General features: G+C 38.0%; 3 protein-coding genes across 5 annotated transcripts; 2 read left to right on the forward strand and 1 right to left on the reverse strand.

Moving 5' to 3' along the window:
- Positions 1 to 6,811: 6,811 nt before the first annotated feature.
- Positions 6,812 to 16,155, reverse strand: LOC126615573 (protein CLT1, chloroplastic-like). Its single transcript, XM_050283422.1, has 10 exons — positions 15,604 to 16,155; positions 12,426 to 12,571; positions 11,861 to 11,898; positions 11,118 to 11,233; positions 9,903 to 10,002; positions 9,778 to 9,813; positions 9,389 to 9,439; positions 9,132 to 9,255; positions 7,965 to 8,090; positions 6,812 to 7,424 (listed from the first exon to the last, which is right to left on the reverse strand). The coding sequence occupies exons 1-10, from the start codon at positions 16,059 to 16,061 to the stop codon at positions 7,252 to 7,254; spliced, it is 1,368 nt and encodes a 455-aa protein (XP_050139379.1). The 5' UTR covers positions 16,062 to 16,155; the 3' UTR covers positions 6,812 to 7,251.
- A 21,215-nt stretch (positions 16,156 to 37,370) lies between these two features.
- LOC126615167 (uncharacterized) lies at positions 37,371 to 39,577 on the forward strand. Its single transcript, XM_050282930.1, has 3 exons — positions 37,371 to 37,544; positions 39,020 to 39,176; positions 39,296 to 39,577. The coding sequence occupies exons 2-3, from the start codon at positions 39,021 to 39,023 to the stop codon at positions 39,341 to 39,343; spliced, it is 204 nt and encodes a 67-aa protein (XP_050138887.1). The 5' UTR covers positions 37,371 to 37,544; position 39,020; the 3' UTR covers positions 39,344 to 39,577.
- A 6,146-nt stretch (positions 39,578 to 45,723) lies between these two features.
- Positions 45,724 to 59,166, forward strand: LOC126615166 (rho GTPase-activating protein 7-like). 3 transcript variants are annotated; one of them, XM_050282928.1, is made up of 22 exons: positions 45,724 to 46,269; positions 47,058 to 47,097; positions 48,110 to 48,186; positions 48,967 to 49,037; positions 49,114 to 49,192; positions 49,300 to 49,444; positions 49,534 to 49,653; positions 50,813 to 50,890; positions 51,061 to 51,116; positions 51,204 to 51,273; positions 51,621 to 51,708; positions 52,481 to 52,724; positions 54,285 to 54,506; positions 55,147 to 55,494; positions 56,036 to 56,085; positions 56,283 to 56,343; positions 56,430 to 56,513; positions 57,338 to 57,451; positions 57,544 to 57,713; positions 57,912 to 57,981; positions 58,263 to 58,469; positions 58,642 to 59,166. In XM_050282928.1, the coding sequence occupies exons 1-22, from the start codon at positions 46,213 to 46,215 to the stop codon at positions 58,825 to 58,827; spliced, it is 2,637 nt and encodes an 878-aa protein (XP_050138885.1). In that variant the 5' UTR covers positions 45,724 to 46,212; the 3' UTR covers positions 58,828 to 59,166. The 3 variants fall into 3 exon arrangements, with proteins under 3 accessions (XP_050138885.1, XP_050138883.1, XP_050138886.1); XM_050282926.1 differs by having other exon boundaries at positions 45,725 to 46,269; positions 47,049 to 47,097; XM_050282929.1 differs by having other exon boundaries at positions 45,725 to 46,269; positions 47,061 to 47,097.
- Positions 59,167 to 72,089: the final 12,923 nt, after the last annotated feature.

Genomic DNA, 72,089 nt, shown 5'->3' on the forward strand with positions numbered 1-72,089 from the left:
GTACTTTTCTTCCATCCAGGGGTGGTATCTTTAATCGATGAAGATGGACAAAGTAATGTATCAATTTCACTTGAAGCTTACTTGTAGTTTCTGGCTTGGTCAAGTGCGATACAAAACCCTATAGTAGGAGTGCCCCAAGTCGTCGAGCTAGGAGATTTACCGAAATAGGTAACAGACAAGGTAAGCAATCAGACTTCTAAGCAAGCAACCTGGATCGAAGGTTCGACTTCGGCTTCCGGTTGATTGTTCTCCTTCTCTTTGTGTCGTAAACAGCAACAAGGATAAGGAGAAGAAAATAGAGAAAAAATGATATGAGATACTTTTTCTTTTGAAAAAGTAACTTTCCACAAGCTTATTCTTGAACTGGGCTGGAGGGTTTTCTGGTTTCCTCCAGAGTATAAGGTCGACTCAAGAATTTGAGGGTCAAAACAAGTACATCAAATCAAGAGTGAAGTCTCCAGCCAACAGACTCTATTGACCGAAGACTTGGGGGACTACATTATGTACCATATATTGGGCCTCAACTAGGCCTCATGAAAAATACTCGGGGGACTTAACCCATTATTCATGTATTGAGGAGCGAGCCCTTATTTTATAAAAGGGACTCTCTCACTTTCATTAGAGAGCACCCATCACTTATGTATTGAGGAGTGAGCCCTTATTTTATAAAAGAGACTCCCTCACCTTCATTAGAGGGCATTGCCGCCAGCTGAGTAACCGCATCGCCGCGAGCATCACTCCTAACCCATTATTCATATACTGAAAAGCGAGCCCTTATTTTATAAAAGGGACTCCCTCACCTTCATTAGAGGGCATCACTGCCTGCTGAGCGACCGCCTCGCCGCGAGCATCAACTCTAGCCCATCATTTATGTATTGAGGAGCGAGCCCTTATTCTATACAAGGGACTCCCTCACCATCAACGCCATAAGCCGAGCTAACCAAGAAAACATAATACACAAGCAGAGCAGCCTCGCAACATGTGCTACTTCTAGTTGAGCATCATTTCACTTTGAACACCGCCTCATATCAAGTATCAGTTCAAGACAACATCTAGTTACTTCAGCCCACACATGGACTGAATTTCAAGTCTCCAGCCAAAAGACTTTCTTGACTGAAGACTTGGAGGACTACTGTTTGTACCATATTTAGGGGCTCCGTATTTAGATCTCGTACAAATATTTAGGGGACTTAAATGTAATTATGTAATAAAGGAATGGGCAAATATGTAATAAGTGAGGAGCCCTTATTCTATAAAAGGACTCCTCACCCTCATAATTAGGGGAGGCCAATTCCTAGGCCATAGAATGGCTCTCTCACCCTCAGAAGCTCTCTCCATCTCTCTCTCACCTCTCACATAAATACAATAATCAGTGTGGACGTAGCCCAAACATTGGGGTGAACCACGATACATCTTGTGTTATTTACTTTCTTGCAGATTCACTGTCGAATTTACTTTGTTCCAAGACCTCCGGTTTTGTGCATCAACAGAGTCCATAAATTTAATATGGACTCAACCACACTAGAATCTCATCTCTTTCCACCTGTATTCAACAGAATCAAATAAGCGCTCATCAATCTCTCTCTCTCTGTCAATACTCATTTGATGACTCATCTCATCTCTTCAACAAGTTCAACAACACTACTAACAAGTTCAACTACACTACCCAACTTTTTAGAGGCTTAATTTGTTAATTTATTTTCTTCTGCAACATCTAAGCATGATGACAATAGTAGTTTCACAATGTTCCTCTTCTTAAAAATTCACAACTTAGTATAACCTTAGCTTTTGATTCATTTTGATTCAGTATAATATGTTACTATAACTTTATCCTTTGATTCATTTTATTTCATTTTGGTAAATGTAGAAGGGTGAAGATGAACAAGTAAATAACTCTTATTCAAGAAAACGTAGTTGGGTTTGGAATCATTTTACAACCTATTACGTGACGAAAAAAAGTGATGAAAATCAAGAAAAGGGGAAGAAATTTGAGGTGGGAGTAAACGGTTTGGAAAATGAAACCGTCTTATGCGTAGATAGGTGTAAATTTTAAACTGTACTTTTTTCTTAAAAATCGAACTGACTAAACGGTTTGGTTTCATTTTGGTTTGGCTTCATAATCACACCGAACCGTGCCTCAAAAAGTTTCAATTTAGGTTTCACTCAAAACCACACTGAACCAAACTGTGCTCAATTAAGATGAAGGTAGTCCCTATGATGATGGTCATGTATATTCTAGAGGATTTACATTTGATTGGGGCTTGCAAAAATGGATTCAAGAATGGTTGTAGACAACTTGTGGGGTTGGATAGTGTCACTTGAAATGAGCTTTCAAAGGCCAGTTATTATCTGCATTGGGAATGGATGCAAATAACCAAACTTAGGTTATTGCATGTGCTATAGTACAGAATGAGAACAAGGACAACCGGGTTTGGTTTTTGGAATCACTTGCCGTTTATCTCAAAATTGTGAACCATAACAATTGGACTTTTATTTCTGATAAACAAAATGGGTTAATACCAGCTTTCCTTGATAAAATCTTCTTTTGGTTCCGACGATTGCGACAAATTTACTTCTTCAACAAACTCGAACTGACTAGAAGAATCAAAATCCTCTATCAAGTTGGACTTGTCCACAAAGCTGTTGTTCAAGGTCATCTCCTTCAACTCCCTTAGTTCCTTCACCCTAAAAAAACTAAATCCTTCCAACCTCTCTCTTTGTTCAAAAAATTCCCCCTCAATCAACTTGCTTGATGGACTCATTGTATCTCTATTATGCAATTCATGTAAGGAACTTGTGGGGAATACTTTGGGTTGTCATATGCAATCATCCAATTCAATAACTTTAGGAAAATCTGAGGGTTAATTAGTGCAATTCACGGTTAATCTGGGGAGTTGAGAATTCATGGTTTATTGAAAAGCAATTGGAAATCGTTTTGTATGCAAGTGTGACATGTGTGGAGAAGAACCTCCTAGCTAGCCTATCATCCATAGTTTTACCCAAATTCGTGCAGATTTCATTAGTTCTTTAATTTACTTGTTTTGTTTTCAAATTCGTCAAAACCAAATCCCCCTTTACTTTGTTGAGTCATATTAGTTAGAAACTTATTTAGTTTGTGTTTTTAAGTGTTTTGAACCAAGTTACAACCTATTTTCGTCCAATTTCACTCTTAGTGGCAGATTTGAGTCTTTTAGCTTGTTTTATGCTGTTTTGAGTCTTTTGAGTTGTTTTAGTGTTTTCTAGTTTAGTTTTGCATTCTTTGAGTCTAGTTTAGTGTTTTAAACTTTGTTTTACGTTTTTGAGTCAGTTTTAAGTGTTTTAGCAATCCCTCCTAATCCCCAACCTAGAACGATCCCTACTTACATACTTTGCTACAATTGATAAAAAGAGGGTTTAATTTGTGTGCTTATATATTTCGCATCACTTCTTGGTCCAATTTATTATCCCTTTGTTAGTTCCCATTATAAGCATATCATCTACATATAAACACAACATAACGCAAGCATTATTTTGAGTGTTTTTTGTAGACAGACTTATCACACTCATTTACCTTAAACCCATGTGTGATCAGAATATGGTCAAATTTTTCATGCCATTGCTTTGGAGCTTGTTTAAGCCCATATAGCGATTTCACAAGTTTACAAACTTTGTGTTCTTAACCTTTAACCACAAACCCCTCTGGGTTGTTCCATATATATTTCCACATCTAAGTCTCCATTTAAAAACACAGTATTTACATCCATTTGATGTATTTCCATGTTATGGAGTGCAGCTATAGCAAACAACAATCTTATTGAAGTAATTCTCGTTACAAGCGAGTATGTATCAAAGAAATCCAAACCATGTTTTTGATAGTATCCTTTAGCTACCAAGCGAGCCTTATATTTGTCAATTGTACCATCTGGTTTTAGTTTCTTCTAAAAGATCCATTTGTACCCAATTGGCTTATTGCTAGAGGGCAAATCGACTAATTCCCATGTATGATTTTGCATAATGGAATCTACTTCACTATTAACTAAGTGGAGCTTCAGGAGTAGACATGGCCTCCTTGAATGATTGAGGTTCTGTCATAGTTAATAAGGTCACCAAAACAGGTCCAAAGTCCTTTCGAATTTTTGTCCTTTTACTCCTTCTAGGTTCAAGTTCTTCTTCTTCTTGAACTCTAGACAAGGATGAACCATCATCATGTTCTCTAGGTTCGTTATTAACCTCGGATACTTCATCATGTAATCCCTTTTACAAGAAATTAGACTTGCCCATTTTGTATGGAAATATATCCTCAAAAAATATTGCATTTATAGATTCTATAATAGTATTGACATGTATATCGCTTACTTCGGAATGAAAAACTAAGAATCTGTAAGCTGAACTATTATATGCAAAACCAATAAAAACACAATCTATAGTTTTAGGCCCTAATTTTGTTCTCTTTGGCAATGAGACTTGTACTTTTGCCAGGCAACCCCACACTTTAAGCTATTTAAACATTGGGGTTCTTCTTTTCCATAATTCATAGGGTGACTCCTTTCTCATTTTAGGTAGAATTCGATTCAAAATTTTATTTGCAGTAAGTAAAGCTTCACCCCACAAATTGTGTGGAAGCCCAGAGCTATTTAACATGGAATTGATCATGTCTTTAAAAGTACTATTTATCCGTTCGGCAACACCATTTTGTTGCGGTGTATAGGGGGCTGTTGTTTGATTAATTATGCCTTGTGTGGCACAAAATTCAGCAAATGCATGAGACTCATATTCTTTTCCCTTATTGGACCTTAAGACTTTAATCTTCTTGTTAAGTTGATTCTCAACTTCTGCCTCATATGTCTTAAACATATCCAATGTCTCATCTTTACTATATAGTAAATAAACATAACAATACTTACTGAAATCATCTATAAATGTTACATAATAGTTCGTTCCACCACGAGTTGGATATGATTTAAAATCACACAAGTCACTATGAAATAAATCTAATAAATCATTGGATTTTTCATGCACTGATTTAAAGCTTTGACTTGCAAATTTCAATTATGTACAAGTCTCACATTTAAAATTATCTAAATAGTCAAGTTTGGGCAGTAAACCTAAATTATGCATTCTAAACAGAGAACGAAAATTTACATGTCCTAGCCTAGAATGCCATAAATTAGACGAGTCAACAATATAAGCAGAAGCATTATTTATTTCATTCATAGCATTAGCAAATACATTCAGTTTAAATCCCTTATTACTAAGGATAGGACCAAAAACAAGATTCTTCCTTATATCGGGGACATGCAACACATCAAGAAGGGTTAATTCCTTTCCAGAAGTGAATTTCAGAACACATTTCCCTGTTCCAGCCACAACAGATGCAGATGCATTTCCCATGAACAGCTGCTCGTTCCCTCAACTTTCTGTATAAAGAGAACATATTTATATCACCATATACATGGCGAGTTGCGCCGGTATCTATCCATCAATCAGTGTGGTCAGATACAAGGTTGATTTCAGAAATCATTGCAACCCATTCATCCACATCATTTTCAATTAGGTTTGCGCAGTTGTTGTTGCCTTAATTTTCAGGACCTTGATCCTTTCGATGGAGACATTCTTGAGCCCTATGGCCTAGCTTTCCAGAAACCCAGCAACTTCCCTTAATTTTCTGGAAGTCGTTGCGTTTCACACCAGGGACAAAGTTCTTTTCCTTCTTCTTAGTTTTCTGGAATTTCGGCTTTTGTTTTGATGAACTTCCTTCAACAACATTCGTCTTGGCTTCCACAATCGAAACCAGGCCTTTCTCTTTCTTTTTGTTATCATCCTCAATTCTCAGCCTTACAATGAGATCTTCGAGGGTCATCTCCTTACGTTTGTACTTGAGATAATTCTTGAACTCCTTCCAAGAAGGTGGCAATTTCTTTATGAAAGACGCCACTTGAAAAGACTCATTGATCACCATCCCTTCAACATGAATGGCATGGATGATTTTCTGGAGATCTTCGGTTTGAGAGACAACGAGCGTGGAATCCACCATTTTGTAGCCCAAAAATTTGCCCATGACAAATTTCCTTGAACCAACATCCTCGGTTTTATGTTTTTTTCTCAAGTGATTCCCAAAGTTCCTTAGCTGTCTTGCATACCACATAGACATCATACAGCGAATCATCTAATGCATTGAGAATATAATTTCTGGTAAGGAAATCATTATGATTCCAGGTATCTATAGCCCTCAAAGTTTCTGCAGGAATATCATCTCCTTCCGCACTAGGCACAGTCTCACGCATGACATTAGCCAAATTCAAAGTTGTCAAATAAAACAGCATTTTCTACTGCCATCTTTTAAAGTCTCCACCCTTAAATTTCTCAGGCTTTTCAGAATGAGGTTTAGTTCCTGATTGTTCCATACTCTTCGAAGATTGTTGGAGAACAATTCAGAAATAAATAAAAATAACAGAAATAACATAACTTGAAATACTTTATTGACGAAAAATATTTGCCATACAGAATGAAATAATAGGAATAAATACAAGAATTAAATTGGTACTAACTTGATTAACCACAGGCAGAGGCTAGCGCAAAAACTATGTTCGTCGAACAATATTTCTGTCCAACTCTTGTGCTTGTGGTTCTACAACGTCTGATTGACCAAGATACAACTTGTATAACCCGCACTAGATTATATAATTCTAACGAATTGTTTTGTGTTTACTCTCTGAAATTGTTTTGTCTTGATTAATTAATATTAATTGCATTAGGCTATATTATACAAACCTAATTCACACAACCATAAGGCTCAAGCCTTCAATCCATTTCCGAATGGTCCACGTTGTAATTACTAGAATAAAGGACTAGAACTATATAAATGGCAATGGGAACTAAAAGTTCCCCGATGTGGGACACTAAGAGTCTCAAAACGCCAACAATCACAAAGGAAGATTACATGTAATAGACTTACAACAAACAAAAACAGCTACCAAACTCCCTACGAAATCAAACTCCGCTCTCTTTCCAGCAAATGCTCTCACAAATTTTTTCTCTGGGTCATGAATGCGCACATCGAGAACTTTTCTTCATAGGAAAAACAAAAAATTCACAATCAAGCTTTCTTGTTTTCTCTCTTCGAATATGACGGATCTTCATCTCTACAGCTTGTGAATGAAGTATCATCAATGGACATTGGCCAATTTCCACACAAGGAGTAAATCGTTCTGTATTTTCCTCCTATCTTCTTAACCATGACGAGACCAATCCCTTGCTTTTTGGCTTTGACCATCAGACAGTAGGAGGTGATGGGGAGGCATTAGTTGGATAGACTGAAGGTGTCCAGGCATAGATGAGCAAGCCAATTACAAGAACAATGGTCCCAGAGACAAAGCCAGTGGGCAACGAGGCTGCAACACCTAGGTGTGGTAGTGGCAGCGTGAAGACATACACAGATATCGGCACTGCAATGCATGCCCCAAACGATGCCAACATATGAATTTGGTCAATCCACAAAGCACAAAATAACAAGAGGAAAATATATCAAATTTAGTCTCCTATTTGTTATGTTGTAGTTACGGCTTTTGTTGCTATTTTTCTGATGCGTTGCCTACTTTTATGGATTTACTCATAATGGGAAAACTGAACTGTAAATAGAAAGGCTAATAAAAACCTTCCAATTATCCAACAATGTCTGCCTTTAAAAAGCTCATATATGTTTAAGGCAGGTTGGTTTTAGTTTTTCAGGTGATGTTCTAAAATTTAAATCCAAACCAACGCCGAACCAAATGCACAATGCATGGTGAGCACCGACCATTTAGTGACCCATCATTCAGCTTCGTGGAATAGCAACCACATCAACAAAGCCAAAATTTCAGGTTTCCCATTTTGCATGAACCAACTGTGGTAGTTTAGTAGTATATACCTTTCGATTGGATTTTTATTTTTTTTCCTCTTTTAATATCAGTCTTCATATTGAAGTTACTGCAATAAAATTGACATACCTGAAAATGTCGATGCGAGGGAAGATACCACAGCAGAAGATATCTTGAGAAGATGCAGCAATGATATGTTAAAGCCCATGTTGACAATAACAAATAGTAACGGAAGTAATGGAGCACCATCACATCCTATAGCCAGCCAATATCAATGTAATCAAATAAGTTACTCCAGTGGTTTAGATTACTCAACATAAGTAAAGAAGGACGAAATGATATTTTAATATCGAGTGGCCCTAACAAACCTATATTGGTGTTTTATATTCTCAAAAGCAGACGACAAATTCTTTGCATAAAATGGAAATATTACGCTTCTCTTTTCTTATTTTGAGTAAGTAGCATTGTCGTATGGAAGACAATGAAACTGACAGATATATTGTTCTATGCAAAATATGACATATGTACGTACTATGCCACAGACAATTATTCTTCTATTTTTTTGTGTGGGAGTGTCTATATATGTATAATCAATGCCACCCGTGTTGTGAATCCAACAGCTGTGCTTAAACCTCTAGATATGGTGGTAGCAGATACTAATCCAAGCTTCATGGATCATAATTAATTCTACTGTGTGGCACAACAAAAAAATGGAATTAATTGAATTTAAGCAAATCTATCTTGGATACAAGAAGAGGTCGCACTTGGTGCGATTGCCTTCGCCCATGAGCAGTAGGTCTCGGGTTCGAGACTTGGGAGCAGCCTCTCCATAAATGGGGGTAAGGCTAGCCGACATTCACCTCTCCCAGACCCTGCGTAAAGCGGGAGCCTTGTGCACTGGGTACGACCTTTTTATCTTGGATACAAGAGCCTAATGATCTGAATTTCAAACGATATGAATGACCAAATCTGAGAGCGAGGCATCTCGTAAATAAATAAATCAACTAGATGAGAAACAACATACATTAAGCTTCACACTAGTTCCCCCCCCCCCCCCCCAAAAAAAAAAAACAGCTCACTCTTAATAGAACCTGGAGTCATATCATTGGTTGTATTCCAACAGTAACCTACTAGCATTTTTTTAGTCTCTATAGAACATGGATTTTCTCTGAAGCCATTTGATTCTTTTTGCCTTCATAGGCATTTATCTTAAATACATTTCACTTAAAAATTGAACATCAACAAATTAAATCTGAATAAGAAAGCCAACTGTAGGCTGAGCTGATAATGTCTTACCTGTTGATAAAGTACCCATGTTTAGAAAGCAAGCTGCACCGTCTTTAAGATAGTTTGGCAGTTGACCAAATGGAATCCCCCATAATTTCGACAAAAACGGTAAGAGGAGGCATATAAATAGTGCCTGCAATTCACATTTACAATAGATATTTGGCTTTCATTACAATTTTTTTAAGAAGACAACACAACAAGGTGAACTCAACTTCGGGACACCAAAAACCTAAATTTGAAGTCACTGTTTGACAGTTGATACTTACTTGGAAAGCAGATCCAAAGGAATTTACAACAAATAGGTCCACCGATCTTCCCTGTAACAGATTGAATGTAATAATAATTCTCAGATCAAAAGAACCCAAAAGAATTAATCTCATTAGAAAATAAATAAATGAATTTGTTTGATCTCTATACCCAATTGTGTTAGAACGTTTAGAATAACATCACATTCCAATAAGTTATGCCGTATTGATTTTAGGTCTTGGTTTCAGTGGTAATTCTTATTTTTTGTGATGACCCATTTTCGCAACTCAAATGCAATGTAGCCATATGGGTTATATCCTATATCTTGTTGCTTCCAAATCCTTTAGAAAGCAGAAGATACAATGAATCTAGGAACATAGAAATGAGAACTGTACATGGCCATTAGTACCTTTAACCGCTGACGAGCATCCAGAAAGATTACTTCCTACAAAACGATAAAAAGTTTCCTGTTACAGGGAATGTAATAAAATGTCAAAAAGTCGAAAAATTAAACAACCGTAAAAATATTACAACCTTCAGCACTGTATCAGCTGCTTGGAACAAAAATGAAACTATCATGAGAAGACTCCAAAATACACCAGCTTCTTTTAACGAATATCCAGCACTAGATCCACTTCAGACAAAGACAGATGTAAGTACTTGACATGCTAACACTGTACATAAGACAATCAACACGAACCTACTTAAGAGGTATCCAAATTCTACTTGAGACCAATTTATAGAGATAATTGACAACTGCGGAATGGACTCATAAAAAACTAAAAAGTAAAATAACAAAGATCAGTTTATGAAGTAAATCACGTAAGATTGGTTTTGTCTGGAATTTTACAGTTTGACCATTTGACTTAGTGAAACAATCAACTACTTAACATGGCCATAAGAACACAGGAGGGAAGAAGTACATAACTGTGGTTGGGGTAATTAGGATTTTTTTTCCATTCCAAAACTTATCAAGGATTTTTTTTTTCCCAAGTTTTATCAATTATCAACAAAATCAAGAAAATACCCGCAGTTTCTCTATAATTAGAAAAAGGTGTTACACATCTAAGCTTTTTGTGTCAACTGTAAACCTATAGGAAAGGATCTAGTAATCAGTGTGATGCCCAACACCCATCAATGCTGCATTGATTCCCTACGTGATCAATGCAATTAACACCTTATAGTCATATGCGACATCCACGACACTCCACAAGTTAAAATCCACCTCTAGTGCATGCGTGTGGCTGTCCGTTTCAAGTTAGTTTGCCCGTATTTTTTGTTTTCTTTTCGCAGGGGAGTTCCTTGAACCCAAAGAGCATCTGAGCAACAGAACCTGTAGGGATGGAGGCAAAATTTTCAAGTTGGCTGGGCTATACTTATCTTTAGAAGAATTGGTTGCCTGAAAATACAGGGGCTGGCCTTTATTCATGCGGATTGAATCTATAATCCTAAATAGTTTTGAATTCTCAGTGCTTGTTCAGAATCTACATTACTCTGTGAGACAGCTATGACCAAAATATTGCAAGTTAGTTTTTTTCTTTAAAACCAGTATCCTCGAGGAAGCTGCACTTGAAGAATACTTTTTCAATGTTTTTGCCCTCGGTCAATTTACATCACTCAAACTTCACAATCCAAAGAGGAACAGATTGGTCGCGTTGACACAGAAATATCAAATGAATATGGTTCATTCGCAAGCTTCATCGTAAGGTCATAAGTTTAATCAAAATGATGTTGAAGTATATGTCTTACCTTGCTACAGTTATGATTACACCAATGGCTACAAGAACGCACCCTAAAAGTTGATTGACCCTGTATCTCCTTCCCAGGAAGATAATTGACAGGAGAATTTGCCAAACAAGAAACGTCTGCAAAATAATTACGAGAATAAATCAAACATCCAACTTTCAGTATTCCATTACTCGCGTCAAAAGGTGCCAAGCCACATCATTTAGTGGAAAAACATATGGAGATTTGGTACAAAGGCTAATTTTATCATGTCGTTTTCCTATTTTCAGCCAATCCAATTGTTATGTTTCTCAACTGCAGTCGGCTTGAGTCCACCAGCAGCAATTTTTTAATAACACGAAGTGAAATTTTAAATCCCAGAACACTGACTGATTATCCTGGCATAAAACTTGACCAGCAGAGTTCAGTAGTTACATAGTTCCTACATTGGTTCTATTTGTTAATCGGCTTGCCTATAAAAACATAATATTTTTAATTGTGCTGCATGCTTCAACTCCACTCAGTACTCTACCAAAATTTTAATATTTTTACATGTATAATTGCATTTATTTCTCTTTTTTCAATTTCATCTCTAAAGCCATCATCTAATTGGACTGTCCCTTCATTTCAAACCATAACGTGCTAGCTTAGGAAATTCACAGATACACTTATTTCAGAAAACATGGCATAATTAGAGCACCAGAACAGAATTACATATATAAGAACAAATAGCTGTATCCAGGAAGTGAGCACTGAAACCGGCTTACCTGAGACAAAACTGGAATTGATGCTCCAGAAAGAATTGCTGATTCAAGAAAGAGGAAAAAAAATAATAAATGATATTTGCGTATCAATCTTAATGTTCAGCAGCAAATAATGCTTAGTAATATATGAATACTCAAACCCTACAATATACAACAAATTTACGAACTGTACTACAAAGCTTGCATAAGATGGGCCAACATTCAGCAGTGGGTTGGTTTGCCATCATACAGATACAACCAATAAATTCAAAATAAGTGCATGAGAACTAGTGAAGACCTGGACTTGACAAACATAAATGTTAATAACGAATAAATTATATCAAAAGGAGATTTCAGGACTGAATCAATTGATACATGATGAAGATGAAAAACTGAACATAATTATAATTAAATCTTAGTAAAGTGAAACAAAACTATAATAATGATGTTGAAAAAGCATCACATAACTTCCCCACGGAAAGGACGAGAATGATGATGTTTAAAAAATGAAAAATATCAAAGAGCAGCTAAAAAATTCTGAAGATTTCCTTGAAAGAAAGTAAGATTGAAATGTATTACAAAATGTTACCTCCAGCTGCCATCCCAGTAGCAGCACCAAGAGCTTCCAAGAGGCCAACAGCAAGAAATGGAGCTTTTGGCATGGATAGCATCTCATCGGTAACAATACCAGCGCGATACCGGAGATACAAGACTGAGAAATATACAATTACATATCTGAGAAGCAAAATTAAAAGGCAGCAATTGATGTTAGTCCATGGTATTGAAGCGTTTGAGGTATTGCTTGTACACCTCCCTTTAGTCAATGCCATCAATAAAACATAACTCGAAGTAGGAAAAGGAAACAATAAATAAGTGAAAGGTATGCTTTATCTATACAAAATGGTAGCTACGTTAGTAGAAAAACATCAATGGTAAAGTTTACTTTTCGAACAACATCTATATGACTTTTCACAGTGAAAGTGAACAAAAAGCCTATCAAAGAAAAGTCATAAAAATATTTGAGGCAGCGGTGTGTGGAAGATTCACATTAGGTGATTAGTTCATATCACATTCACAGAACAATGGAAAAAACATTGAAGATGCCTTGCTGTCGTTTCAGAACCTATTAGCTATTGGCAGTTAAGGGTTGGTGGTTCTCATCAGGTGATAGCCTGATAGGAGATACCCATCTACGTCTGGTAACGATTTCAATGATTATAAATTTTGGTATTCAGGCTATTACACCTATTAAGCCTGATCATGAACTCATAAACAAGTTGCAAACTATTCAACCATACAACGAATCAGAGTCTAACTAGTTCCTTTTTTTATCAAATGGATTTAAAGTTAGGCCAAAAAAACCCCTTCTCATCATAACATAAACTCAGATAAGATAGTACACATGCGCAAAACAATCTCAATTTCATTTTGACATTTTAGCATTGTTTATAACTTGTGTGTCCTCATAGCAAAAGTAGGTTTACGTTACCCAAATCAATCATCAATGTAGTCCAACAGTTGAAAGATCCTAACCGTACCAAAAAGAAATCCTGAACCTAAAACCTGTAACCCTAAACCTTAAAACGTTATAATTGCCAGACATAAGAACTAAAAATTTAGATGATTCTACATGTAAAGAATTATTAGATGAGAAAAATTCAAAGTGAAAAAGACATAATTTAGAAGGAGTTGCTCATATTTTATAAAACTTCTTTTCTTTTTAGTCCAAGACATATTCTGCACTAATCTACACTAAGGAGAGGAGGGAGGGTTTGAACCCAGGACGTAGTGGGTGAAAGAAGAAGGCCCGAATCACTTGCTAAAATAAAATAAAACATTAAAAATATGTTTGAAGTGTAAAATTTGAGCAACTCATTTTATTCCACAATATAATGAATTGCTCAAGTTTTACAATTACGCACTATTTTTAATGTTTCTTATCTAAATGTTTATAATATTGTAAATGCAAGGAATACCAACAATATTATAAATGTTTCTTATCTAATTGTTTATAATATTGAGTTTTATAAAATACAAGCACAATGCAAGGAATACCAACAATATTTGTCCATGGAAACATTGTATAATAATTCAATTTAAAATTTATTTTCATGCTTTTTGTTTTGAAGTTAAAAATGATTTTAGAAAACTAAAGCATGAAAGTTGTTAGATATCCTAAGCTTTTATTTATGGACCACAAACCCAAAAGCAAAAAGAAATGAAAAGGACAGGAGGGAGCTCTTTGAGCACCCACTTGACACACACACTCATTCAAAAAGCATAGATGGATGGAATCAAATATAACAAGAAGAAAGAAGGGCAGGATATGAACCTCTCCCTCCTCCCTCCCCCCTCCCTTTTGACTTATGGGAATCAAATAATCTGCTGGTAATGGTTTAGATTCAAATTAGGCCCACCCACTATCTCTGCACTTTCGCAGCGTCTCCTTCTTTATCCACCCTTTTATTTTCCATTAGAAAACTAAAATAAAAGTCACACACATCATATTATTATTCCTACACACCTTTATTTTCAGTCATCGAATTAAATAAATAAAACCGAAATAACATTCCAGATTAAGCAAGTATGTGCAAGAGATGAAAAGAATATGTATCATTTCCCTCAAAAGAAAGGTAATTCCAAACAAGTCGATCTGGAATGTCCATTGCTAGCACAATATATTTATATACAGTTGCTCTAATTTATGATATGGAACTCAATTGTCACACTGCTCTGGCCAACTGCCTTAACTCACATATGCATATACAATCACTATATACACATCCATGTATCTAATTCTACACATAATGCATACATAGGCACTCCTAGCACGTAAAAGACGGAATAAAAGGAAGGAAGGAAGGAAGAATTTGCGGTGTGTAAAACATGAAAAGTAGAGTGGACGAATCCAACTTGGATTCGACAAGGCAGTCATACTCATTACTCACCATAAAGAAATTCACAACTAGAGGAGTCGTGTCCTTGTGCTCTATGGTTGTCATTTTCACCTCATGAAAAAATCACCAACTTTTAACATATGTTTTTTGGGTTTATCTGACATGATCCTCCAACCAAAAACATTTAACAAATCACAGGCCTATTCGATTCAACAAATCTCAACCCTAGAATGTTGAATTTTACTTTGTCTGAATCAAGGCTCCCAAACGATGAAGGGCCAACTATTTGGACACCCTACCATCTGCACTCATTTCGTGGATCTCACTTGTAAGCAACGTATACACTATTACCGTCGGGTTTGTGTCAAAGACATGTGAGAGTTTTTGTCCACATTACATTGTATCACTGATGGACCGTCGGGTTTGTGTCAAAGACATGTGAGATTTTGACCTAAAAAACAAATGTGAGGAAACGATGTCGTTGGACGACAACTATTGTCGTCGGTCGCCGTTAGTGTTTGTAGTATTATTGTTTCTTCTACACTTTCGGTCAACTAAACGCCCTGAAAACCAGTAAATCAAATGATTGTGGCCGAGTCTTGTAAATTCTAAACTAATTTCCAAAAGCACCCAAAAATGGAAAATAAAATAATTAAAAAATAGGGAGTTTTAACGAAAAGTTCACGCTGTTGCGGTTCATTTTAACGAAAAATCATATTTTTACACTAAAAAATAAAACATGATACTATCCACTTTACCCTTTATTCTTTATTTTGACCTTATAGTTAAAACTCAACATTTTCATTAATTTCTTAAAAAATAATCATGAGAGAGAGAGAGAGAGAGATAGAGAGAGGCGGTGTCAGTTACCCGAAAGTGGCGAGCTGAGCCAGAAAGAATGGGTAGTGTTTAAGGGGGACCAAGGCCAGCTTATAGAGCACCCGATTTCCGACCCCCAGAACCACCGTAACCGCCGCTGCAACCGCCACGTCCACCCTCCGATCCTTACTACTCCTTTCCAGCTCCACCGACGCCCGATACTCCCCCACCGCATACGAGCACGGCCCCGCCTTCAAGCTCTCCGCTCCTTCCCCGCCCTCCGATCGTTCCCACGCCCCTCTGGACCCCACCGCTTCCACCGTCCATGTCACCCGCCGCAAATGCTCAGACGGCGTCGTCCGCAGCCGGATTCCTTGCCGGAGAATACTCCCGTAATATCTGTGCCGGAGATGTGAGATCTCGGGCTGCAAGCGTGGTGGTTCCCGGATCCAAATTGGTGGTTCGGGAGCTCCGGCGCCCGCCCATACGCGGTGGATACTCGATATCATAATAGGAAGTTGTGGAATTGTAAATCCGATGTTTTGTAATAATTTCCGTATACATAGAGAGAAGGAGAGAGACGTGATTGTTTTGTCGTCTCAAGTGACATTAACGTTGATTAAAAATCGGTCAAATATGTTTTTTATATTTTCAACAGTAAAGTAGTTTCGTTTTATGTAAAAATATAAGTAAAAAATTGTGATCACACGATCTTTTATGAACGGATAATATTACTTGATCTTTGAGATCCCAAGTAAAAAGATCCAAAGATAAACCCCTCTAGTTGAATACTAGTGGTAGGTGGTGTCGTTTTTGGAGAAGCGTAGTTTAGTGTGTAAGCACAGCAATGAACCGCGGCGAACCCTCAGACGACCTATCTAAGATTAGGGGGGAGATCCTCAGTAGTGGTGACCCTTTCACTCAAGGACTTGGTTGGGTGTGAAGAGACTTTTTATTGTTTTGAAAACACGATTTGGTAGTAATAATACAAGAGAGTTTTAATAAAAATGACTTGAGCCAACTTTTTTAAAACAAAAAACCATTTACAACTTTTATTTAATTAAAATGACTTGAAATTTAATGAAAATGACAAAATACAATACAGCGCCAAAAAAAAAATCCCATGGGCTATAAAGCAAAGCCTAACATGCAACATCAAGCTTTTCTTCCAGTTTTGTCCCCAACAGATGTTAATACAAATTTGTTAACACAACTTCACATTATTTACAAAATTGCATCGAGCCTAAAAAAGTAATTTAATTTTTTATTTTTTCCTCCAACAAACGGTTGCAACCATTCCCCAAAACTCATATCATGACATAATTAATTCAAGAATCACCACCCCCACTTTCATCCTCCAACAAACGGTTGCAACCATTCCCCATAACTAATTTAGTCTCTTGCATCCACCATCCGTCCTTCCGTTTTTCCTCTGCACAATTCCCACAAACTAAAAATATTACTTTTCAAATTCAATTTAATAAATAAGAAACATACACTTTTATAAAGCTCTTCCCAAACAGAAAAATAGTCTACATGTCCAAATAAAATAGGTGACTCTTATAAATGGTGGATTGTCTTGGTGTTAAGGTTATGTTTTCAACTTGTGCCATTGCAGATTTAAACTTTTTATCCTCTTAGTATAAATTAGTATAGAATATAGATTGTACTAAAAAGAATAAGTAATTAGTATAGAATATCGTTTGTACTAAAACAAAAATTACACATCAAATTAAAATTACATAGCAATATCCCATCAAATTATCTTTTATATCAGCAATTCAAGGGCCTTGAATTACAGCTTTACAAGTCGCTTTGTTATGTCCCATCAACAACCTAAAAACAAATCAACAGAAAATGCATCAATAACATACTAGAAATTTGATACTTTATGATTCTTCAAGTAATAAAAAAGATCAAATAACTCAAATATTCCCACAAGTAAACAAAATTATCAATTATAAACACATAAAAAGTTTCTAAAATCTAAAATTTTCGAACTACACACTATTTCTAAAACTAAACGCTACCACTATTTCTAAAGCTGAACACTTATTATTTCTAAAACTATGCACTAGCACTACCACTATTTCTAGAACATAACACTAACTATTTTAGAACTAAACACTGATTATTTCTAAAATTATACTGATTATTTTTGGAACTGAACAATAACTATTTCAAGAAATGAACATGGTACTATCATTATTTATTAAACTGAACACTGGAACTATCACTATTTCTTAAACTGAACAATAACTATTTCTAAAACTAAACAATGTACTATTTCTTAAACTAAACACTAACTATTTCTAAAACTAAACAATGTACTATTTCTTAAACTAAACATTGACTATTCCTTAAGTTGAAGATTGACTATTTCTAGAATTGAACAAGGGTATTATCACTCTTTCTTAAAATGAACACTGGTAATATCATTATTTCTTAAATTGAACGCTGGTACTATCATTATTTCTTAAACTGAACACTCATTTTCCCCAATTACTCACCCAGCAACAAAAATTTACAGTGTTATGAACTAAAAACCTTCAAGTTTTCCAAGCTTTATGAGCTAAAACTAGCATTAGGAGATTCAAAAGTTCAAAACTCAGCAAACAAATCAAATTTACATATAAATAGATATATTTAACAAGCACAATTGTTAGTTCTAAAGTAAATATACTTCCTATTAACATATATTAGAGTTAAAAATCCTGAAATAGGTGATGGAGAATGCCCTTGTTCAGATTGTACAGAAGAGAGAACGTGTTTACCACCTACAGGATCTTGATGTCGTAGGTATCACTTATACATAAAGGGTGCGTTTGTTGCACCGGACTGTCTCGTACTAGACTAGCTACAGGGACTAAGCTGGACTGGCTTAGACTAGACTAAGCTAGACTAACTTAGTGAAGCGTTTGGTGCAGTGTCGGACTAAGAAGTAGGATAATGAAAACAGTATTGTTCACCAGATTTGTGTTTGCTTAGACTAGGACTACATTATTGTTCTATTTTAATAGCTCCAATACATGTGCCTAACAAATTTTTGCCATTGTGTAATAGAGTAATGCTACAAATCTCATGATATGGGTTAATTGGAGCATATTTTTGCCATGTATATTATGAATCTTAAAAAAAAAAGACAATTGTTTTGTTTCTAGTACCTGCTAATAGAATTGGGACATACTATTTATAAATAGTTGAGTTTAATCTGCAAATGTAGCTTGGTTTAAACTCTATCACCCAAAAGAAGAAAAAAATAGTGCCCAATACATGCAACTTCAACAAATGCAAGTACATAAGAAGATACTTGTGACAAGTCAATCTTTGCCATTGATTGACTCTTAAAACATCATTCACTAAACTTTCATCCAGAATATTTTACAAAATTCCAGTTAACTATAGTATAGCATTCTGTTTATACCATACTTGACCAATCCCGAAACTACTGAGCACCGGTCAACGTTGTACCGTCAAGGACCCAGAAGAGCTTCCCTTCAACCAGGAGGCCAATCACAATGCGACACGTGTCGACATCAGAAGCCAATCACAGCTCGACACGTGTCAACATCAGAAGCCAATCACAACACGACACGTGTCAATGTTAGAACAAAACTAGAAACTCTCTTCTATAAATAGGGATCATTCTCCCACAATAATCTCTAATGTCATTTTGTACTAAACTATTCACTAGAACTCACAAAATGAGAGCTTGAACCTATGTATTTGTGTAAACCCTTCACAATTAATGAGAACTCCTCTACTCCGTGGACGTAGCCGATCTGGGTGAACCACGTACATCTTGTGTTTGCTTCCCTGTCCTTATTCATTTACGTACTTATCTTCACTAGTGATCGAAGCAACCAAGCGAAGGTCACAAACCTGACACTTTCTGTTGTACCAAAGTCCTCGCTGATTTTGTGCATCAACATTTGGCGCCGTCTGTGGGAAAGACACTTACTCCCACTCTCTTCAGCTTTGTTAAACTGGTTTCCACCGCTCGTACACTTTCTTTTGGCCAAACATCTCTCTCCAACATGGGGAGCGAAAAAAGCCATAGCACACAGAATGACACCCCCATTGAACCTAGTATGAAGCAACGAAAGCAGGAAGGAAATAGAGTTACTCTTCAAGCTAAAGTCGATGAGTTAGAAGCTCAGAACAACAAGATAGTGATGAGGAACGAGGTCCTCCAGGAGCAGTATGAAAAACTTTTCGAGATGCTTCACGAGGCTAGGCATGCTCAAGCACACAAGCTCGTCGCCCCTGCTGAGGTCAACAATCATCTGAATGCCCCCCAACAAGGAGGGTCACCGATATCCAACATGGATATCCCTGATAGGGATCGAGCTACACATCAATGTGATAATCAACATGAGACTTCTCTCAACCCAGCTGCTTCAACCCGAAGCAGAAGGAGTAGAGGAAAGCACCTCCTCACAGAAAGAGTGGAAGAATCAAAAGCCGTCTATCGCGATTGTCGAGACTTCCTAAAGCAACGTCGAGAGAATCCCATCCACATAAGCTCAAAGATCAATGACCCAAGAGTTTCTGAAAGACTCGGTCCTCTCCCACAACCCAGGCCAGCAGTTAATCTAGGGAATGGGCAACAAGTCCCAGAAGAACATGAAGGTACAGGGGACTCGAAAATGTTCCGACATACTCACTCTAGGAGTCAGTGTGACGAGTCTAAGGAAAAATCATGCTATCTTGATCAAACTTTCCTACTTCCAAGAGGCGATAGGGACTTACGGAAGAAAACTTCAGTGGTGCACGACTCCACTCATGACCCCCTTGTCCTACAGCTCCTGGAGGAAGTAAACAAGTTGAAGGCTGAACGTCAAGCCGAGATACCTGACTGGAACCAACCCAGGCCTGGCCCCCTCACAAGAAGGATCATCAACACCCCCCTCCAAGCAAAGACAAAGCAGAAGCTTGGCTTACAACTCTATACTGGAAAGGAAGACCCGATTGAACACCTTAACCTCTTTGAGTCCACCATGGTATACCGGAGACACACCGACGAAGAACGGTGCCTTCTCTTCCCCTCTACCCTCTCTGGCGGAGCTTTAAACTGGTATTGCCGTCTTCCACCTGAGACAGTAGACTCATTTGAAGAGTTGAGGAAACTGTTTGTCTCTCAACACATCTTCCAGACCGATCGCTTGCATTCCGCAGATGACTTGTACACTATTCGCCAGAAGCCGGACGAGTCATTACGAAAGTATGCTGGCCGTTTCAGCCATGAGTATTCTCGTTGCGCTGAGGCAGGTGACAAGACCGCCATCAAGGCCTTCACGGCAGGCTTACGTCACTGTTTCTTTAAGTACATGATCAATGCCAACACTTGGAAGACTTACTCTGAGGTGATGGCACAAGCTTACAACCATGCCTCCGCCGAGGCAATGACATATCAAGGGAAACCCCCTACAGTCACCCCTTATCAGCAAGTAGGGAGTAGAGGCCAGATTCAACCGAATGAGAAAACCTCAACCTTCCAAACGGTAGCAGCACACCCCCTGCCTCATTTAATGCTTCGCCAAGTCAGCAGACATATCAATCCCAGGGCAAAAGGAAAGATTTACATCCTCACCAATCTCATTTTAATAAAAAGAATAAGGGGCACTATCGCGATAACTCAGGATATCGTCACAATAACGCCCGACCCCAGGCAGTCAATGCAGTGGGCCAATCATATGTCAAGACAGGCCCTACCCTGAGGTATGAGACATACACACCTTTGAACGCTACATGCGCGGCCATCTACCCCAGTATAGCTCATCTGATACCAAAGCCAAAGCCAAGACAGCCAGATTACAAGTCCACGAAAAACACGGGCATGTTTTGCTGCTACCACGAGTATAATGGCCATGATGGCGAGAAGTGCGTCATCCTTCGTGATCATATTGAAGCTTTGGCACGTGAAGGAAAAATTGATCAGTTTCTCCTTCACCCTCCAAGGGATAACCGTAACCAACGCCAGGTGAATGTGATATATTCTATAAGCGGCAGCACGCCTATGTCTGAATCTTCCAATAGGGCCATGAAAAACAGTGAACGAACTTTGAGACCTGGCCATCAAGTGTTTCACGTGGAAGACATCAGGGGAGGCAAGTATCAAAAGCCTAACTGGGATCCAATATGTTTCTACCCTGAGGAAGAAAGAGGTATCATCTACCTTCACAACGACCCGCTGATCGTGGAGGCTCACATAGCAAATTTTGATGTGAAACGAATCCTGATAGACACAGGTGCTTCAGTTAATATCATGTTTGCTGAAGCTTTCAAGGCACTTAATGTAGCTGAACACTTGCTCGATCGCTCGATTTCTCCTCTGATAAGCTTCTCTGGCGATATCGTGCAACCTTTAGGGAGTATACACTTACCCCTCACCATTGGTACAAGCCCCTACACAGCTGCTATTACCACTAACTTCCTAGTGGTCAATTGCCCGACGGCATACAATGTCATCTTTGGGCGCACAGGCATCAATGATCTCAAGGCCATGGTATCCACGCATATGTTGTTGATGAAGTTTCCAACCCCTTTCGGCAATGGATATATCAGGGGAGATCAACTTAGTGCTCGATCATGTTACAACACTTCAGTTAAGCAACAACACTTGCTTGTCCCCAAGGAGACCCTCTCTATACATAACCAGGTAGTAAAGACCAGTCCAGATGAAGCCAACTCGAATCTTCATGATGGCAACAGTCAACCCGACGACCCTCGAGATGACTCATTCACCCAGCAAGCACAACCCGCTGAAGAGTTAGATAATGTCTCTATCTCCAAAGACCATCCAGATCGCATGGTGAAGATTGGCACCACTTTGTCACCACCCCTTCGGTTGTCGCTGATCTCCTTTTTGCAAGAGAACGCCGAGGTCTTCGCTTGGTCATATAAAGATATGCCGGGCATCTCTCCCGATATCATCTGTCACCACTTGAGTATTGATCCCAAGACCAAACCAGTAAAACAGAAGCGAAGATCTTATGATGTTGAACGATACGAGGCGATGAAAGCAGAAGTTGAAAAACTCAAGGACATAGGCTTCGTCCGTGAAGTCAATTACCCAACATGGGTAGCAAATGTTGTCCTTGTTAAGAAAAATCCGACCAAGGAAAGTCTTCTGCTTCAAAAGGTCTTGTGGAGAATGTGTGTCGACTACACCGACCTAAACAAAGGATGCCCGAAGGATAGTTTCCCCCTTCCTCTGATTGATAGACTTATAGACTCTACGGCAGGGTGTGAGCTCTTGAGCTTCATGGACGCTTATTCAGGATACAACCAAATCCTCATGAACCCCTCAGACCAAGAACATACAGCCTTCACTACTGACAGGGGACTATATTGCTACAAAGTCATGCCCTTCGGTCTAAAGAATGCAGAAGCAACTTATCAGAGACTGGTCAATTCAATGTTCGCCGAACAGATTGGGAAGAGCATGGAAGTTTACGTTGATGATATGTTAGTCAAGAGCAAACATGCTGACCAACACATCACCAACCTATCTGAAACTTTCACCATTCTAAAGAGGTATCGAATGAGGTTGAACCCCAACAAATGTGCCTTCGGCGTGGGCTCTGGCAAATTCATAGGCTTCATGATTAGCCAACGAGGCATTGAAGCTAACCCCGAAAAGATCAAAGCAATCCTCGACATGAAAGAGCCAGTAACTTCAAAAGACATCCAAAGCCTTACTGGCAAGGTGGCAGCCTTAACCAGATTCATCTCTAAGGTCACAGACAGATGTGCTCATTTCTTCAAAGCACTCAAGGGAAATAAGAAGTACATTACATGGACGGAGGAATGTACCAAGGCATTCAGGAACCTCAAAGAGTACATGAGTAAAGCCCATCTGCTCTCTAAACCAGAAGTTGGTGACACTCTCATTATCTATCTATCGGTTTCGGCTTCAGCAGTCAGTTCTGTTCTTATTCGAAATGACAGTGGTGTCGAACGGCCCGTCTACTATGCTAGCAAGGCCCTACAAGATGCGGAGACACGATACTCCAACATTGAGAAATTAGCTCTAGCATTGGTCATGTCTGCTCGAAAACTTCGCCCTTATTTCCAAGCACACGCTATCATCGTGCTTACCAATCACCCTCTTCGACAGATACTCCAGAGTCCTGACACGTCTGGGCGAATGATCAAATAGGCGATAGCATTGGGTGAGTTTGACATCTCCTACCAACCAAAACCAGCCGAAAAGGGTCAAGCAGTAGCATATTTCATCGCCGACTTCACATATCCTGTTAACATTACTTCTACACCTGAAGCAATAGCTTCATTACCATCGGAAGCTCAGAAGATAGAATCAACAACCCCAGCATGGAGTCTATATGTTGATGGCTCATCCAACCAACAGGGCTGCGGAGCAGGATTAGTCCTCACTACCCCTGACAAAGTGGCGATAGAATACGCTATTCGTTTCAAATTCAAGGCATCGAACAACGAGGCCGAATACGAAGCCCTTCTAGCAGGCTTACGTTTGGCCAAGCATCTTGGAGTTAAACAAATTGATATCTTCAGTGACTCCCAATTAGTGGTCAACCAAGTCACGAACAACTTTGATGCTAAAGATAGCTCGATGGCAGCATATCTTGCGCAAACACGACTTTTGCTCAAGCACTTCCACTACCAGATCACCCAAGTTCCTCGAGCGGCAAACAGTCATGCAGACGCTTTGGCCCGCCTCGCCTCGACAGTGGAAGACAAGATTGGGAGAAAAATTCATGTCGAATTGTTGGCAGCACCAAGCACCATGGTCGCGAAAGTGTGCAATTTACAACAAGGAGATAGTTGGATCACCCCAATTTATAAATTCCCTGCCCATGGCACCCTCCCAAATGACAAAGTCCAAGCTAAGCAGATTCGATATAAGTCTGCTCGCTACCTGATCATTAATGACCAACTCTACAAGCGCAGTTTTACCCTGCCCTACCTAAGATGCCTTACACTTGCGGAGGCGGAAATTGTCCTTCGGGAAATACATGAAGGAGTCTGCGGAGATCATGCTGGGTCTCGATCCCTAGCACACAAGACTTTTCGCCAAGGGTACTATTGGCCAACACTCCACCAAGATGCCATCAGAATATCTCGCTCATGTGATAAGTGTCAACGCTACGCAACTATCCCTCACTCCCCTCCCGAGCCACTCACTCCTATGATCAGCCCTTGGCCCTTCGCCCAATGGGGACTTGATTTGATCGGCCCAATGCCTACAGGGAAGGGCAAGGTCCGCTATGCAATCGTTGCAGTTGACTACTTCACAAAGTGGGCTGAAGTAGAACCCTTGGCAACCATTACTGAGGGAAAAATAGAAGACTTCGTATGGAAGAACATCCTATGTAGATTCGGCATTCCCAATGCGATAGTCACGGACAATGGGCGGCAGTTCGACAACAAGAAGTTCAAGATGTTCTGCTCTAAGTTCAACATCAACTTATGTTTTGCCTCTCCAGCCCATCCCCAGTCTAATGGACAAGTCGAGGCCGTTAACAAAATAATCAAGCGCACTCTGAAAACTAGCTTGGACAAAGCTAAAGGTTGTTGGCTAGAATTTGTACCCCAAGTTCTTTGGTCATACCGTACTTCATATCGGACTTCCACAGGAGAAACTCCATTCTCACTTGCTTTTGGTACAGAAGCAGTTGTCCCGGTTGAGCTTGAGCAAGCAACATACCGAATCCAGAATTACATGTAGAGTGAGAACGACAAACAACTCACCCTCAACCTGGATCTAGTCGAGGAACACAGAAATCAGGCTCACCTGAGGAATGTCACCTACAAGCAGCGCATTTCCAACTACTACGACTCAAGGGTCAAACCTCGCTCTTTCAAAGTGGGAGACTGGGTACTGAAGAAAAGATTACTCTGTGATAGGGTCCCGAGTGAAGGAACACTCAGTCCTAACTGGGACGGACCGTTCGAGGTCGTCGGCATCAGCCGCCCTGGCTCCTACAAGCTCAGAAACTCCAACGGCAAGACCCTTGGCCATCCATGGAATGCTGACCACTTGAAGTACTATTACAAATAGACTCACATTGTACAAGTGTTAAGCTACAGCCGTTCGACATCCTATGTAACAAAGACCATTTGGTATGAATTCAATAAAGAGGTGATTTAGCCAACTCGGCCATAAACTCTTTTCCATTCTGAGCAATGAAACACTCAAGTGTTGAAGCTTCAACGCAAATGTTTCCAATACAAAACAAAATCTAAGTATGTGTCAACAAGACTATACAAAGGATCTACATCATACATTCCAACACATTCATACATAAACATCATACATTCCAACACATTCATACATAAACATCATCCATTCCAACACATTCATACATAAACATCATAATTCCAACACATTCATACATAAACATCATACATTCCAACACATTCATGCATAAACATCATACATTCCAACACATCCATACATAAGCCAACTGTGCTTCGAAAGGGTTCAACACACTTTGTGTCATTCGACATTTGCCACAATGTGCCTCGACACCTTGCCCTTATTCTCACCAACTAGGTGATGAAGGAACTCACATTCGTACCACCAACTAGGTGATGAAATGTACAACCCGTACTCTAATATTATTTGGAAACTTGCCACCCTTATCACCAATCAGGTGAAGAAGGAACTCATCTTCATGCCACCAACTAGGTGATGAAATGTACAACGCGTACCTTCCTTCATGCCACCAACCAGGTGATGAAATGTACAACGCGTACTCTCCTTCATGTCACCAACCAGGTGATGAAATGTGATGAAAGGTGATTAAGGAATTCACATTCGTACCACCAACCAAGTGATGAAAGCAACCTACCATTCATTCCATTAACCAGAAGACGAGTGGTACAACTTGTACATGTGAACTCCTAGCATTCACAAATAATCAAAAAACATCAAGCTTTACAACTCAACTAGGGGAGCACTTATGCCTAACAAGAGCTATAGTCACCAACAAAGTCTTATTGCAAGCCAACAATGGCTTCAGTGCATGGTATACGAAGATCAAGCTCTTCAGCCCTCTTGCATCTACTTCAGACATTTCTCCTCTGTAACAATGCAAACACTACAACTCATAGAAAGCTTCAAACGCTCTTGATCAAGACTGTTCGAAGCAAATTCAATTTATATGGTTCATCCAAACCTTCGACTACTACAAGATGTGGCTTGCATCACAATCCCTCGTTTAACAGTATGGAAGCAAAATTTGTATACGTTGTCTCTCCCACATTTTCAAATTTCTAGTTTTCCCAAAAAAAAAAAAAAAAAAAAAAAAAAAAAAAAAAAGAGGAAATTGGAAATTGGGAAATTCAACAAAGCTTCATCAATGGAACACAACTACAAATCTCAAAAGCTTTGCACTATCTTCATCAAGATAGTGTGAAGCAAAATCAATTTATGGTGCCAACAAAAGTTTCATCAATGGAGGACAAATATCAATCTCAAAAGCTTTGCACTATCTTCATCAAGATAGTGTGAAGCAAAATCAATTTATGGTGCCAACAAAAGCTTCATCAATGGAGGACAAATATCAATCTCAAAAGCTTTGCACTATCTTCATCAAGATAGTGTGAAGCAAAATCAATTTATGGTGCCAACAAAAGCTTCATCAATGGAGGACAAATATCAATCTCAAAAGCTTTGCACTATCTTCATCAAGATAGTGTGAAGCAAAATCAATTTATGATGCCAACAAAAGCTTCATCAATGGAGGACAAATATCAATCTTAAAAGCTTTGCACTATCTTCATCAAGATAGTGTGAAGCAAAATCAATTTATGGTGCCAACAAAAGCTTCATCAATGGAGGACAAATATCAATCTCAAAAGCTTTGCACTATCTTCATCAAGATAGTGTGAAGCAAAATTAATTTATGGTGCCAACAAAAGCTTCACCTATAAAGCTTCAACCCCAAAGCTTCACCTATAAAGCTTCAACCCTTCAACACCAAAGCTTCACCTATAAAGCTTCAACACCAAAGCTTCACTTATAAAGCTTCAACACCAAAGCTTCACCTATAAAGCTTCAACACCAAAGCTTCACCTATCAAGCTTCAACCCCAAAGCTTCACCTACAATAAAAAATTTCAACACCAAAACATATAAAAGCTTCACACACTCTTCATCAAGATAGTGTGAAGCAAAATTAATTCATGATGCCCAACAAAGCTTCAACCTCAAAGCTTCACCTACAAAGCTTCAACACCAAAGCTTTTAAATATATATATATATTATTTTTAATTTTTATTTTTTCGGAAATTCGAAAATTCAAAAAAAAAAAAAAATCAATCCAAAAAAAAAAAATCCAAAAAAAAAAAAATATTGCCTAGGCCTCATCTTCTTTGGGCCTAACAACTTTCATAACAAATATATATGAAGAAGGAGTTTTGGGCTACCACTTAGAAAGGAAATGCCTCATTCGTCAACTCCCTCGACCAGAGACTTGGGGGACTCCTACCATATGCTACTGCACCTTGATACTCGGAAGTCTCACGACCACTTCGTGACTTGGATTTTTCAAGTCTCCAAACGAGAAGTTTTCCTCACTCGGGAAATTAAGGGAGCACTATCTCAACCTACATGCTTCACTCACAAAGTTTCAACATACAAGCTTCAACAAAAGGAAAAATTCAAAGAACTTAGTGAAGAAGGCCTTGGTGTATTTAACACAATACGTTGAAATGAAGCAAATCTTGTTTATTGATATTTCTGATAAGTTACAAATATGTACATATACATGAATCAAAATAAACAAACAAGAGGGAGCCTTCACAAAGGTTGCTCAGGGGAAGTCTCAGCAGTCGGTAGAGCCCCAGAAAGAGAAAGCACCGGAGGGTGGTTATCCGGAGCCTCAGTACTGGACAGAACCCCAGAAGGAGGAGGCATCAGAGGTTGATCATTTGGAGCTTCATTACGCGGTACAGCCCCAGAAAACGACGGCAATAAATGCCTTTGGAACAAACCCACAAACCGCTGATGATCAAGTAAAACCTGACCATCAGATTCCTTCATCTGGTCAAGCTTTCTCTTCATGTTTGTAGCATAGTCATGTGCGAGCCGGTGCAACTGTTTATTCTCATGCTTGAGCCCTCTAATCTCCTATTTGAGACTCATCACTTCCGCAGCCAATGATTCAACTTGGCGGGTTTTAGCAAATAGGCAACTTGGCGGGTTCTAGCAAATAGGCGTTGGGCCATATTAGACACAGAAGCTGCACACTGAACACTAAGAGCCAGAGAATCCTTAACAGCCAACTCATCAGACCGTTTGGAAAGTAGTCTGTTATCTTTGGGAGTGAGAAGGTTCCTGGCCACCACCGCAGCGGTCATATCATTCTTCATCACAGAATCCCCAACGGTAAGAGGACCAGTAGGGGATATGAAGGATGGCCGCCATATGTTGTCTGGAGAAGGCGTGGCTGTCTCTTCTCCAAGGTTCAAGTCAAAACGACGGTCGGAGGGGCCAGACATTTTCAAAGGTGTTGAAGAGGGAAGAGGTCAGACAAATCAAAATCTTAGAAGTGCAAGAAGGGAGCTTCTACTGGTGGAGATTCAAGTATGCTGTGGAACTTAATGCCAGCCTCTATAAAAATCTGCACTCGACAGAGCTTCAGAAATCGAAGAGGCGTTTGCTTTCTCAAAAGCTGGGCTGCTTAGAGACCACGAGGGCTGATCTCAAAAATCAAAGAGGCGCTTCCTTTCTCAAAAGCTGGGCTACTTAGAGACCACGAGGGCCGATCTCAGAAATCGAAGAAGCACCTGCTTTTTCAGCCTCGTCAGCACCTGTCACATGCACACTCAGCTTTGCGGAAATTACGGGCAATCTGTCGAAGATTTCTGGTGAAGTAGAAAGCACGCGAATCTTGCTGTTCAATCACCACTCTCCACACGCACCATCAACTCCTCGGTTACCATATATAACTTTGCCAAAGATCTCTGACAAAGTTTAGGCGCGAGAATTTCGAAGTTCCAGCTACCCTACTATTACCCACAAGGGTAAAGGAACATCACCACTGCTTGACAATTGGAAAGTCCCTATGTGTGTCGACCTCCGTGTTCTGTGGCAAGACAGGCTGGCAAGAACGTCCAACCTTTACTCACATTCGAGAAAAGACTCCCAACATAATTACTTTCTCAAAAACCAAAGCGGCACCGCTTTCCGAATCTCGAGAGCCAGATCCCCGACGGGATTGCTTGTTCGAAAATCGAAGATGCACAGCTCTCAGAACTTCGAGAGCCAGATTTCCTTAGATAAAGCTTGTCTGTAATCTTCACACGCAACATTAGCTTTCCAGATACCACATACCACTTTTTCAAAGTGCTCTGACAAAGTTAAAACACGTGAAGCTGGCAGCTCCCACTACATTGCTGTGACCAAGAAGGGTAAAGGAATAGCATTACTACTTGTTATTGGGAAATCCCTATATACATTGACCTCCCTCCTCAACGGACAGGCAAACCTGCAAAAATGCTCAACCCTTTCTCGCATTCGAGAATGCACCCTCAACATAACCTCTCGAAATACTCAGCTTTATTTCCCCCCGATAATACCTCAGCAAATAAGCCACACCAAGAACAAGAGTATCTCATATCATCAGGGTCGAAAGCAAGAGTATCCCATATCATGCTTTCTCCATGTCCTTGTCTTCGTCCTTGTCCACACCTGCAGGACAAAGAGAAAGAGAACAGTCAGTCGGAACCTGAAATCAAACCTCCAATCTGGAACTGACTGCCTGAGACCTTTGCCTGGTTGCTTACTTAGCATTGCTCTCGAGAACTCATCCTCAACTGCTGTCAAGGTCATGAATTCCACCGGCACATACCTCATGACAGTTGATCAGATATTGGCTCTTTACACTGAAGCTGCCAAGAGTGGATGAGTCACTATGAAGGAATATTCTGAATGACCATTTAAATGCAAAGGTTGCACACCATTTCTGCCATGCAAAAGATTGAAGCAGAAGGTTCAACGGTGAGCTGAAACAGATCACTACAGCACGACACCTTTCCATACCACATTCATTATTCCGTCAACAGAAAAAGTATCCCATATCATCAAGGTCGAACGTACTCTAGATTTGATGGACTTGTTTTGACCCTCAAATTCTTGAGTTGGCCTTATACTCTGAAGGGAACCAGAAAACCCTCCAGCACAGTTCAAGAATAAGCTTGTGGAAAGTTACTTCTTCAAAAGCAAAAGTATCTCATATCATCTCTTCTCCATTTGCTTCTCCTTATCCTGGCAGCTGAATGAGAGACAAGAGAAGGAGAACAATCAACCGGAAGCCAAAGTCGAACCTCCGATCCTGGGTTGCTTGCTTGGAAGTTTGACTGCTTACCTTGTCTGTCACCTCTTTCGGCAGATCTCCTAGCTCGGCGACTTGGGGGACTCCTACTATAGGGTTTGTATCGCACTTGACCAAGCCCGAAACTACAAGTAAGCTTCAAGTGAAATTGATACATTACCTTGTGCATCTTCATCGGTTAAAGATACCACTCATGGATGGAGGAAAAGTACTTCCAGAGAAGATGCCACATCTACATATGAGACAGATAAGGCACGTGAAAATGATACCACACTTCAGTACTTAGAAGTTTCGTGATTACTCAATGGCTTGGATCTTGCAAGTCCCCAACCGAGGAGCTTCCCTCACTCGGGAACTTAGGGGAGCACTGTTTATACCATACTTGACCAATCCCGAAACTACTGAGCACCGGTCAACGTTGTACCGTCAAGGACCCAGAAGAGCTTCCCTTCAACCAGGAGGCCAATCACAATGCGACACGTGTCGACATCAGAAGCCAATCACAGCTCGACATGTGTCAACATCAGAAGCCAATCACAACACGACACGTGTCAATGTTAGAACAAAACTAGAAACTCTCTTCTATAAATAGGGATCATTCTCCCACAATAATCTCTAATGTCATTTTGTACTAAACTATTCACTAGAACTCACAAAATGAGAGCTTGAACCTATGTATTTGTGTAAACCCTTCACAATTAATGAGAACTCCTCTACTCCGTGGACGTAGCCGATCTGGGTGAACCACGTACATCTTGTGTTTGCTTCCCTGTCCTTATTCATTTACGTACTTATCTTCACTAGTGATCGAAGCAACCAAGCGAAGGTCACAAACCTGACACTTTCTATTATACCAAAGTCCTCGCTGATTTTGTGCATCAACACATTCCAAAGTAGATCTCCATAATTTACAAAATCCTAGTTAACATTAGCCAAAATACGTCATAGTGCAAAGCTAAGTTATAAGTCATAACCTAAGATTGTACGATTAATAAAATACATCCATGTCAAAAGGCACCACATAATATATTCATCCGCTTGCTTTGTCGCTTAAAAGCCTTTGGACGAACACTTTCTTGAGTTCCGATTTGATTGCCCTGAACACTCCCACATTTTGTGTATGCGCATGATTGTGCTTAATCCTACATTGCAGAGATCATCATCATTATTTATCATTGCCAAAACACATTTTTAATCATTTTCAACCAAAGGTCAATAAGGTGTATCTATTATCTACGTGTCTTCTACAAAAACTTTACAATTTCACACACACACACACACACATAGAGTACACACACACACACACACACACACACATAGCACTTCCCAAAGTGATAGCATCATGGATTTCAAAATCTTCCTTCAAATTTTCAATAGTTGAGTTGGAGAGTTCACTTTGCTCTTGAATTTGTGCCATGAACTCCATAATCTACCCAATTTGCTTCTCCAATTCACCCGTCTTCTTGGCTTGATTTTGCATCTCTTTGTTTCCATTTTCTACTTCCTGGTTCAAAGAGGTGAGTAACTTATTAAACATATCATTATCCAAAGACATACCTGAATTGAATTGGGCATATTGTTGTGGTGGCTGCATAGGTCTTGAATATAACTCCTCTTCTTGCTGCCAATACCCATCTTGTTGGAATTGTTGAGGTTCTCCTCACATGTAATCTGAATAATCTCTCCAATCCGAATTGTAAGCGTTGGAAAACATGTTGTCCCCTGATTGGCTATGGCCTTGATAACCCCAAACATCTTCATTCGCAGCGAATTGAGAACATTGATGAGTTGGATATCCTTGCCCATAGGACACACCATCTGTAGGGACACTTTGCATTGTGGTCCTTTCGGCATATTGTGACAATTGAGAAGTAAGTTTCGCCAATTGAGTTTGAATGGTAGCAAAATCCATGTCTTACTTCTCTAGTACTTGAAATCAAGGAAACAAAACTAAATCAAATATCATAAGTAAAAATAAAAGACACAAATAGAAACAAAGTCAGTAACTAAAACAAAAAAAACATGAAAAAGAAACAACGGGGGATTAGCAAAGTTGCTAATCCCTGGCAACGGCGCCAAAATTTGATGCGATGAAAGTTAAGCACTCAAATTAAACCCTCTTTTAACAATTGTAGTATATGTATAAGTAGGGATCGTTCTGGACCGGGGATTAGGAGGGATTGCTAATCTAAACTAAACTGACTTACAAAAAGAAACTTAAAAACACTTAACTAGACTCTATAGACTTAAAACACTTAAAAACACAAACTAAAACAGATTCTAACTAATTAGACACACTAAAGTAAAGGGGGATTGGGTTTTGGACGAAAATAAAGTAAAACAAAACAGAAACTAGAACTAAACAGATTTGCACGAAATTGGTTGTTTTGGATGGATGATGGGCTAGCTAGAAGGTCTTTCTCCACACATGACACACTTGCATACAAATCAATCTCCAATTGCTTTTCAATAAACTATGATGCTCAACACCCCAGATTAACCGTGATGCACAAATTAACCCTCAGATTTTCCTTTACTCATTGAATTGGATGAATGCATGCGACAACCCAAATCATTCTCTAAAAGTCCCCTATATGAATGCATAATAGAGATACAATTAAAGATCATTAAGTTCCATGAAAATCATAAGCGTTGACGAGGCAATTGTAACTATGAATGCATGATATGTTTGCCAAGAATTCAATTAACGCAATTGTGACAAGCAACCTTCACTACTCATGAATATAAACTTGTAACGATTAGGTGAAACTTATTTATATCCTAGCATCAAATTCATGCATGAAAACTAAGTATGCATCCTTAATAAACATACACAAATCCGTTATGAATAAAATAGATAATTGAATTGCAATCACAACTTATCAAATCACAATTGGAAGAAATCAATTCATATTGCAAATATATTCATGGTTTCGAATTCTCCTCTAGCCAAAAGAGGTTTAGTTCCTCATACTTGCAATTAAACAGAAACAATTGAAATTAAACATTGAATACCAAAGTAGAATACACCTAGAATGCTCCAGCAATCCAAATTGAATGACTAGCACAACTCCAAGCAATCCTCCTTCCTTGCAAATATGCGGCACCAAGGTGTGAGTGGTGAATGGATGGTCTCTTGTGGTGGTGGATGGATATAGGTGAGTTATGGTGAAGGAGAGAGAGTTGTGTAGATGATGTGGTGTCTTTGGATGATGGCCCCCAAATTATGGTGAAGGGTGGATGTATTTATAGGCTAGGGAGAGGAGTGTATGGAGTTGTAATGAGTGGATGTAATGGGTGTAGTGGATGAGTGTTGTGGTAATGAGTGGATGTAATGGGTGTAGTGGGTGAGTGTTGTGGTAATGAGTGGATGTAATGGGTGTAGTGGGTAGATGTTTGGTAATGAGTGGATGTAATGGGTGTAGTGGATGGATGTTTGGAGTTGTAGGTCAACACACTTGCACACACACATGTTGATTTCTAGCCTTCAAATCTTCAAAAACGTCCATCCTCATGTCTCCATGCTTGCACTATCTAATCTTGGCTAAAAAATGCTCTAAAATGCTCCAAAATGCACTTTCTTGCCAACTTTGTTATTATGACCTACAAACACATGAAAATAGCTTAAAATACATAATTAACTAAGAAATAACAACACAAATGCACAAGAACAAGCTAACTAAGTCGCATAAATATGTTCCTATCAATAGTCTACGCCCAATCGGTTGCTGGCCGTTGACATCTTCATTATGGTTTTTCAAACTACATTATTACACAATCATTCAAGAGCAAAAGATAGATTTTCTAACAAATATGAATGCTTCGAGACGGGCATATCGACATGTCGGTTTCCACAAATGCAACATGAAACTTGACCGGAAGAACCATATTACTATAGTCAAATGCCCCACTAGCTTAGTCCTTTTCCTGCTCTCCATTCCCTGCTTCAAGGACTCCAACCTTTTCATGCACACTTACTATTGAGGATAGAGGTCCATACATTTGTTAGACTATATGGTCACATGGATATCTCATCGATGCCAAACCGGCCTTTTGGATCTGCTTCAGAGAAATGTTATGAAGGTGCTTGGAGGGGATGATGGCGACTTTCTCGAGGATCTTGTTGTTGGTGTGAAGTCAAAGGCCATGCGCCAGTAGCAGCGGTTGATCACCCGACGGGAAAATTTCTTCACTGGTTTTGTTCGGATGCAACCCATGATGGTGGATCCCAAAGGAAACAAGAAACTGGGACAAATTTGGTGGTGGAAACAAGAACTAGGTTTTGATCCTAGAGGAAGATAGGCGGTGGAAATAGGAATTTGGGGTGTTTAGTGGTGGATGGACAATAGGAATTTGGTTTGGGTTTTTTTTATATTTTTATTAATTAAATAGTTAATTAATTTTTAATATTTAATTAATTTCTCAATTCAGTTGGATGAGCGAGTGGGTCCGCTGCCTGTAACAGCCAAATTGATAGAAAATTTAACCTAAGACCTCTCATTTACAAGTGAAGCAACCACTAGACCGTAGTACGAAGTGACAACTCTTTTTGATACTAACCTTTTTATTTAAGTAGTACAACATTTATCATCTAATTGTACCATAACTTCTAGATGAAATTGTAGCAATGGTCCTTCAACTTTAATCTAATTGGAGCAATGGTTCCTTAACTTTATTTCCATGACCATTGGTCCCTCAACTTGTCAAAATGTGCAGCCATGGTCATTTTTCTTAACACTGTCAATAAATGCGTTAAATTCAGTCATGTGCATGGCACATGAGATTGATTGTAGGGGCAATTAAGGAAACATATTATTTCCCAGGTTGAAGTCGATACCCATCGCCAAAGATTGGAGTGTCTCAGACAAACGCAAAAAAGGGCTTAGAGCCATCTTCTCCTTCTCATCTTCTCCTTCTCTTCCTCCTTCTCATCTGCAACTCTCTCTCTCTCTCTCTCTCTCTCTCTCTCTCTATTTCCTCTAAAACAACATACAACCACTAGCTCTCTCTCTTATTTCGCTTTTCGAAAGTTTTGATAGGGACAATGACGGTGGTCTCCACTGACATCGCGAAGCTAATGAAGCGTGAAGTGCCTACACTCGCATCCCTCTCTCTCTCTCTCTCCCACATTTCATCTTCTTCTCCATGACTGAATGAATGAATGACATGTTTTCGTTTGCTGCTTTTAGGGTATTTCAGAGGTTTGCATTTTCTCTATTTTGTGTTCACATTTTACTTTTTGTCCTGTTTGGTTCGCCAAAAAATGAAATTCGAAAAATACCCAACATTTCCTTTTCAATTTTCTTCTAATTTAAAAAAAAATTAAAACTAAAGTATTCATGGAATTTGTTGTACTGCTGTTGCAGTTGTGCAATTGGCATGCAGTGCGAATTAGTGTTTGCTTTTCTTAAGCATTTTTTTTAATTTTCCCAACATTTTCTCGGAAGCCGAACAATGTACTTTGGGAATTGGGAATGGGAGCCCTTTTTAAGTTTGTTTGAGATTGGAATTTGCGTTTGTCGTAGAACATGGAGGTCTTACGAATTGTATTTTGATGACTTAAATTTATGACTGGATTGGTTTGTTTAATGTATTTAATGACTAGACGAGTTTGATTAGAATCTTATTTTCATGATCATGATTAAGAATTTGAATGGATGGTGAATGGGTATCGCCTTCAATCTGGGGGCAGGTATCGAGCTTCAACCTGGGAAATAATATGTTTCCTTAATTGCCCTTACAATCAATCTCATGTGCCATGTACATGACTGAATTTAACGAATTTATTGACGATGTTAAGCACTGTTTGAAAAATCCCCGCCTAGGCACTAGGTAGTTGGTCACCATCTCGATTAATGCCTAGGCGTTTAAAAATTAAGAAAGAGCGTCTAGACCTTCTGAGGCGCCAGCTTAGACCGCCTGGGCACTCACCTATCCCACCAAGACCCACCTAGGTTGCGACACACTTAGACAGAAAATAGATAACTTTCATTTTGCGTTTTACCTTTTTCAATAAATTGTAAGCGACTTGTTGAATACTTAAATGAACGCACATTATATGCTTGTTTCTTATATTTTTATTATGTTCCAATAGCTCATAATATATATGCTATTATATTTTGTAGTTTATGATGAAATTATATATATTTTAAGTATAAATAGACACTTATATACACAAAATATAATAAATTTAATTATATCCGCCTAGTCCGTCTAGGCGCCAAGCTCCAGCCCTCCCTTCGATTAGGGCTTAGCGTCTTTTAAAACCTTGGTGTTAAGGAAAATGATCATAGCTGCACATTTTGATAAGTTGAGGAACCAATGGTAATAGAAATAAAATTGAGAGATCATTGCTCCAATTAGATTAAAGTTGAGAGACCATTATTACAAATTTCTCTAACTTCTACTATCTCTTTAATAGAGCTAAAACCTACCAACATTTGTGGGTCCACCTCTGATAGAGAGTTGACAAATAGCATTCGTTTTTTGCCCCAGACTCCCGCAGCCTCCTCCTTTTCATCTCTATCTTCTCCGTCGGCCCCTAAATATTTCTATCAAATTTCGATCCGTTCGAGTCGCTTCACTCTCCCTCCGTCGTTTTTCACTCTCCCTCCGTCGTTTTTCACTCTCGATCCACCCCTGCATTACTTTTCCGGCCGTTTTGCAGGTACGGTTTAGATTTCTTGAAGTTTTCCGTTTTCCTTTGGTTTAAATTTTGGCGAGAAACATGAAATATTTCTGAAATCTTGTAATTATGAGCATTCACTGTCGATTTGATGTCTGTGCTATAGAAGATTGTAGTAATTCTTCTGGGTTTTTATAATTTGCCTAAATTAATCGTTTTTTCCGTATGAATTTTGTAATTTTTGTTAGTATAGTTGCACTGTCTCTTTGTATAGGAAAGCATCATTTGCGATTCGAATCCCGGTTACGGTAAGAGAAGTCAGAATCCAATCTTTCATAGGTGTGGCCTGATGCCTTTTTCAATGGATTGGTTTGACATGAATATTTACGGATGGATATTTGCTCTTGAAGTGTTTCTTAAAATGCGAAATGCGCCATTTTAAGGATGGATTGCAGCATTGTTCTTCGGTTTTTTTATCGTTGTCAAATGGATTTGAATGTTTTTTTCCTGGGAAATGAATATCATTTGAGCTCCTTTTTCATCTGTTCCATAAAACATATCATCCAAATAACTACATAAACTTGAATCGGATTCTGGAGTAATGCTGAGAAATACGATGCAGAAGTAATAACCATTTTAGTTAACTTGTGTGCTAGTTAGACTGTAGAGTTTAGGGTTAAGCGTGTATTACCCGCATGATAGCATTAATCATAAGACTGTTCACATCATTATCAGTTCAATTAAGCTGCGCGTGATTGTTTCATGATGATTTATTTCGATCTTCTAGTTGTTTCATTTATTTCAATCTTCTTTATTCTTTATTATTACATGTAAATGGTTCCATGGAAATAAACAGAATGGAGTCAGATGATGTATTTCAATCTTCTTAAATCTTACGTTTGTTTTTATTCTTCTCATTTCATGCAATTGTTTTCAAAATTAGAGCATTGTTTGCTGATATGTTCTATGTTGAACTATTGTTCCTGAGTTATGTTGGGGGTAATTGTTACAGTTCTACTTGGGGCATCTTATGTAATAAAGTCCAGGTCATTTGTTGTCGTAACTCATTTGAAATGATTGTATGGTAGACAAGTATTGTTGCCACGATTGCTGGTCTATAAGTTCAGGTTGTTAGTCAGCTGAATCATTTTTTAGTTAAAAATCCAACATTAGAAGAAGCTAACTGCTGCTATTCAGCCCGAGCTTTGTTTGTTGATTAACTCCAATTAAGCCCATTCTTTCCAAATTTGGTGAACTGCCCCTACTCTCTTTTTTTCAATGTGACTATGGAAGGATTAGCGTATGGTCTAATGGGGTAGTTTGGGTATATATAGAAATTAAGGCCCTGTGCCTCCCCTATCTGGTTTGTGGTGCTTATGCACGGTGTTGATATTTTGAGTTGTGATTTTGTTGGAACCTCTACAATATAGAACAATATGATTTTTCCGCCTGTGGAGAAATGTAGTTTTCGGAAGTTACTTTCATAGAATGACCTTTTAATAATGTCTATAATACAGAATGTCAGAAACACCCTTCCGACCACGTGAGCAGCTCTATGAGAAGCAAAAGATTTTCCAAAGCATCCACAAACACACATACCTGAAGGGACCATATGATAAGATTACGTCTGTTGCCATTCCAGCTGCTTTAGCTGCTACTTCATTGTTCCTTATTGTGAGTTTCTAATTACTTCATTTCTTTTAAGACTTTGTAAGTCTTTTATATGAAAAAAAGCATAGTTTTCCTTGCTTTTGTTGCAATCTAATTGTAAGGTCTGGTGGCATTTTCTCCAGGGACGAGGGATCTACAACATGTCACATGGGATTGGAAAGAAGGAATGACGCAGCATAGGAATGACCGTTGGCTGGCAGACAAAGTCTGAAGATTTATGTGCTCCCAGTCTCTGGTAGTGTTGAATTTTTTCTGTTTGCGGCCTCTAATAATTGCTTAGTAGCAGATTCTGTACTTCCATTGAAAGGGGGAGCTTTTACTTTTGAAATTTCTGCTAATGGGGTTTCCTGTTTGATAAAAACTGCACTCGTTTAATATACTTAAGACTTCAGTCATTTGTATTAGACGTCTTTCTCAACTGTTGCCTCGTTTGGTATGCATTTTCTATGCTTAGAAATGTGTATCAACTTGGTTTTTACTCCGGTGATTTCGCTTGGTATGCTTTGCTTGAATTGAGTGGCAATTTTTTCGTAGTTGTGTCACATTCTCAGCTTATTTTTTCATATGCTTGACCGATATGTAGAATATTTCCGGTGAATCTAACTGCTGCTTCAGCATCTTCGTCATATTATATTCTACCCCTTCACTAGCAGAAGCAAAATCTTGTTAAGAAACTGCTGCGAGCGAGAGATTCTCTTATCCAAAGTTGTAGTCCCGTTGGCATCTTGCTACATGTTCAAAAAGGTGTATAATCTATCCAATGAATGATCGACACGGGATGAGTTGGTGACATGAGAGAATCTCTTGTCCCTAACTTCAAATTGTCAGGCCATTCCGGCTTATCGCTCCACATATCTCGATACCCACTCTGAAAACTGCGCCTTTTTGTGTTTCCACTCAAATAATTCCTAATTCTTACGCATGCCACGCAAGTGTTATTTGAAGCATCGCTACCTAATCAAATGACTACGAAAGTAGAAACTAAAACTCAAGTACTAGGGTTTAAAATAATCTCAGGTTGCTAAAACTGCAAAGGTGTTTATGAAAGATTTACAAAGTTCCATGCATCCCACTTTTTAACCAAGGTTTTTGTTATACTTTTACGCTGTGGAAAAAACTGACACTTTCTCAATGGTGGTTGGAGAGGCGAAGGGACTTTAAGGTCTCTTTTAGTGCATAGGATTGAATTGGATTTAATATAAATGGATGGCTCCCGAATTTGTCTAAGTTGAAAGGTAGGTCGGAGTTGAACTAATCACGAATGAAACTTATTCCGAATGTGTCATCACTAAGACCGACGGACCTGATGCCGACACGGCCTACTACAAATGTGGTGAAAGTTGCACCTGCGTCATGTATGCGAGAACTTGGTGCCAGAAAATTTGCCTCCTTCAATCTCCACGGAACGGTACTTTCATGTGTTATAATTTGAGTTGAATAGTAACGTTACGTGATCATGATCTAGATACACCTAAAAATTACTCCTTTTTTTGGAGCTTAAAAGTACTCCTTAAGTGGTGGCGATGCTCTTGCCATCCCTTAATTGTGGTGCTCGTATTATACCTTGTTCCTAAATGCCATGCATTAACTGTATCGTTTCGGAGGCATAACTTGTTGGACTATTGTTTGGTTGGTTGGCATAGAATACATGTTCCTAGAATTTGTGTTTGCCTGACATGGTCTCGTGACACCCTGACATCAGGACCGGCCTTGAGAATTTGGGGGGCTTTAGGTGAGCCTTTGAAGTGGGGCTCTAAAGTTGTCTGACCCTCCTTTGCACATTCATATGTGTAAAAAAAATCACTACATACATTAAAAAGTCTATTTCTTCATTAAATATCATTAAAGTTAGTATCAAAAGAAGAAAGATATACAAATATTAGTTAAATATTATAATTTTTGTGTTTTATATGCAAATGTACTAATTAAGTTTACAAAGAGTTTAACAATGAAAAGCTAAGAAGTGCTAACAATGAGCTGACAAACATGTGATAATATATGGTTTGAATTAAAAGAAATATTAACACTTGTTTGATAATCATATCAATTTTTTTCTTTGTTCTCTACTTCAAACAGGGAGTATATTTCCAAGCCACCATAATAAAAAATCTCTAAGCATCAAATAGACTATGGAAACTCATGTCTCAGGCTCTCAGCATATTGCGCATGTATGCATGAAGCATGCATATACGTGATTGCTTACAACAAGAATCTCATTTTTTAGGATTATCTGCAGCCTATCTGTATCGAAATTTGTCGAGGGCGCCGTCTTAATTTTACCTGCGAACCAGCAGATCAAGTAATGCGATTATAGTCGACGTTTTAATTCAAGTTGCAACAGTAATACTGTAACCTTATTTCAAATTAATCTGTAAGGTGTTTTAGTGCGTCAAGGTAACCAGCATTTGCCTAATCCCACCTATCTCAAGTAGAAAAGGAAATTTACCCTCACAAGTCATTCACTTAATAAGTTAATGCAGTCGCCACTGATCTCCAAGGAGAAAAAATTTCAAACTTAATATATAGAAATGAGTTTGTTAAATCATTAAAATGCCAAAAATCAAGAAAATGACAACCAATGCGCAGTTAGGGGTCTGCTATTCCTATTTTGGTGTCTTGTTTATGTCTCCTTCTTATTTGGTTGAAGGAGACATCAACGAGGCACCAAAATCGAGACAACAGACCCCACCAATGCACATATACATGCAGCACGGCACGCGCACAATGAACTATTTTGATAATTCAATGCTATACATAATAGGAGGAGGATTCTCTCTCCTCTAAGTCTCTCTCCCCTTCCCTCCCCTTTTATTTAAACGGTTACGATTAAGCCACATCAAATATTGTATTGATTTTTTTATAGAGAGAGAAAGACAAAAAAAACTGTGAGAGGAGGAGATGGAAATGGATGAAAATAGGAGAGAAAAAAATCATACTCCCATATATATTAATATCTCTGTCATATCAAAAGTGGTGAGTCCAGCATCATCATATTTAAGAGTAAGATTGTAACATCCTACATCGCCCATGGGAGTAATTCTTAAATGTATATTCACATCCATACCTAGCACGAGGCCTTTTGGGAGCTCACCGTCTTTGGATTCCGTTGGAACTTCGAAGTTAAGTGAGAAGGTGGCTGGAGCACCTCCATGATGGGTGATCAAGTTGCTCGTAAGTTCCTAAAAACAAAACCGTGAGGGAATGGTAAGCCCAAAGTGGACAATATCGTGCTACAGGTGGTGGAGCGGGCCGGGGAAGTGATTTGCCCCGAGCCAGGATGTGACAAGGATGGGATATAATCCTTCTCCACATATTTAAGCATTAGCATCAACTGCATTGTCCCTATCAATTCGACCTCAGCCACGAGAGATTTTTCAGTGTGACCGTCATACGGGGTGGTACACCACGTGTCGCTCTATAAATGGTGGGATATGTGTGTTAAAAAGTTAGTAATTTAAAAAATAAAAGTTCTCACCACATATATAAAAATACGCGATGTACCACCTGTGTTTCCGTAATAATTAAAAATTTCTCCCCAGCCACCGCTCGTCTGCCGCATCCCATTAACAACCCGACATATGTCTAACGAATCCTTACCATTCTTAACCACAGTCTGTCGGTTATCTTCAGTTATCGCACCCTGAATTGGCCTTCAAATGAAACTGTGAATTCTTGTTTGTTCTTCTTCCTTTCTTGATCGAACTAAACGCAAATTTTCTATGAGAATTATGGTGCAACAACTCTGCAATTGCAATGGGACAGCCTATGTACGCAAGTAAATCAGAATCAGGGATGGGCAAATACCCATCGGTTGTGGATAACCGCAGTTACCCGCCCATTTAAATTTTACGGTTACAGTTATGGGTAACCGTTTAGATAATAAACGATTACGGGTATAACCGTCTACCCGTGAAATTTAAATGGACGGTTATGAGTATTAACTGCAGTTATAAACGGGTAACCATTTACCTATTTATTTTATATATGTAAAATTAATACAAACCATGTTCCGTATCGGACAAAACTTAGATCAATGCTATTGACTATAGTACATGATTTCTATAGCTAATATAATATAGTTTTCCTTAACCACTTTAAATTTCATGGTCCATTATATATATTATGTTAATATTTTACATTTCGAGTCAAATAACCCAAGAATATTGTCTTTTAACAGTTTTCGTAACCAAAAAATACTTAGCAAATTTTATATTACCTGCATTGCAAACAGTTAAAAATATCGTTTGTAAACTATTATTTCAATTATTTGAATGATATAATGACTTAAAAAATTAAAATGCGGAAATGTATGACAAATATACTTATAACTGTGTTTAATTGTTAGAAAAACAAAATTACGACAAATTTTTCTTTTTTAATTTTCAAGTTGTTAAAAAAACACGTAGACGGGTGAAAAAGGAGTAAATGGTAAAAAGAAAGGATAAACAGGTTTAAAAGTGATAAATGGGTAAACGGGTACTAAACGATTACGGTTAAATGGATACACGATTATGGGTATGGTTAACTGTTTATAAACGGTTATGGGGATAGATATAACCATTTAGATAATTACCCAACGAGTAAACGGTTATGCGGGTATGAGAATAAACGGTTATGGATAAATAACCACGGTTACCCGTCAGCCATAACCGTTGCCCATCCGTAATCGGAACCAACCCGGTTTCTCTTCTTCTACATCAACTTTACACGCTCCAAAGATTATCTTATCAGTAGCTCTACACATAGGGCTGATTTGGTATTGCTGTGCTTTGAAAAAAAGCTGCTGTGAGAATAAGCGGCTGTGAAAAAAATCAGCAGAGTGTTTGGTAAATTTTTTTGTAAAAGTGTTTTTGAAAAAAAAAAGCAGTCTGATAGTGGGTCTTTTCATTAAAAGAGCACTGTAGCTCCGTATGCTTTGAAAAAAGCCAATTTTCCAAAGCTACAAATAGCAGCTTCAGCTTTTTCCTTTGATTTCAGCTTATTCTCACAGCAGCTTCCAAAATTAGCTTTTTTTTTCAGTTTACCAAACACCTAAAACCCTCACAGCTTTTCTTCAGGAGTGCTTTTTATTTAAGAACCTCACTCCCAAACCACCCCATAAGCCCCTCTCTTGTGGCACATTTTCACATATTTAAAACTAGAATACAACAAAGTCACGTATTATCTAAGAGTACTTGTAGATGAATTACTACTATATTTCCAAGTCAATTAATGAATAATTTCTGCGCAAGAACATGCACATCATTAGTGTAAATTGGTGGTTTGACTTTATTTGACTCATAGTGGTCGGCCATGTCGAAGGTGGAGAGGCCAGCATTGGCGTAATGTAGCATGGCCTCGACGGCGTCGTCTCAGTCGATTCTTCTTAAGCCATCGATGGTCTGCCACTTTCTGTTCAGGAATCAGCATATGTCCATGAATCGTTCTCACCATGACTCTATGGGTCTCATTGGTGACCCAAATATTTGCTCGACAAATATGCTCTTGTCCTTTGAAATTATTTTGTCGCGCAAAACCTTTGGCAAAACCCTAAGTATTGACTAGCTTTGCATGACCAACTGGAATTTTAGTCGGGGAAAATTACTTGACCTGACAAAATATGGCTTAATTTGGGGTACCAAACTATCTCCATGTGACTCAATTAAGACGTTCAATCACCAATGGTTTGGATATTTAATGGCTCAATATTTTTTGACTTATAAATATTTTAAAAAATCCAACAATTTTCTTCAGTCCCACACCAAAAATCAACACACTTACCATTATTAAAAAAAAAAAAAAATTTTGTAAATAGTAATAGCTATGACAATAACAAAACAGGTAGAATTGTTAAATGACAATTACTTTTAAGACTGAATAGCAATTGCCATAGTAAAAAGGGCGAAGTTGCTATTACTTTAAAAAGAAACTTTAATACACATGGAATATTGAAAAAAAAGAAAAGCAAAACACATGGCATAATTTGTATTTGTATGTCCAAAGCGCGACTGTTGGTGGGGAGAGTGTGTAGAGAGTCCAACCGTCCAAGTCTCCTTCAGGGCCCGTGACCAAGGGAAAGTAACGCGACTCTGAGAGAGAGAGAGGGGGGGGTTGGGTGGGCAGGGAGAAGTCTCTCATTTTTCCTTCTTGTTCCTTTTATTTAAGCGGTTATTGATATTTTTAGAAAGAGAAAGATAAAAAAAAAAATCGTGAGAGAGGAGAAGGGGGCTTCCAACTGCCAACTTGGTATGTTTTGTTTCCCCTCCTATTCCTTCCCTCCCTCCCATTGGTCAGATTTATCCTCCACTGACTTATCGTCGACTGCACACGACCGCACCCTCTCCCTCCTCCTCCTTCACCTTCAGTTTCAAGCAAGTAGGTGAAAAGCAAACCCCCCCCTCTCATTACTAATTAGTACCCCCATTAAAATACTACCACACCCACTGCTCCTCTCTACCTAATCCATTTACTATCATTTTCAATTTTATAAATAAACAGCATTAACGAATTAAGTTGTTTACATTAAACAAAAAGAAAATCGGTAAGATTAAACTTGCGCTATGCATAGACATTATTGTTTTGCGCCGGTAAAACGTCATCTGTATTGATTATTATTGAAGTATTAACAACCAAAAAAAAGGAGCAAAGCGATTCCTGCTCCTAGGACTTGCAAGTATAACAAAAATAGAGATACTTAAGTCATCTTTTTGGTTGCTTCCCCTGTCGTCCTCCTCCTCCTTGTTTTACATCTTAGCCAGGCACTCAGGCAGCGCAGCAACTCTGGTCGTTGCTCCTCCTTCCGAACTCCAACCATCTCTCTCGCTCTCCCTCTAAATCTTAAACCCTAGAAAAAGCCTCTCGCTCTCTCTCTGTGCAAAGTTGCCAATGCTCTAGAGAGAGAGAGAGAAAGGGCTTTTGGTTTCAGATCGTGGATATCTCAGCTCAGCTCAGCTTGCTCGCCGATCTACGCCGTCTCGGCCGAGTTCGCTCAATGGGCGGCTCGGACGATTGAAATGCTGGCTGCTGCCGCTCTCCGCGATTTCGATGTTAATCGCACAAAATGTCCGCTTCTTTAGCTGCTTTTGAGCGCCCCCTACGGCCGGCTGCCTCTAACACGGTACTTTTTCTTCCGTATTCTGGAAAATTACTAGAACTCGATTGGTTTTTTTTCATTTATTTTATTTTATTTTTTGAATATTTGTTTGAATTCCTTTAGCTGGCTTTTGTGGGAAGCCACCAAAGCTGATGTTGGTGATATGCGGTTTTTTTTTTATTTTTAATATTTTGGATTTCCTTACATCATGGTGGAATGTCCGTCGCAGATGTTGTGAAAATTCGATTGTATTAGATTGATTTTGTATCCATTTTCTGTTCTGATTGCTGGAGTATAGTGTAGAATGGAAAACAGAAGGAAAAATAGACTCAAAGCAATGGGAACACTTGTTGGTGTGGCAATGCACTTGTCGAAATTATTGAACTTGTGCTTAGGCCGAGTTTAATCTGCTGTTTTATTTTCAAGTAATGTTGATACGGATTTGGAATGTTTTGATTTATGATATGGAACACGAACTTCATTAAGACAAGACCGATGCAAAACAAGATAGGCAAGTTTAGGATGAAACTGCAATGCGTTTCCTTTTACCCGAACGAACCCAAACATGCCCAAGTTTGAGGGAATTGACGGAAACTTTGCTATTTTAAAGAGAAGTCAAATGTTTTTATCAATCCTTGATTTTTCAAATGAGTTCTTAATTCTCAGAATTGCAGTCTGTTGGTTATCAATGTAACCTGATCGCGTTTCAAGTGTTCCTTTTCATCCCTTGTGCTTAATTTGCAAATTAGTTTTACATTGTGCTCTGCGGGTGGGTAATATTTTCATTTCTTCTAACACATCAGATGATCCAGCAGGTCTTCAAGAGTGGTCCACTTTTCATTTCTTCTAAAGGTTGGTAAACATCTCTTGTTCTCATGTTCCTTACCCCGCTCCCCTTAAGCAACTTTGGCTGCATTTCCAGCATGTTTATGTATTTGTTATAGGACTCATTTGACTTTGACGTGATTACATTAGTCTTGGAAGGAAAAAAACACTGTGACTATGAAATTAGATAATTTACCTTTATAATGGTATCTGTACTTGGAAAAAAAATCTTTATAATCAGCATATCAATTCGTTGAATACATTAATTGCTTTGATCATTGACCTAATGTTTATCTGTTAGGTCTATGGAGTGTAGTACGAGGAACTAAGTTCCTTGGAAGTCTCATAAGATTGAGTCATCCTCTATTTAGACTTAATAGAAGATTAATGAGGGAGATAACAATAATACAACAGAAATGAAAGGAGAGAAATGGATTTAAATCTACCACTCGGAAAATAACACTCCTAAAAGAAACACCCAAGGCACATATTTAGCAAACAAAACATTTTAGATTCACGGATATTGATATCACATTCATTTATCTGATTTATGGATTGATAAGTTGCTTTGACCTTAGCCGATATCCGTGCACTGTCTTATGTAATTCAAATAAACCACATGACAGGCATTAGAATATTTTTCTAAAATCTGTTTGTTGACTTTACTGTTTCAAGAGAAATAACTGCTTTTGCTTGGTCTAATTAGTAATTATGAACAACTTTTAATATATTATAAGTATTTAAAATATAGGACGAGGAGTTCTTCCAATGAGTGTTTATTTAATTTTTATAATGAAAACCTTCCAAACCAGTTTATGTTGCATCCTATATGTTAGAGGTCTTGGGGACAACTGAAGATTATGCTTCTTTCCTCTCATCAATTTATATGTTAAGAGTAACTTAGTTTTCGTGTTTGATTTTGTCAACGGGTATTTGAACTTTTAAACTTTTTTTTTCTATTACGCATTTCATAGTTTGTTGAATCACCTCTTCTTCTCTCATTATTTATATATTCAGTTTTTATTTATTGACTTTGCAGGAATAGGCTGGAAGTCCTGGAAGAAGCGGTGGTTTATCCTCACACGGACTTCTTTGGTTTTCTTTAAAAATGATCCTGTTAGTATTAATCAGTCATCTATTTACCTCTTTTTTGGTTATACCAATATGTTCAGGCTTCCTTTTGCTTTCCTTTTCCTTTTCCATAATTTTCCACATTAGTCTGCATGATTCAATGTAGTTAATGGAAAAATTGGTTGGTCACCGAATTGATGTGTGAGTTGTATTGGTTCTATAAATGGTGGACTTGGTACATTCAGTTTTGATGGTCTATTTGTTGGAATAAAAGGTTCACGCCTTAGTATGTTTGAAAGATATTACTATTCTACCATGTGAAGAGATATTGAAACTTCTTCTATTGCCTCATAAAATGGGATGAATCCCTGTTCAGACCTTCATCTGTGATCTCGGTGATATGTGAAATTATTGTTGTGGAATTGCATATGTTCTCTTCCTTTAGTGTTCTTGTGTTCTCTATAGGTTATTGAGGAAACCCACTAAAATGCATGGTATCCCATTTCCACCATTCCTTATTAAAATGTCACATTCTCGTTGAATAACCGATTGGAGTACAATTTCAATGTAGTCTGTATTTCAAGTGTTTGCTGGTTGGTTATGTGCTGGATTTTCCATAATAACCTGCTAAACTGAGGTAGGACCTTATTGATTTTTGTGCGTGCGTGCGTGTGTGTGTGTCTCTCTCTCTCTCTCACTCGCTCGCTCACTCACTCACTCACTCGTACGCACAGACATGCCCGACAGTCAACAACTGCAAAGTGAATGTTGTGTTTTTTTTTTAATTTTTTTTAGGAATGAATGTTGTTTTACATCTTTGTACAGAGCGCACTTCCACAAAGAGGCGGTGAAGTCAATTTGACTTTGGGAGGCATTGACTTGAACAATTCTGGGAGGTATGCATGGCAACAATGACCGTTTGTTTTATTATTATCTGCAGTCTGACTAATACATGCAACTGGTTTCATGCAGTGTTGTTGTTAGAGAAGATAAAAAGCTTCTGACAGTTTTATTTCCTGATGGACGTGATGGGCGGGCCTTCACTCTTAAGGTGGCATTTTTGTGATATTTTTTTTCGAGAATTATTCGAATATGTAGTATACTTACATGGTTTCTGCTGATATGATATAATAATTATATGAGTTTTCAAAATCACAGGCTGAGACGTCGGAAGACTTGTATGAGTGGAAGACAGCCCTTGAACATGCCCTTGCACAAGCTCCAAGTGCTGCCCTTGTAATGGGACACAATGGGATTTTCCGTAATGACACGAATGATACACTTGAAGGGTCCTTCCATCAATGTTTGTATTTTTTCATCATTACACATTCAATGTCTCATGATTTCATCTATCTTGAGCTGGCATAGTTATATATAATTTTGGGCTTTCAGGGAGAGATAAAAGGCCTGTTAAATCTTTGGTTGTTGGAAGACCTATTCTGCTTGCGCTAGAAGATATTGATGGAGGTCCTTCCTTCCTGGAGAAAGCTCTTCGGTTCCTGGAAAAGTTTGGTAAGTTGTGATCCATTTAATATTAACAAGATCTCAAACTGAAGGGAAAATTCCTTATTATGTGTATGTAATATCACTATATACAACATAGTAATTTCTGAAGGTTTTAATGTTACCCTAGAACCCTTACTTATTCCAGACAAACTTACGGAATAACCTTTGTTTACCCATCATGTTTGTCTCGTGCATCTATCTGTATCCAATGTCAGATTTTCCAAAAAGTCAACTAAATACAAATTTTGAGATCGGATCACAGGTTTTATGTTCGAACCGTGATCCGGTTTGCACAATCCAAAATGCGGTGGGTTTGCAATCTTTGCTGAAATGGGCGATCCTTTCTCCTTCTTCAGTTTTAATTTTTCATCTCCTTTAGGCAAAAGATTATTTAGCATTTTGAAGTTGTAGGAATTCTGAAATCTTGAAGAAGACAGAGGAACAGTATTGTGGAATCCTCTCCTCTCCTCTTTTTTTTGTTCTTTATTACTTTTACCAATGCCAAGAAATAATATGAAAAAAGCTTAGAGAAAATAATGTATTAAATCTTAACTACCAAAAGTGGCTTCAGCTTGGCAAAGTAATGTATAATGTTTATAATTAGTATAATATTGGTTTACATGAGTGAAAAATATGCAAACTATTTACCATAAGGAAAAGAATCCAGATAAAACTTTAAAACGAACCCATAAAACTGTACCGAGTATACCCCCTAGTGTACCCCATTCCCATAAACTACCGTACCTTGTACCCTTTCCCGTTTTACTTACTGAATTGACCCACGCCCCATGCAACATTGAGGTGGACATATATGTTGGTGTTTTTATCATGTGCGGATTTTTGGGAATTGATGCATTTGACACCCTTCATCTCTGTCAGCTCATTACACTCATATCGGAGTATGCAAAGCATAGAATTGTGTCTTATTTCACATATTGGCTATGCAGAAGGCAAGATACTCCTTTGCATACCAGTGTGGAGATATCATCTGTACAAACTGTTAATCCTAATTGCCTATGAAACTATCTGGAAGCACCAGTCTGGGAATTGACTCATTAAGTCATTATACTGGGAGAGATACCTGAAGAAAAATAATGTTAAAAAATATATATTTTTGAGGGTTATACTAAACAGTTTTATAATTTGTAATTTATTTGTCCCATAGGTACTAAAGTTGAAGGAATATTGAGACAGTCTGCGGATGTTGAGGAGGTAGAACGTAGAGTACAAGAATATGAGCAAGGTATCCATTTTATTCAAGTTGAAAGTAAACGTCTGGTGGATTCTGAAAACATAAGAGATTCTCTTGCGTCTCAGTTGGATTTTTTCACTTATTTTTAGCTCATGCCCTCAATTTTCTTGGAAGCATGCATTGATTTCCAGCTTAGTCCTAATTGTTTGTGATGTTTGAAGGCAAGACTGAATTTAATCCGGATGAGGATGCTCATGTTGTTGGCGATTGTGTCAAGGTACTTTCCAAAATTTGTTTGATGTCATTCGTATTCGGTATGAATTATGCTTTACTTCAATATTTAGTCAAGTTGTTTGATCTGCAGCATGTTCTGAGAGAGCTGCCCTCATCTCCAGTACCAGCTTCTTGCTGCACAGCATTGCTAGAGGCTTATAGTAAGTTTAGCTGTATGTTATGCCTTGTGAATTTGTAAATCAGTTAGTGGGTTCTTTGTTATGTGGGGAATTAAGTAACAGGAATAATTTGTGAGACTGTTAAACTACATATGTGAAGTCGTATTGCATAGAAAAGGTTGGCCGTTAGTCTCATGTGTAGTTATCCTTCTGGACATATTAAATGATACTTTTATGCACAATTCAGATATTGTACCAAGTCTCCATATCAATGTTTCTGTTGTCTGATATTTTCCTCAAGTTTCTGAATCATTTGTACAAATGATCACATATATTTTAGTAATGGAATAAAGTTTTTTTACTGTTTGCTCTGTGTTCTCTTTGACCAGAAATTGATCGAAAGGAAGCTCGGGTTAGTGCAATGCGCTCTTCAATATTGGAGACATTTCCCGAGCCAAATCGCCGTTTATTACAGAGGTAACCTGTTCTCTTACATGATGTGAGATGTCTTCCGTTGGTAAACCTTAAATGGCTTGTCAGCGATGGCCTACTCATAATGTTTGATATGCCTAATTCTGCTCTCTTACATGAGGTAACCTGTTGCCTTACATGATGTGTGATGTCTTCTTCCTTCTGCCTTCTGAGTCCTAGTCATAATGTTTGAGATGCCTAATTCTGTAGTGCACTTGTACTTAATGTGCAAGTTTTATGGGAACTAGATTTTCATATGTTGGCTAGGAAGGCATGCATGGTAGTTTGAAAGGTGATGTACCAAACAATATATAAGCAAGGATGAAGATGTCAGGATTGGTTGAAATATTGGTATTGAGGATTCAAGGATATATTCATGAAATATGGTTAAATATTATGAATACAACGGATGCTTGTTTTAGAAGTTGGAAATTTTGTCAGAAACTTAAGGAAATGTTAATGTAATTAATAGAACGTCAGTTAGACGTGTAAATTTCATATTAGATTGTTGATAAATAATGTGAAATGTAAAATCAAAAGCTCTCTCACTCTGATGCATGAGATTACTTAGAAGCATGCAGGTACTAAAATTTTTGCAAGAACCTGTTTTGAATGTTAAGTTGCTTTAGGAAACAAAATTTTATCCACTCTTGAGGATATCATATGGTAGGGACCACTACTACATATTGATCTTTCTCGTGGATATGCATTCTGTTCAAAATTATGCTAAACAATCATATTGGTCTATAACTTGCTTTTCTCCTTTTTCTTTTTGCAGAATTTTGAAGATGATGCATGTCATATCTTCTCACTCTGATGAGAATCGGATGACTCCATCTGCAGTTGCTGCATGCATGGCACCCTTGCTCTTACGCCCTCTATTAGCTGGTGAATGTGAGCTGGATGATGACTTTGATCTTAATGGTGATAATTCTGCCCAGCTTATTGCTGCTGCAAATGCTGCAAATAATGCTCAAGCAATCATCACAACTCTTTTGGAGGAGTATGAAAACGTTTTTGATGTAAGACTGGTTAAGGATAGTTGCTTTATTACATTCTGTGTTCTTGCTATTTCTTAAGGTGGATCCTGGATTTATAATTCTCATTCTTTCGAAGTGCACAACTTCATTTACTCCAGTCAACTATAATATTCGTTGAAACATGTGAGGATCCCTACTGTCCTTTTAACATCCCCTTTTGTCGTGATTGGGGGTACCATGAGCTTAGTGAAGATTGGTTGAACTAATATTTATTTATTTTTATGAGAAGAAACGAAAGAATTTTATAAAAAAGAGAGAATTTACATAAGTGGAAAAGAGTTCCACCTAGAACCGGGAGTAAGTAGCAAGGACCTTTAATGTAATACTAATTAAACAATGGTAAGGCTAAACCGTATCATTTTAACGGCTGCTAATGAATCCCTTAGTATAGATTAGTTGAACTAATGAAGCTACTGGTACCAGTCATAGGTGCATGGTCATAACAACCCAGACTTAGTTCCTCAGAGATATATCTTGAATATGTTGATATGATGATTGTAGGAAGTTTGTGAGGTGTTAGGTTGATACTCATGTTGGATGTTAGATTCATTTATCTCTCAAAAGATAAAATAGCATAGCACCCACTAATCCCCGGAGCACTATAGAAACTTCAGCTCTTCAGTGGTGGTTTAGGCTGGGGTGGGGGTGGTGTAGAGTGACTAGGAGCACGAAAGATTTGATGTTAAACCTCCTTTGGGATACCAGACTGGACATGCTAATATTTTGGATGGGACCTAATGAGATGGTTAATACATTGTGGCTTATCTTTGCTTGATCTAGGCCAAGATCCAGTCTTTGTGAGTAATGGATTACCAGCTTATTGACATGTTAGTACTAGTACTATATCATAGGTAAGGTCCCGATATGTTGCGTCCATGACATGGTGAGAGTGCCTGCTTGAGATGGCATCCAACTCCTAAGTGTCTTTGTGGATGATAGAAAAAATTGGATGCAGTTCTAGTCGTTGAAGAATTGGTTGAGGTGTATTGGCTGAAGAAGAAGGAAGGTGTTGTCGTAAATTTGCCTTCCTTCTTTTCTAATGTTATGTGTCTAGTCAGAGATAAATGCTTATCCGACATTCTGTCAACTTTTCCAACCCTGATAACTTCCTGCGCAGACGATGTGTTCTATCAAATGATAGGGCTATGGGGTTTCAACTACAAATCTTGCATTTCACAGTATATGATAGGAGATTTCATTTTTGGGATTAGTGGGTGCTATGCTATTTTATCTTTTGAGAGAGATGTCAATATCTATTTCTGTAGGAACCTTTTATATCACTCACTCTGTAATACACTCAAATAATTTACTTCATTTTACTTTAATTGTTTGAACATTTTGTTTTCCTGGATGCTATCTTTCTTTGAGCGGCATAAATGATATATTGTTTAAACACAAATTGAGATAAAAAAACGTTACTTTTGCTGACACTGATTCTTATGGTCTTCCATTACATGCTATTACAAAGACTCTAAATCTTAAGTTCATGTTAGATTTTTCAATTATGCAAAGTGGTCTTCACTTGTTAGGCTCTTTTTTCAGGATGAAAATCTTCTAAGGTGTTCGATCTCTGCTGATTCTCGAATTGAGAATAGTGGAAGTGAAGATTCATCTGATGATGAAAATCTTGATCTGAAAGACAACGGTTACCATGATGCAGAGAATGAAGTTGATCCGGAAACAGATGATGACCCGGATCGAGTTCATAGTGGAAAGTTGAGTGAAAGCAGTGGTTATGCTGGCAGTGACCTCTATGATTATAAGGTTCTCTCCCTCTGCTCTCCCTCACACCCGCTCACTCCACTGTGCTTGTGTTATGCTCTGATTTATGTATGGTTTTAAGATTTTTTTTAAGTGTTAATGGTGGGATTAGAGTCTTTTTCTCTTGTGTGACTGCGACATTAATAGGTTATGCCTTCCTATGCTGTTGATTGCGTTGACTTTCACATCATTGACGCCAGAAATGGCTATGGGGTCCTCTGTGAGTTATATGATGTAGTAAAATTATATTTCATTAGTTTGATACAAACACCGGGAAGATGTTTGTAACATTATGCTGGTGGTTCTAGGTGGAACTGTTTTCCACTCATGTAATTCTCTCTTTTATATAAAATTCTTTCATTTCTTCTCGCAAAAAAAAAAAAAAAAAAACATTATGCTGGTCATCCGACCAGATACTGCTAAAAGATCCGTCACTTTTACCTCTTTGGTTTATTTTTTTCTTTTCATAACCTTGGTCTTTGTATAGCTCTGGGTCTTTAGAAATCTAAGGGACGTACTGAGTCTATTAACTTATATGCAAATTACTTATTATGCCTTTTTGATTTGATTTTCTTATCTGTTGAAATATTCAACTGCCAGACTTATAATATTTCTGATTGACATGTAAGTTGGTGTCATACAGGCATTTGGGGTTGATGATTCAGATGTTGGATCACCTAAAGGAAATCATGCGTCAGCTGAGAGTTCAAGTTCACATGTTCCTCAAACCATCAGAGATCCAAATGTTGAAGTTGTGGAAAGAGGAAGCAAACCAATTACAGAAAATGAAAATTTAATTAGTGAGACAGAAACACCAAGTGCATCACCTGCCGGAGATTCTTACAGATCAATGGGAGAGATTCTGTCAGCAATGGATCCAGGGCATCCTTTACCAGTGTCTGGACTTGAATCAGGAACTGTGAAGAAAGTGGCCAAAGTTACAGGCTCCAATCATAACGCAAAGCGATCGGCATTTTGGGGAAGAAACAATGTGAGTTGTCATTTGTTGTTATCTGTTTTATCTTAAGTTGATTTTTGGGTTTACCCAAGCAGCAGATGAATTAAAATCTCATTCAGTAAAGAAGCGGTTTTATTTAGCTGACATTCCTGACATTCAATAATCAAACTTGATAGGTCTTCCTTCTTTTAAAGTCAAATTAACTCTGCATGAGAGATGTGGATCCCCTGATGTTTTAGACAAAATTGAGAGATGTATCTTTTTGTATTGGGTTTAATTCTTTGCATTGAGTACAGAATGATTTATTTGATACCTCTTACAAACTGTATGGTTTCATTATCATGGAGCTTGTGCATCATTTATTAGTTTGTGGACTTTTAATGTCCTCTTCTTTTCTTGTTTTCAATGTGAATTCGCAGTCTAGATATTTTTTTGGGTTTTAATCAGTATGTGACATGATAGCCTTATATTTGTGCATACACTTTGTTTTACAGGAGATAATAGCTTAGCCGGCTTTTGCAGTTTTGTTTTAAAATCCAGTGGCATCTGATATTCTTCATTAATTGTTATACAGGCAAGAAAGACACCGTCAATGGAATCAGTCGATTCTTCTGGAGAGGAAGAGTAAGTTACTCATCATATGCATTTGTAATTTTGTACTTTGCTGTAGCAACATGCTTAATGCACATGAAATATATGGACATGCTACCTTTTGTTTAAAGCTTTACAACTTTTAAGTAGCTGTTAACAAAAATCTGATATGCGCTGTAAGTTCTATAGTACTTTCAGTAAGTTAAATAATTTGGTTTGTTGTTTTTTAGGCTTTCAATTCAGAGGCTTGAGATTGCGAAAAACGACTTGCAGCAGAGGATTGCGAAAGAGGTAGCTATACTTCTGCTTGACTTATTGTAATGTCAAATTATAGAAACTGGTACTTTTACTAACCGGATTAGACACTCATGTTATAGGCTAGAGGAAATGCAATTTTACAAGCTAGTTTGGAGAGAAGGAAGCAAGCTTTACATGAGCGGCGCTTGGCACTGGAACAAGATGTATGTTCATGAAAATACGCCGGACTAATTTTCTTCCTCCCTCCCTGTCTATTTTATATCTACTTAATGTCTGCATTAGAAGTTTATCATGCTACATTTTATATATCTGCTCGTTTGGTAGGTAAGCTTAAAACAAAAATCTATCTGCATGAGTCAACAATTTGGAATGAACAAGTTTATAATATTAGAATGACCTGACTAGATAATAGAAGGAATGGAACAAAAGACGTGTTGTATATTTTTGCCTGCATTCGGTGATGTTCTGGGGTTTAATCTTCAGTTTGACACCAGGAGGTTGGCTTCCGATTTTCTTTTACATGAGTGCAAATGAAACACAATAACCCTTTTTGGACTTTCTAAACTGATGCATTTTTGTAGTGGTAATAATACCTCACAATTACACCTCTGGTCTGCAGTTTCCAAATGCAATTAGACAGGGCAAAAGTTCTGGTTCTGTCAGTTGCATAGGCAACTGGCTAATGTTCGTGTACAGCACTTTTTATTTTATTTTATTTACAAGAACACTTAATTATTAGTAATTTAATAAACTTGATCAAGTTACAGAATTAGACTTGATGTTAAAACCTTCTAACTGTTTTTTTATTTGGTGAAAAATCTGCTTAATGTTGATCAAAAGAAAATAAAACCTCCTTGCTATATTATTAGTTCTAGATTGTCTATCTGGGAGCTAGATCTTAGGTGTGTGCATGTATAGTATTTAAAGAAATTGATTGGTAGTACTTTGCTTCTTAAAAGTAATTTCCCTCTTTGCTTTTTGGCTGTGTATTAGATCTTCGATTAACTATCTGTAAATGATGATATAGGTTTCAAGATTGCAAGAGCAGCTACAAGCTGAGCGAGATCTTAGAGCGGCATTAGAGGTCGGTTTGAGCATGTCTTCTGGACAGTTGGCCAGTTCATGTGGCATGGATTCTAAGGTCTGTGTAGATTGTAAGGGATTTGTTTTATTTTAATTCTGTTTTATGTCATTTATCGAAGCCAGATTCTTATAATAAATTCTGGTGTGAAGACACGGGCTGAGCTTGAGGAGATAGCCCTTGCTGAAGCGGATGTGGCCAGGTTGAAGCAGAAAGTTGCAGAACTTCACCATCAACTTAATCAACAGCGACAGCATCATTATGGTTCTCTCTCTGATGCTTGCGACCGTTATCAAAATGGCCAAAATAATAATTCCCAACAGTGAGTGTGCAGAACCCATCTCTTTCTCAAAAGAATAAAAAATGCTGTTGTAAACCCAAGACTTGTAAACATCGGAAAGTAGATTGCTATATGTTTGAGGGTTTCATCAATGCAATTTACAGAGCTTTAGTACTAATAGGAATTTGTTTGGTTCAGGTCAATAATTTCTTTTGATTTTAAATTGTTTGCATTTTGCAGGAGGTTTCTGCAGCAAGATTTTGATGCAACCCTTGCCTTCTGTAATCATGAAAGGAAACAAAGGAATGAGGTGAGGTGTTATGTTTTTCTATCTTCGATACTTCATACTCCATATTAGGAAGCATTCATACTTTGGATATTTTTCAGTGATTTGTTAGATGTTGTTTTCTTGATGTTCCTCTTTTTTTTATTTATTTATTTATTTTTATCCTTGCACTACCTATGTCTCTCAGTTGTATATTCATCCAATTCCAACATAGCTGATGCTTTCACGTTTACGCCAGATTTCGTCACATTTTTATTTCAACTTTATACTTAACAATCCAGTACTCCTTGACTATTTTGCTACAGGAGAGTTTGCTGGGGGCAGATTGGAGGACTATCAAAGGCCAAATTTTAGCATCTGCCAGCAGTACAAGGCAGCCTTCTAGGAAGCAATTCATGGATCCGGCTAGCAGAAGTGAATCAAAAAATACTGATGCATCAACAAGTTTGTCTGTTGATGAGCTTTCTGCTGTGGATTCTGCTTCCATGCCATCGACTTCAAGAGCACCAGAGGCAAGTGTTTCCTTTTTGCTGCGACTCTCATTTGTAACTTGTGGTTGAGCTTCTCTCTAAAAATTAAAATTTTGCTATTTAGTTTCTTTGAAATCTTATCTTGTATTAACTCTGGAATGGTTCCCACCTCGTTCAAACAATTGTAACGTATTGATGTTGACTATGGTTCCAGGCGGTGGATTATCCAAGGCATCCATCAACAGCATCTTCTGCCTTGGTAGAACTAACAACTCGCCTTGATTTCTTCAAGGAAAGACGTTCCCAGCTGATGGAACAGCTTCATAATCTTGATTTAAATTATGGCACGGCATCTTTGCAAGACTCAGTTTATAGACCATCATCTCCACCATGGAATTGACTGGCGGAGAAGGTACCCATCAAATGAGTCGGAAGAAGAATGCTGGACACCGTGTTGTATATTCTTTGACAATGTTTGCATATAAATAGTCATGTGGTACTCTTGTTTGATTATCTTGTTTCATATTCAAAGTTGCTCTTTTTGTCTTTTCGTAGTGAGGGGATGTGAACGGAATTCGGGTGAGAAGTGTGTTCATTTTGTTGTGTATTGATGATTCCTTTTGTTGGTAACAAGGGCCCTGTAACTGTAAACAAATCTTCTGTTGTTGTGTCCATAGGTGAGGTGGGGTGATGCTATTGAATTATAATATTTTGCATTCAGCAAAACTTTTTGATGTCACCCTACATTTTTTCTTACCGCATACTTCAATTTTTGATATTCTTCAATTTATTCAATCCAATGGTTGAAAATTGAGGTGTGTAATAGCACCGTCCTTTTTTTATATTGAAGTGGGGGTGGGGTGTGTGATAGCACTGCCCTTTTTTTTTATTTTATATATATATATATATTGAAGAGGGGGAATCAAGTCTAGGTTAATTCTTGTGATTGTTCATTCCTTGTATTCATTTGGGGACTTTATTTAACACTTGACTTTTAAACGGTAGTAATTTCATTATAATTGTACAACAAAGGTTACATCCTTTGCAAGAACAACCATAGAGGAATTGGATAACGTTTTGCAACATGGGCCCATGTCAAATAAGCAGCCCGTGTTAAGATATTGTGTTTCAAGAATAAGTAGCGGTAAAATAAAGCAATTGAGGATTTGTTAAATTTCAACATAAAAGTGTTAAAATTGTGTGTAAATACAAAAATAGACACGTTGGTAGCAGTGGAAGCGTTGACGGCGATGGTGATGGCAATGACAACGGCAAGGGTATGATGGTGGTGTCAATAGTGGATTGTGGTGGTTGGCAGTGTAGAGGTAGCAAACTAGTAATGGTGGTAGGGGTGGTGGCGACGACGGCAATGGTGATGGCAATGACAATGGTGATAGTATGATGGTATGATGGTGGTGCTAATATTGGGGTGTGGTGGTTGGCATTGTAGAGGTAATAATGGTGGTAGGGGTAGTAGCGATGATGTCAATGGTGATGGCAGCAACAATGGTGAGGGTATGACGGTGGTGCCAATAGCCAAGTGTGGTATTTGATAGTGAAGAGGTAGCAATGGTCGTAGGGGTGGTGGCGACTACAACAATGGTGAGAGTATGATGGTGGTGCCAATAGTGGGGTATGGTGGTTGATAGTGTAGAGGTAGCAATGGTGGTAGGGGTGGTGGTGATGACGACAATGGTACGCGTATGTTGGTTGTGCCAATATGGTTATTGGTAGTGTAGAGGTAGCAATGGTGAAGAAGTGGCGGTGGTGATGGAAGTGACAAGGGTGAGGGTATGGTGATGGTGCGAATTGTGAAATGTGGTGGTTGACGATGTAGAGGTAGCGATGGTGATAGGGGTGATGTCAGCAGCGGTGGTGGCAGTTGTGTAGAAGGTGATAGTTATGGTAGTGGTGGTGATGACGGTGGTGGTGGTCATTTTGTTCTTCAATGGAGAAAATTTATGTAGAAATGCAAAATGACATTTTCTAAATGCCTCTTTTGTAATTTTATTGTATTTTCCTCCCCAAAGCTGTAAAATGACAACAAAAAAAAAAAAAACCGTTGGGCTAAGTGGAATCCTAAGTGGACATTTGAGCTCACTTCATATTTTTTCTCCTTTTTTGCCATATTCTTGTTGTACTCATCGACATGAATGCGTTAGCGCGAATGAACTAGAATGAAGATTTTACAAAGCACAGAATGATAAGGGTAAATTTGTAATCTTATCCGCAGAACTATTTTGGAAAATATCAGTTTCTTATTTGGAAAAATATCCTATTGTCTTTTTGCGTGTGATGTATTTTCTTTGTGGGAAGGTATCTCACCGACACAATCCTTCCTTCACTCCTTCTCGGTTCTCTCTCTCCTCTACAACCCAGAGAACCACCGCCATCTCAGGCGGATCGACACCAAACGAAATGCAAATTCTCCATGTTAGGAACGATAATCTCATGCTTTTCACCAAATTTTTGTATATCATCAAACAAGTCTGCGAAGTCATCATCTCTCAAGAATTGTAGTCTTTGCTTGCGTACTTCCACTAACGCTATCGCATTCACAATATCTTGATCTTTTATTTATAATGATTGTGATAACTCATTTGTAATTCCAATATAAGTCTCATAAAAAAGGTGAAACACAAAATCAAAAGTTTGTATTTCTTGGAATAACTTACTTCACCAAAATTCTCTTGGTTGCCATCATCTTTAATCCATTTAAGCACATCCACCACGGTTTCAAACATAACAATAATACTAACAATAGTACCATAATGTGAGTTCCACCGTGTATCACAAGGACGCATGAGACTACTTTCTTGATTTAACCCTCTACCAGTTTCAAGATCACTAATATCAAGAGCTTTCTTAATTTGTTCTTGTTTCTGTTTAAATACATCACGACGTTTACACAATGATCCATAGTATTGACCAAACTACTAGCATTGTGAAGAAAATGGCAACACCTTCACTTCCCTTTGCAACGGTTACAAGAGATAGTTGAAGTTGATGTGTAAAACAAAGAACATAAAATGCTCAAGGATACTTGTTTCAAAATCTTTGTTTTAAGACCATTTAGCTCACCTCTCATATTACTAGCTCAATCATAGCCTTGTCCTTGTAACTTGGACATATTCAAATTTGTAGTAGCAAATAATTTCTCAATGACCTCTTCAAGAGAGTTACTAGTTCTATAGGAGACATGATGCACACCCAAAAACCTTTCAATTGCTTCTCATTTTTTGTTCACATAATGCAATACCACCACCATTTCCTTTTTAGTTGAAACAACATGAGATCCATCAACCAAAAGAGAAAAAAAAATACAACTGCCACATCTTTACTGATTGCATCAATAGGTCAAAATTGATAAACCATAAGTGACAAAAGTCTTCTATTTGATGGAGGAAAATGTTAGTTCATGCTTGAATATAATCAAAATAATTATAATGATTGTTGGGGATGAGAACATGTTGGGTATGAAAAGGTTTTGTCTGGTAGAGGGGGAGTCCCCATTCTAATTCAGCTAAAAACTTTCCAATATAAAGAGAATGGTAAAGGATTTTGTTTTCATAGGTTGTGCTGTAAATTGGTTTAATTGAAATGGATTCAGTCTCGCTGAGAATGGCTTGATAATATTTGAGAGTTTTATATGATTTAGTAGGCTGATAATGAAAATTGGGAGGAAAAAATGTTTTGGCTATTTTTTCTGGGGCTTGTTCTTGGTGAATATTGAAGGGGATGCTAAAAAGGTATTCCTTCGAGTTTTTTTGGACATAAGGGGATGTTTTAGCATAGCTGGCTGATTGAGATGATGATGGATGGTATGGTTGAGATGACTAAGGAACATATTGGCTGACTAATGTCGTTTGGTAATTTGGTCGTGGTGTTTGGTATGAGGTTTCCAATTGTGGAACCTAAAGGAGTGAATCGGTTGGTAATGGCTAAGGCCGATGAAGAATTTGGGCCTGATTCTTGTTTTACTGGTGATGGTGGTAGGGTGGCTGGAAGCCTCATCTGATTATTTCTTTTGTCCGTCATTCTTCCCCTGCAAAAATTCTCTGGTCAAGAAATCAGGAATACAATTTTGGCTGCCTTTAATATATTCAATGTCAAAATAAAAAATACTTAATATGGCTTGCCATTGTGCAAAAATCTATTTTGATGCAATGTTTTGAACATTTTTTTGTAAAACATGTTTTTGCAGATTTGCAATCAACTCTGACTAAAAAATTTTGATTTAATAAATCATCTTGAAATTTGCTAATGCATAATACAATAGATAATATCTTTTTTTAATAGTACTATAATTACTCTGTGCTGGATTTCATACTTCTGAATGAAAACGAATAATTTGTTAAGGAGATCCGGATGAGACTAATTGCTTGACAATACCTCCGTAATCAATTTCAACAATTTTGAATGAATTGGGAGTTGGAATGCCAAGATAGGGTAAGATCTTAACATGGGATTTGATTTGTTTGACAATGGAAGTATGAGTATGAGACCAAGGTGAGGGATTTTCTTTGAGACGATCAAATAAAGGTTTGCATTGTTGTCTGAGATGGGGATAAAATTCTGTAACATAATTTAAGGATCCTAGAAATCTCTGTAATTGGGTTTTGTCAGTGATTTCATCTGGAAACTTATATGCAAATTGGATGACTCTATCTATTGGTTGAATGGTAGACTGGTGGATATTGTATCCTAAAAACCTGATTTTGGTATGAAATAATTTAATCTTTGTTGCTGAGATAACTAATCCATTTGACTTAATTATCCTAGCAAACATATTCAAACGTTTCCAATGTTCATCTATTGATTTGGAATAAATAAGAACATTATCAATATAAACGATTGAGAAATGACTGTATTGATTGAATATTTCATTCATGATATTTTGGAATTCACTGGGTGCATTCTTAAGGCCGAAAGGCATTACATTCCATTCATAATGACCGAAAGGAGTGACAAATGATGTTTTGTATTTATCATCCTCGTGTATTTGGATTTGCCAAAATCCAGACTTCATATCAAACCTTGAAAATATTACAGCTTGACTTAGTCTCTTAATTAAATCTTTTTTGTTAGGAATTGGATATCGTATCCATTCCAAGACTTCATTAAAAGGTTTATAATTGATGACTAACCTGGGAGTTCCTCTTTCTAATTTAGCATTCTTCTGAACATAAAAAGTGGGGCATGCCCATGGTGATTTACTCTTCCTAATTATTCCTTTATTAAGAAGTTCTTGAATTTCTGCTTTGCAGAATTCCATAACTTCTTGACTCATTTGAATTGGTCTTGCTTTCGTTGGTATTTTCTTTTCATCAAAATCCTTATTATAAGGAAGCTTGACAATGTGTTGTTTTCGGTGCCAAAAGGCATTGGGAATATCATAATATATTTCATTAACAAGTTTATTTTGAAAATTGTCAATGTTTTGTAACAAAGATTGATTTGTTAATTGTTCTTCAATTCTTTTGTAATTAATTTCTTCTTTTAAGAAATTAATTTGTTGTGATTTCTTACTGACTAAATTGATGGTTTTTTAGATACTATTCTTTTGTAATTGCCTTAATTTTTTGAGGTCTGTTTCTGTGCAGAACTCAAAGACAATTTTCTATCTTAACATTCGGGTAGTTATACGATTATGGTGAACCTTCAAAGGATATAGAAGGGCTATGAAAGGAAGACCTAAAATGATTGGATCCGAGATATTTTTCATTAAAACGAATCGGGTTTTAAAACAAACATTGTTTTAACAAACATAGCCTTTTGGAATTTCACATTTTAATTGCATTGGCGATTGGTTTGTAGCACTAAGTATTTCTGTTGATTTATGAAAATACTTAGTAGGAATTAGTCAATCTTGAATGCAATTCAAGTCTGTTCCTGAGTCAATCAAAGCAATTGTTTCTAAGTGAAAGTTTTCAATTATTATTTTGATTTTAGAATACCATTTATGGATTCTTATCTTGTCTAATAATCCTAAAATTAAATTTTTTGATGATGTTTCTTCAAACTAGGAGTTTGAATTGTGACTTGAAGAAGAACTATTTTGTTCTTCTTCATTGTTGTTGATAATCATTTACGTTTGAACTTTACTAGGTTTTCTGATTTGAGAAACCTAATTCATCTTTGATTTTATTGACTTCTCTCTGTAAGTCTTTCACTATGATTTCCTTCTTGGATTTGCTGAATCGTTCTAAAGTTGTGCTTAGATTGATTTTTTGTGAGGACTGGGGTTGACTAGTATTAGTTTCTTTCTGAGAGACTAGTTTTTTGAGTTTCTTTAAATAAAATGATTTTAATTCCGGGTCATCGACCTTACTGATTAACTCTATAAGAAGATCTTCTTGTTCTTCTTGCTTATTGAGGACTGAAATCTTGTTACAACAAGTATCAGTGCATCCCATCTTAATATTTGGGGATGAAAGACTACTTGAAGAATTATTGGAGGAAGATGAACTAGAACTTAGATCATCCTCAAATTGACTATGGTCTGTCCTTTAATTCTAGGACTTGGATTAATTGAATCTTCTCTTCCTCAGAGATCTTCAATTGATTGATTGTTTTCTTGACACGATATTTATTTGCATAATGACCAAATTTGCCACACTTGTAGCATTTTCCTTTTTGTACTTGCTTTTTGGAGTGAAATTTTTCTAAGGGTTTTCTTTTCCATTTATTAGACCTGGGTTTTTCATAAAATTTATTGGTTTCAAAGTTTTTGTTTTTGGATTTGTATTTGTTGTATCTGGGGTTTTGTCTACTCGAGTACCTATTGGGGTACTTATTGTAGACTTGTGATTTTTTTCTTTTTGTTGGATGGAGCAATGGGAGGTAATCCATATTGTTCATAGAATGTCCCTAATTCATATTTGGCTATGGATTTGTCTTTATTGACTTGTTTTGAAATTTTCATATCAATACACATTTTCAATCCTTCCTTCTGGATAATATTAATAATATTTCCATAAGTAAGGGTATGATATGGTATGATACCTTCTTCATTAACTAAAACATTTCTAATTTTATGGGCAAAAAGGTTTGGTAATCCATTAATAAATTTTTCTTTCCAAAATGGTTGATTACTATCTTCTCTAAGCATGACTCTGGACATGAAGACATCTTTGTACCACCTAAAACCACTTAAGGTTGGACATCTTAAATTGCTAAGTTAGTCATGAATTCTGGAGGTGACATTACTGGGTGTCCCTATGAAATGTTCAATAATGGTAAAGAGTAAGGTGTTGATTGCATCTGGGACTCGTTGTCCTATATGCTCATCAAATATAGGGATTCCTTCTTCATCTTTTTTAACTGCATTTTTTTTTCATTTCTTGATTGTTCAGTGAGATGCTTCTCCTACCAGGAATGAAGCATTCCTGTGAATCCAGTGACCAAGAGGTCAACAACTTGTGTTTGACTAAGATTATGATTGGTAATATAACTATTAGCGACCATAGAAATGTGTTGTAATTTGTTCAAAAGTTCTTGTTCTGATAAACCATCTATATTCCATTCATAGAGTTTATCAGATGAGACGGCGAATTGATTTTAGATGTTTCGTTCCTCAAATTGAATATCCGGAGGTGTTGGTCTTAGGTACCAATTTTTGGAGATGTTGGGTTGACTCGTCTATTTGTGATTCTTTTGTGTTCAAGGTTTTGAAAAGCTTGTTCTACTTTCCTAATGGAATCTGGTTTGGTTTCATTTTCCGAATCCCAAATTGTAGAAATTGATTCTTCATGAGACTCTTCTGGGTGTTCAAAAACATTGACTGTTTTTTCTTGTTTTAATTCTTGTAACATTTGGTCAATTTTTTGGCTTGTGGACATGGTTTTCAAAGCAATTATGCTAGAAGAAGACTTTAGAAAGTTGACCAAAGGTTTTTCCCTACGTGTTGGTTTTGGTTGGGAAAGTTTGTCTATTTTTGTTCAATTTTGTCTAGTTATTTTCCTATGGTGTGAAGGCTTTGGTTTGTGAAATTGTTTTGTTCAATATATATATATATATATATATATATATACACACATGAAAACAAATGCTCACTCACTATTACATCGATGGATCGTAGCCTCCTAGCCTTGCTTGTCCTTGTACGTGCTCGAGATAAGTCTCACCTATGTGGGAAAAAACTAAAATAATTAATTAATAAGGACACAAACAAAAAGGTTAGGAAAAACCTTTATAGTTTGCTCAAACGGAGGGTTTAAATATATGAAAACGTTCTACTCAACGACACAGAACATGTCAACTACTCGTTGGCCGGTGGTCGAATGCACCATCACGCACCGCCAGGTCACAGTTACACGGCAAGCCATGCGCCTGACATGTTTGACAGACTGACAGAGGAATATTTCGTCAGATTTGACGGAATATTTCATTAACCCTAACGGCATCTGTTACCTTTAATGGCATCAAAATATTCCGTTAAGTCTGACAAAATATTCTATCTTTTTCTTCGGTGGACCTCTGCTGCTATCGCCGTCGCCGCCATCTGGTTCATCGAAAACTGGAGAATTTGGCCAGATTCTGGGAAAAATTCAAACCTTCATATCTTCTTCATTTCTCAACCATTTTGACAAACTTTATATGGAATTGAAGCTCAGGAAGAGGAGAACAAGATTATACCTTTCAAAAGTTCAAAAAGTGGACGGAAGTGGCCTGAAAAAGCCTTGAAATTGTGTGTTTTCATGCCAACTCGACTTCAAACTTAGGCTATTGACTTGGAGGAGTTGTGTGGAGGCTTTCAAACATCCTAAAAGCTTGTAACTCGGCCGAGAACACGTCAGGGAAAACTCATTCGAGTCGGAGCTTCCAAGTTAGGTGTTCAAAACTCAACCATTTCACAATCGGTTTGTACAGTTGGGTTTGTGAAGATGAGATGAGTGTGATGGTGGTGGTTGCAAGCTTGATATGTGAGATTTGATGGTGGTGTGTGGTTGTTGCAGAGAGGAGAGGGTCTCGGGATAGAGAGAGAGAGAAGAAAAATATGAGAGAGAGAGAGAGAGAAAGAAAGAAAGAAAGAAAGAGGGTGAGTTCTGATTGGTTGAGAAGAAGAAAAGTCTGATTAGGTGTGTTGATGCACAAAATCGAAGGGGTCTTGGAACAACGTAAATCCGACCGTGAATCTACAATAAAGTAAAGAACACAAGATGTATCATGGTTCACCCCAATGTTTGGGCTACGTTCACACTGATATTGTATTTCTCTATTTGTGAGAGGATTGTGAGGGAGAGAGAGCTTTAGAGCTTTGCTCTGAATATGAGAGGCCTTGAGGATCTCAGGCTTAAGAATTGGCCTTCCCTAATGAGGAGAGTAAGGAGTCATTTTATAGAATAAGGGCTTCTCACTTATTACATATTTGCCCCTTCATTTATTACATAATTACATTAATGTCCCCCAAGTATTTATACGAGATCTAAATACGGAGGCCCTAAGTATGGTACAAACAGTAGTCCTCAAAGTCTTCAGTCAAGAGAGTCTTTTGGCTAGAGACTTGAAATTTAGTCCATATGTGGGCCAAAGTAACTAGATGTCATCTAGAACTGATACTCGATATGAGGTGGTGCTCAATCTAAAATGATGCTTAACTAGAAGTAGCACATGTTGCTAGGCTGCTTTGCTTGTGTCTTATGTTGCCTTGGTTGGCTCAGCTTGTGGCATTGAAAGTGAGGGAGTCCCTTTTATAGAATAAGGGCTCGCTCCTCAATACATAAATGATGGGCTAGAGTCGATGCTCGCGGTGAGGCGGTTGCTTAGCAGGCGGTGATGTTTTCTAATGATGGTGAGGGAGTCATTTTTATAAAATAAAGGCTCGCTCCTCAATACATAAGTGATGGGTTAGGAGTGATGTTTGAGGTGAGGCGGTTGCTCAGTAGGCAGCGATGCTCTCTAATGATGGTGAAGGAGTCCATTTTATAGAATAAAGGCTTGCTCATCAATACATGAATAATGGGCTAGAGTTGATGCTCTCTAATGATGGTGAGGGAGTCCCTTTTATAGAATAAGGGCCCGCTCCTCAATACATGAATATGGGCTAGAGTTGATGTTATCTAATGATTGTGAGAGAGTCCCTTTTATAAAATAAGGGCTTGCTCCTCAATACATAAATAATGGGTTAGGAGTGATGCTCGCGGTGAGGCGGTTGCTCAGCTGGTGGCGATGCTCTCTAATGAAGGTGAGGGAGTCCCTTTTATAAAATAAAGGCTTGCTCCTCAGTATATGAATAATTGGTGCTCTCTAATGAAAGTGAGGGAGTCCCTTTTATAAAATAAAGGCTCGCTCATCAATACATAAATAATGGGCTAAGTCCCCCAAGTATTTTTCATAAGGCCCAGTTGAGGCTCAATATATGGTACATAATGTAGTCCCCCAAGTCTTCCGTTAGTAGAGTTTGTTGGCTGGAGACTTCAATTTGAATCCATGTATGGGCTGAAGTGGCGGTTGTTCGGAGGCGGTATTTGTATACCCTGTACTAAAGCTTTGTAGGTGAAGCTTTGCAAGTGAAGCTTTGAAGCTGAAGCTTTTGCAAATGAAGCTTTTGAAGCTGGAGCTCTCGAAGCAGGAACTCTGTAAATGAAGCTTTCGAAGCTGATTGGCATGAGTGATGCTTATGAATATTTATGTTGATTGACATGAGTGATGCTCATGAATGTTGACATGAATGATGGTCATGAATGTTTATGTATGATTGACATGAGTGATGTTCATGAATGTTTATGTATGATTGACATGAGTAATGCTCACGTATAATTTTGAAATACTGGACGTACTTTTGATCACCTAGTTGGTGATAATAGCGGCAGGCTGTCGAATAATTTTGGAGTACTGGACGTACTTTTGATCACCTGGTTGGTGATAATAGCGGTAGACTGCTGAATAAGTTTAGAGTACTAGGCGTACTTTTAATCACCTGGTTGGTGATAATAGCGGCAGGGTGCCGAATAATTTTGGAGTATTGGGCGTACTTTTAATCACCTGGTTGGTGATAATAGAGACAGGCTGCCAAATAATTTTTTGTAGTACTGGACGTACTTTTGATCACCTGGTTGGTGATAATAGAGGTAGGCTGCCGAATAATTTTTTGTAGTACTGGACGTACTTTTGATCACCTGATTGGTGATAATAGAGGGTCTGGCTCTTTTGGGCATATGGGCATTCGCCCTCCACATAACATTCCAGCCCATTATTTTGGGCTTGCCGTTTTTTTTTATTACCCTCTGATGGGATTATACAGATATCTTCGAAAGATACGAAAAATAAATTACATCATTCAAAAATAAATCCGACCCTCTGTTCAATGGGTCACGCTTATAATTCCCTTTTCTGCATGCCATCACAACCACAATTATGTCTGCTTCTGTTTATCTTCTTTTGATTTGTGCTTTTCTTTTTTCAGAAAATGGGAACTCGTATGATGAAAGTGTAGGCATCTTCTTTGGTGGTCGACACCCTTTTTTTGCTTGTGGCTTTTCCCGTGGCTTTTATAGAAAAGCCATTTCTCCATTATTATCAGGCTGAGGCTGTGATGATGAAAGTCTCACCAAGCATCTTCTGGTACACTTTTTCAAAGCATGCTCCTTTGCAGATTTTGCATGCTTGCTTTACAGTAAACACACCCATAGCTAGTTTTTCCATGTGGGTGGTTGATTAAACCTTTCAGACTCACCAGATTAAAATAATGACAGCTCTAGGGCGATGGGTAAACACTGTATCAGGTTAAGCCATTGCTTGTGAACTTTTCTTGAAACAAAGACAAGAATAGCTGGTATGTCAGTTAACACCCCATCGAATACAAAACCTAATTGTTGTTCCAAGACTATAACATCGCAAAATCTTGCTGTGAAATGCCTTAATAGTCATTAGTTCAAGCAATGTAGTCGCTTGCTGCCCTTTCGGCAATCGGCCAAGAATTTCAGGAATGAGCCCTTTCTGTAGATTAGTGAAATAGTTTGCCCTCTCTTCAGCAGCGTCATTCAATCGACTTGAGGTAGGCCACAAGAAGTAAGCAGTGTTAGTCTCACAATGCTGTCCAGTTGATGCAAAGGGTTGAAGCGTTGGTGGACTTAATGAAGGCAGATTAGAATGATTGCAACAGTTTCTTTCAAGATCCAAAGCTGACTCATCTGTCTGTGTTGAATCAGAACAACGCCAACGCATTCTCATATTAAATCTACTCCGCTCCATCTTTCCGATTTGCTGATCAACAATGGCGAACCGGCAAGATGAATCGAGATCGATTAACGGGAAATTGATACGATAGCGTTGGCGCCGATGAGAGTATCGCAAGAAATCAATCAGCCTCCAAAGGGTTCTTCTAGCTTATACACGTTTTGATAATCTGCTCTTCTTACGGGCTATTGGGTCAGGTTTTGTTGGATCTCGCTGGCGTCGTCGGAGATGGAGAAGTCAGGTCGGGTCGGAGTCTTTTGCCTTTCAGGTAGCGGCCATCTGACATCGAGCCAGCATTGGGACCAAGACCCAGATTCAGGTCAAGGTTCATTGCATCAGACGTCTCCTCACCCATCATAACCAAAAGGCTAGGTCATGGTGAAACGGTGTCGTTAATGATCAGCTAGAGCTGAAGTGAGCTCGAGAGCGAGTTGGAGACCGCCTGAGCTGAGTCTGCCCCGAGTTGACTGGTCATGAAGGATGTAATAAATGGGTGAGACAGAGAAAAACAGAAGAGTGGGAGGAGGAGGTGTCTAAGGAGAAGGATTGCCTCGAGCTGGGCAGCAGCATTGTAAACATTTGCCACCCTAAGTATGGTATAAACAATGTGCAATAGTGTGGGACAAACTATGATTGGTTGGTGAAAATGAGTAAGGCACGGGTCTAGTTTTAAAGAGAAAAAAAAAAGATAAAATTCGTACAATTCGAAATCAAACATAATCTAACTTTCTATCTAAAACAGTGTTTCCTACACTGAATAATTAATACGTACGTGTACAAATCTAGCTGTTGTTAATGCACTTTAACCAAGAGTAACTTTTTCGTTACAAGTCCGTTTTGGGTTTAACTCGCACTCACATGTTCGTAACAACAAGTACAATTCAATTACGATAACAAGAAAAATAAATTAAAGCCAAATAACCATGTCCATGTCACTTTCTCCACAAGGGCATAAATATCAATTTATACACTCGGGGAGAAAATTACATAGAAATTTAGGGACGGATCGTCACACTATGTACCTCCACCATTTAGTGGATTCCAAAATAGCATAACCAGACCATCATCACCACGGTTACCAACCTTTATCTTTAATGGCACTATAGTTGAAGGAATAACCAATTTTGAGGTATTGGCCAAGGGTACTAAGACTCACTGATAGGTAAGTAGGTTCTCTTACATAATTTTTCAAATCTTTAGATTAAGCAGCCAAACATGAGGTTAGGTCGTGGAAAATTATTGGAGCCTTAGAACAAGAGTTTGATAGTTTTAATTTTAATTTTTATCAACGCCAACATCATATTCATTCACTAGAACACAACTTCCAAACCCTTTCTAGAGATCATGAGGCATTGCTTAACCAATTCACCAAAATAAACCAAGAACTTTAATCTCTTAGAATGTAGCAGAAGGCAAGTAACATCCTGAAAAAAGAATCGAAAATAAGCATAGAAACTTACCAGCACAAGAATAAAGAAAAAG

This window comes from Malus sylvestris, chromosome 3, assembly GCF_916048215.2.
Source record: "Malus sylvestris chromosome 3, drMalSylv7.2, whole genome shotgun sequence".
Taxonomy (NCBI): Eukaryota; Viridiplantae; Streptophyta; class Magnoliopsida; order Rosales; family Rosaceae; genus Malus; species Malus sylvestris.

Bases quoted from the DNA above. Each gene is read 5' to 3' on its own strand.
- LOC126615573 (XM_050283422.1), bottom strand. From the start codon at position 16,061: ATGATATCGAGTATCCACCGCGTATGGGCGGGCGCCGGAGCTCCCGAA. The intron at 12,572-15,603 runs GTAACTGACACC...TTTGCTTCTCAG, and splicing joins GCTCAGCTCGCCACTTTCGG to ATATGTAATTGTATATTTCT. The intron at 9,256-9,388 runs GTAAGTATCAAC...TGTGAATTGCAG, and splicing joins CCTTTGGATCTGCTTTCCAA to GCACTATTTATATGCCTCCT.
- LOC126615167 (XM_050282930.1), top strand. From the start codon at position 39,021: ATGTCAGAAACACCCTTCCGACCACGTGAGCAGCTCTATGAGAAGCAA. The intron at 39,177-39,295 runs GTGAGTTTCTAA...CATTTTCTCCAG, and splicing joins CTACTTCATTGTTCCTTATT to GGACGAGGGATCTACAACAT.
- LOC126615166 (XM_050282926.1), top strand. From the start codon at position 46,213: ATGTCCGCTTCTTTAGCTGCTTTTGAGCGCCCCCTACGGCCGGCTGCC. The intron at 51,274-51,620 runs GTAAGTTTAGCT...CTCTTTGACCAG, and splicing joins AGCATTGCTAGAGGCTTATA to AAATTGATCGAAAGGAAGCT. The intron at 57,714-57,911 runs GTGAGTGTGCAG...TGCATTTTGCAG, and splicing joins CAAAATAATAATTCCCAACA to GAGGTTTCTGCAGCAAGATT.